At 38.8% G+C, this 72,089-nt stretch overlaps 3 protein-coding genes across 4 annotated transcripts; 2 read left to right on the plus strand and 1 right to left on the minus strand.

Annotated features, from left to right (window-relative positions):
- The first annotated feature begins 19,231 nt into the window (after window positions 1-19,231).
- LOC142174898 (uncharacterized) lies at window positions 19,232-22,086 on the plus strand. The gene is made up of 6 exons (XM_075241287.1): window positions 19,232-19,577; window positions 19,750-19,954; window positions 20,104-20,654; window positions 20,830-20,961; window positions 21,094-21,440; window positions 21,643-22,086. The coding sequence occupies exons 1-6, from the start codon at window positions 19,232-19,234 to the stop codon at window positions 22,084-22,086; spliced, it is 2,025 nt and encodes a 674-aa protein (XP_075097388.1).
- Window positions 22,087-24,733: 2,647 nt separating this feature from the next.
- On the minus strand, window positions 24,734-25,884 carry LOC107778077 (uncharacterized). The gene is made up of 7 exons (XM_075241288.1): window positions 25,858-25,884; window positions 25,537-25,668; window positions 25,351-25,456; window positions 25,182-25,262; window positions 24,985-25,050; window positions 24,810-24,929; window positions 24,734-24,765 (listed from the first exon to the last, which is right to left on the minus strand). The coding sequence occupies exons 1-7, from the start codon at window positions 25,882-25,884 to the stop codon at window positions 24,734-24,736; spliced, it is 564 nt and encodes a 187-aa protein (XP_075097389.1).
- A 7,020-nt stretch (window positions 25,885-32,904) lies between these two features.
- LOC107823831 (uncharacterized) lies at window positions 32,905-48,529 on the plus strand. Of its 2 annotated transcripts, XM_075241162.1 has the most exons (4): window positions 32,905-33,074; window positions 34,062-34,268; window positions 34,352-34,599; window positions 48,324-48,529. In XM_075241162.1, exons 2-4 carry the CDS (start codon window positions 34,217-34,219, stop codon window positions 48,411-48,413), a joined length of 390 nt encoding a protein of 129 aa, XP_075097263.1. In that variant the 5' UTR covers window positions 32,905-33,074; window positions 34,062-34,216; the 3' UTR covers window positions 48,414-48,529. The 2 variants fall into 2 exon arrangements, 1 of the variants encoding a protein (XP_075097263.1); XR_012703915.1 differs by lacking the exon at window positions 34,062-34,268 and having other exon boundaries at window positions 32,935-33,074.
- Window positions 48,530-72,089: the final 23,560 nt, after the last annotated feature.

Below are 72,089 nucleotides of genomic sequence, written 5' to 3' on the forward strand. Positions count from 1 at the left end.
AGTAAAGGAAAAGGAGAAAAGAAAAGAACGAAAAGGGAGAGAAGAAAAATGAAAATTGAAAAAATAGAGAAAAAAGGGGAAAAAAGAGAATAGAAAGAAAAGAATGAAAAGGAAAAAAGCGAAGAAAAAAACAACAAAAAAGAGAAAAGAAAGCAAAAAAGAGAAAAGAGAAAATCACAACAACAAAGTAATTCCAATGTCATGAACTACGTTCGACCTGATTCCTTTTAAGGATACGTACGCAGCCTCACGGTTCGGTCTCATCAAAATAAAAATCCAAAAGTCCCAAGCAAGGAACTGGGGCAGAAATTGTGGTTGTTGTAAGAAATCTGATTCCGAAAGTTTGTAATTTTGAACCCATATGAATTGTTTTGAGCCTTTGATATCCTTTTTTTTTAACCATATCCAAAATCCCACGTTACGGTCCAAAGAAAGACCTTCCGATCAGTCTTCGAGAGATGCCAAGTCAAGCAAGGAGAGGTAATTCATGTCAGGGGCAACGCTCTGGTCCAAGCAGAAAAAATTATACACAAGGAAAACAAAAATGAGAGAGTCTTATTGGTGAAAACCTTCACGGGCACCATAAGGCGACGGTAAGTTGAGAGAAAGAACAAAATGAGAGAGGCTTGATGGTGAAAACCCTTCGGGCACTACAAGTCGAATAAGGATTGTGAATCAGATTGGATAGTTGGAGCATTGAAGCCTAGATTCACGGTTTAGGGGTATAATAGGAGTTGAATCAGACTTGCTCAATAGAATAGGCTACGGGTGCATGTCATGGTCATTAGAGTTGGTACCCACATCTGATAGGTTTCTACTTTGTAGTTTTCTTGTTAGGAATCATCTCTTTCCTTTGTCCTTTACTTTGTTCCTTTTGTTTTGTTTACTTCCTCTTCCTGAGTCTGTTCGGTCAAAATAAGTGAGAAATGACTTCAAAATTTGCCACCAGCTTTCCAATTACACAGAACGGGATCTGGCCAGCACATCAAAGTGGCATAAGTTAGGAAAGAACAACAAGCGTACTGAGTTGGTAGCAATCAACATGTATTGGGGTCCATGAGAAATACAAAGGTTTGGTATATTTCAATTCGTGAACAGTGCAACAGATAGAGGGTGTAGGGTGAACGGGTCAAAGGTATTTTTTGTGATAAGATTGACAAAGAAAGTGGTTAACCAGTGACAAGCAAGGTCTTCCAAGCAGAAATCAAAGTTATCATGGCAAGTGAAGGAGCAATAGACCTCAAGGCCAAGGCTAGTGGTTTAAGCAATAAAGAATAACATACGTACTGAGTGGGTGGCAATTGTCGTGCTTTGAGATTCATGTGAAACACAAAGGTTTAGTACATGTCAATGAAAGAGCACACTGCAATAGATGAAGGGTATTGGGTTGGAATGGATCAGAAGTATTTTCCGTGATAAGGGTGACAAAGAAAGTGGTTAATCAATAAACAAGCAAGTTCCTCGAGTGGAAATCAATAATCAAGGGAAGTGAAGGAGCAATCGCCCTCAAAGTCAAGGCCACAAACCAACCACCACATTTTTAAACTGACAAAATTTTTCTTTGATTTGAAACAGGGGCAGGAAATTTCGGTTGTTTCGGAGAAACCCTCCGTGGAGAAAGGCAGTCACCAAACAGGTTTGATTCTTGATTTTTAGGACCCTCCTGAAAAATGGGACCTAGTTTAAAGTTCAGAAATAACATAATCTAGCATAAATGCATCCCAAAAGAATATAAGTTAGCTTAGAAGTTTGCATGTCCGAGATAGGATTCAATTAGGAGTTTTCAGGACCCTCCTGAATAATGAGACTTAGCTTTAAGATTTCTATTAGATAACAACATTTAGCGTAAACTCTGTTGTAGGGTAGTATAATTCAGACATGAAAGTTGTCACCCTTAAGATAAAATTTGACCTTTGATTTTTAGGACCCTCCTGGATAATGGGGAGTAGTTTAAAGATTCTCTTAGATAGCAAGAATTAGCAGAAGTTGCACCTGCAGAAGATATAACTTAGATTTAAAATTGTCATTTAGTTAAGAGTTGTCAGGACCCCCTGCATAATAAGACCTAGCTTTCAAATTCTTAGTAATATTTGGTAATAAGATTCAGTTTAACACTCACATATGTGCCCAGTTACCAAACTGAGGCAAAACAATATTCTTTGTTTTTGTCTATTTTGTTGAAATCAGGTACCCACTTGGAGAACAGGGAGAACACTTTCAAGCGCAACAGTCAGGAGCCCGTCTGGAGAACAAGGGAGTACAATTTAAGTTTTAGCTTTCAAACTCTTTGTTTTATCTATTATGAAGTTAGGAGCCCGCCTGGAGAGTAGGGAATACATTTCAAAGTTGAAGTCAGGAGCCCGCCTGGAGAGTAGGGAATACTTTCAAGCGCAACAGTCAGGAGCCCGCCTGGAGAACAAGGGAGTACAATTTAAGTTTTAGCTTTCAAATTCTTTGTTTTGTCTATTTGAAGTCAGGAGCCCGCCTGGAGAGCAGGGAATACATTTCAAAGTTGAAGTCAGGAGCCCACCTGGAGAGTAGGGAATACTTTCAAGCGCAGCAGTCAGGAGCCCGCCTGGAGAACAAGGGAGTACAATTTGAGTTTTAGCTTTCAAATTCTTTGTTTTATCTATTTTTGAAGACAGGAGCCCGCTTGGAGAGCAGGGAATACTTTCAGATGCAGCAGTCAGGAGCCCGCCTGGAGAACAAGGGAGTACAATTTAAATTTTAGCTTTCAAATTCTTTGTTTTGTCTATGTTAAAGTCAGGATCCCGCCCGGAGAGCAGGGAATACAGTTCAAATCAGCAGTCAGGAGCCCGCCTGGAGAGGAGGGAATACATTTCACGTCAACAGTCAGAAGCCCGCCTGAAGAGCAGGGAATACATTTCACGTCAGCAGTCAGGGAGCCCCGCCTGGAGAATAGGTTCAGTTTTTTCTTTAGTAAAGCTTAGTTTATAGTTTTTCTAGTCTATTCTTTAGTTTAATTTCATCTCTGCATCAATAGTACAAGTGGTTTACAATTTTGCTAACATCCCACAAATCTTCCTAGTGAAAACTGGGGTAGAAAATTTCTTTGCTTTGTCTATTTTGTTGTAATCAGGCGCCCACCTGGAGAACAAGGGGAAATAGCTCAAGTTTCTAGGGAAAACAGTGTCGAAGGAAGACAACTCGAGTTTCAAGGGAAAACAGTTTCGAAGGAAGACAGTTCAAGTTTCAGGGGAAAATGGTTCAAGGTGCAAAGGAAAATAGTTTCAAGTAACAAGAGAAGACGGTTCGAGTTCAACAGTTAGGCATCCACCTGAAGAAAAGGAAAAGCATCTCAGATTGTAATTCAAGTCAGCAACCAAAGAATATTGCGGCAAGAATGCGAGTCAACAGTCCGAGGTTATCAACAGAAGTTAGTCACAATAAAGAAAAAGAGGGAAAGGCAAGAAGTGAATCCAAATGCAGAAGTTGATGAAAGATGTGAACTGCTTAAGACATGGTGGAAATCACAAGCACTACATGTCCAGTCTTGGTCCGAAAATCTGAAGAAGAACAAGCTAGCACCTGCAATTGGGAAGCGCCAAGGTTCAAATCTAAAGTCTGCATGAAGAACCATTCAAGACTCAAGATCAAGCTTCAGAAGACTTATAGATAGGAATCTTGTAACTCGTAGTTGATAGGCTTAGCTAGTCTTTTTCATGTTTTGATTTTGATGTAATAGCAGGGCTGCGGACCGGAACCTCGACGGAACGGCACCTCGACCGGCTCTCCACCTCGGTATACTCCATCACCTCACTCATCTCTGAACTACACGTGACCTGATTCCTTTATAGTCAAGGATATATAGGCAGCCCAGATACCAGGGCTCGAACACATTCCCCTCTCTCTCAGTTTTAGTCTCCTCAAATAAGGGTCAGGTCAAAAACCTGTCTAGTCAGTCTTTGTCTGAAAACTCTGTATGTTTCTAGTGAAAGGGGGCAGCTGTAGACATGTGATTTTTGACCCTCCCCGAGATTTTTTATATATTAGCGTAAAATATTTAATTTAGGCATAATATAGATATTTTAAGTAATTTTGACTCTTTTACTTTATTTTATTACAAGAAAACAAAAATTACAAAAAATAGGTTCATTAATGTTTTGTAGTCATTTTTAATCTAAACAAATACACAAAAATAGAATCATATTTTTATTTTAATATGATATTTGAAAATACCAAAAATAGATTTGTTTTAATGGTTAGTTTTATTTTAATAATTATTAGAATAGTAGGAATATTTAACAAATGGGCCCGTATTTTTAATCTTGTTCGCAGCGAAAGAATAGAGCTTGGACTCAAGCAACCCATCTTTAGGCCTAATTTTGGACCTAACCCACAATTGCCAAACCCATAATTCTTAGGCCCCTACCCCTTAACCTAAAACCCTACCAAAAACCTAGACTATATAAATAAAAGAAAAGCGAAAAACGAAAAAGGGGGAATGGACAAAATAATACACAAGAAAGCTGCGCAGAAATGATCCCCCACCCCCTAGACTCCATCTTCTCCAATGACCCCCTCCTCCACAAGCCATCATCCTCTTCAGAAAAAGTAACCGGAACAAAAATCCAAACGTTGAAGCATGACAGACGCTGAAAAGAGAAGGAAAAGGGCGGACAAGGCTGGAAATGAAGAAAGCAGCAAAAGCTGCGCATGAGTAACGAAGAAGGAGGCTGGAAAAAATAAAACAAAACTCGCACCCCGCCCCCCTGTGTCGTCTTCTTCACGACCCCCCACCCCCTTCATTTTAATCTCCTTGAGCAGCCATGAACAAGGAAGCAGCCATAAACGACCCCTACTGAACCTTCTCTGAAACTCGCCGGTACGCAGCAGCAGCCATACACGACCCATGCACGCCGGACCTACCCCCCCAGCTTCATCTTCTTCACGATTTAGACACGAGAAAATCCCAGAAACCCAACGAATGAAACATTGCTGAAGTCAAAATACTTCTTCACTCGCTGGATCTGGTTGCCGGCGGTGGCTTAGCAACGACGATCTCCGAGAGGCCATGAAAACTGGTCAAAAGCTTCAATAAGAGCTCAAAAATCCAGCTCTTTTGCCCAACTCCTCACCTTCAAACATCATCTGAAATAGCTAAAGTGTCTTAATCGAGTCGAGTTTCTCGTTGGTTCAAAGTCGAGTTGAAACTGTTACGGTCGTCGTGTCCGATCCGTCGAGTTGTTCGTTGATATGCTGTCCGAGCTTCCATCTGTTTGAGTTCCTATCGAGGCCGAAGAGTCGAGTTTATTTCGTTGAGGTTCCCGGCCAGGTCTGTCCGTGTTTAGCTTCATAGGCCTGAGTTTCTTTGTAAACGGGCAACATGTTCTTACAAATTCGAAGGTAATTCACGCCCTTGTGCATGGATATTCTGGTTTGTTTTAAGCGTGTATGTGTTCTCTATTTCGGTTGATTTGCGTGCCAAGTCACATTGTTTACCTAGAGCCGCCGTGTTGTTCGATGAAATTCCTGTAAAGAACACTGCTGTGAATTGTTTGACAATGCAAAACCATTTGTAAAGCTTGTTAAAGAGTGTGCCAGCAGTGAGCGAGGGAAAGAGATAGTGCTAAAATTGGATTCGAGCTCGACTGGGGTGAGATTTATTGAGGCGTTCGAGCCCGAGTTTCTGGTGCTAATTTGAGTCCCGTCCACGGCTCGTCACATTTATGAGTTCGAAATAATGAACCGGCTATATTGAGGTTCACCTCTTTCACCCTCTATTCGTTTTATGAAAGTTTGGTATTAATTATTTGTTTAATGACATGATCCCGTTGATTTTGTAATTGATCTCCGTGGTTTTGAATTTGCTCGCTCGGTTATCTGCTCGTGTTTACTTGAATTGGTTATAGCTGAACATGATTTTGTCACAGTATAGAAACTGGATTGCTGAACTATGTCAATTAGATTAAATGGGCTCGGGTGTTCATTTCATATGGCCCTGCCATAATTTTGGATAATAATAATGGAATAAGCATGTTAAAATTTGGGGGTGCATTTCATGTGACCCGGTTCTAATTTCCAATAAGGTTAAATAGAGCGTGTCGTGAACCACGGGTGCATTTCATGTGGTGTGGCTTGCGATATGTTTTAAATGACCTTGAATTAATTCTTTAAATAAATAAAGGCGGTTTTAAGGTTAAAATTTGCACATAGGTTCATAATTGTTTAAAATCAGATAATTTAGCTAAATATAACAGTTGAGCGACCGTGCTAGAACCAATGAACTTGGGAATGCCTAACACCTTCTCCTAGGTTAACATAATTCGTTACTTGGATTTCTGGTTTGCAGACTGTTAAATAGAGTCAAAATTTTCCTCGATTCGGGATTCAACCGGTGACTTGGGACATCATAAATCTCCCAAGTGGCGACTCTGAATCTTTTAACAATAAATCTCATTTCGATTGTCCTTTAATTGGAAAAACTCCCTTTTATTTATACTCTCCCGAGGGTGTAGGTAAAAAAGGAGGTATGATAGCTCTGGCGACTCTGCTGGGGACAGAACCCAGAATCTCTAGTTCAGGGTTCAAGAATTCGAGCTTAGAATAATTGTTATAGTTGGCTTTATTCATTATCTGATTTTGTCACATGATTTGGGCCTAATGTGCTAATTAATTGTTTTTACCGCTTTGATATTCCGTGAACTGTATATAAATTATTGTGAAATCCCTCTTCTCTCTGAGTCTTCTAAATAATGAAGAAGTGTGCACTTCATGTGACTTCTTTTCTGTTAGAGTCATTTCCCAAATTTAGAACGAGGTTCGGACAAGTTGCAAAGCCGGTAAAGCTTCTGTATTCCCGGTACGCTGCCCCCCCCTCGGCTCGAGCTGCCCGCTCGTAAGCCAAGTCTAGAACAAATAAACCCAGGTTTTTAAACCTAGAAAAATACAGCCTCATGCCAGATCCCTAGTAGGAACGTTTGTTTGCATCATGTGCATTTGACTTTGGGGACTCAACACAGGGGTTGGGTCCGTCTAGGGCAGGTATACCCCAAAAAATAAAAGACCATCCTGATGCATCTTATGGGCTACATGTTGCATTTATTCAAGGGTAAAAGGGTCATTTGGCAGACCAATGATACCTGAGGGTAAATGAAGAAATGAAAAAAAAAACAAAAACAATGAAAAATAGAAAGAAGAAAAAAAGACAAAGAGAGAGGTTGAAGTGTGAGGATGAAACGAGTAGGGCCCAATTATATTTTTGTTCCATTTTATTAAGAAAAAGAGCATGGAAACTTCAAAAAGATTTTGCACTCTTTATCATTTTTCAAAAATCGAAAGAAAAAAGAAAATCCAAAAAGATTTTGCATGTTTCGCCATTTTTCAAGAAAAAGCAAGAAAAAATGTGATTTCTATAAAATAATGGTTTTTTAATTATTCTCGCCCGTATCCAATCTGCCCGAACTACGCATACCTGATTCTCGTCTTTCGGGACGTGATATGGAGGCGACCCACATAGGGTCCGGTCTTCCTAGTAAATCTTAGGTTCTTGGCTTTGCGGGGTCATAGCCAAATTTTGCACTTCTAGCTACCTTTTGGCCAAATAAGTGATTTTGCAAAAATAGCCTCAATCATGTCTTGCATGCGTCTAGTAGGGAATGTTATTGTCTCACATAGTGTTGGTTTAAGTTTTCTCATACAGGCGTGGATCCATTTACCGGAGTTTGTGCATGACAGATGCCCCAGGACCACCGCATTCAGGAGTTGCTTAAGGAGATTTGTTTTATTTTTATGTTTTGAGTCTGTTCCTCATATTATGTCGTCTTTTACTTTCTACTCTTTTACAGTAATGTCAAGTCTTTTTGTTATTGTTATTTTCTGTTTTATATTTGAAAAAATGTGTTGTAACTGAAAAATCCAGAAAAGGAGATGTTGCATTTTTATATTTCCGTTATAAGTTTTCTTTTGAATACTAATTCTAGAAATGAAAAATCTGAGGTTGTTTCTCCTTTAGGCAATTAATATCTAGGACTTAAAATGAATTATTTTTATGTTTCCTTTAGTATATTAGGACCAAAATTCAAAACAAAAAAAGAGAGAATTTTATTTTAGTACTTCTTTAAAAACTTTCTTTAAGGTGTTAATTCCAAAATCCAAAAAGATTTTCTTTTGAGGTGTTTCTTTGGGAAATTAATGAAAGATGAAGAAAAAATTATTTTTACCTTCATTAGAACTTTAGGATATTGTACATAGAAAAAAAAACATACTTTATCTTTTGTTTATCATTAGAATTTTTCCTTTAGGCAATCAAAATTGAAATCTAAAAACATTCTGTTTTATCTTTTTTCATTGCTTGCTTCGAAATCTTGCGTTAGGATATCAAATGAAAATTTAAAATATTTTTCCGTGGTTTATTCTTTTGATCTTTTTCCTAAAAAAAAGGAATCAAAAATATTTTTGTTTTCTCTTCTAGGGTTTTTCTTAATTTCCCATGGAGTGTTTGTTTCAAAGAAAAGAAAAAAAAAGCAAAATATATGCTCGTTAAGCTTGGGTTTGCAATAGGTTATAGAACATTATGTCTAGAAAATTTAAAATCAAAAAAAGAGATTTGTTTCTTTTATTTCTCTTTTCTCGTCACAGTCATTAAGGTAGAAACAAAGAACGTCAGTTTGTTTCGTTTATTCCTGATCTTCCAGAACTACGCAAAGATCTGATTCATGCGGCGTCATGATACGTAGGCAACCTAAATAAGGTTCGATCGAATCATTTTTTTTACTGTTAAAAGAAAAGAAAAGGAAAAAGGAAAAAAAGAAGGAAACAAAAAAAAGAGGTGAAATTGTGGGATGTGAGATATGAGAGAAAGAAAAGAGTGGTGATAAAAAAAAAAGAGAAATGAAAGAAAATGAGTGAGCTAAGAAGTGCGAGGAAAGAAAAGAAAAGAGAAGACTCAAATGGACATATTGGGATGATGCCAAGTGAACTTATGACCCTCGAAGTCATTCTAGAACCACTAATTATTGCTAGGTGCATTGCACGCAATGTGATATTTCTGGTGTTAAATGCCCTAACGCTAACGGGATGACCCCATTTTGGTTCTTTTGATATCTTCATAAAAAAAGGTGGTTGGTTTGTGGTTCTCGAAGTGGTAACTCTTCTCTGCAATATAAAGTCAAAAGGCAATGGTAAAAAATAACGGAACTGAGTCGGTTGATACTGGCGCCCGAAAGTAGTTGGTTGAACAGGACAATGGGTTGTTTGAAGAGGTGAGGATGTTAAGACAACATATGGCAGACATATATCAGGCTTGGATGACTGGGAAGACACCACCCCCGCCACCACCTAGCTTCTTAAATACTACTCTTACCCAAATATCGGTCACAGTGCCAGATGATCCCCCATACTCTCCATATCCACCTGCTTATCATGGCTTTCCCAACCACCCTAGTAGCTCAATCACTCATCTTCCAATTACCTTTCCCAAAAATTGCCCTCCTGTCTTATCCACCATCCCCAACAATGAACACCTACTCAAAGCTCACGATACCCAATATTACCCCTCAGAGGTTGCCCACAAGGTTTCCAACTCATACAAGCCGGGTCCGCGGAATGGGCCTCATGTTGAAAATGAAAAGTTCACAGGAAGAAAAGGGCGAGATGGGATACCTAGGAGGCCTAAAGGCACAGAACAGTCCTTAAAAAATAAGCAAGGAATGGGAGACCAGGATAGCATGGCTTACAAAGAACTATCTGTGTCCCCTGACGTTCGTCTATCCGCGGGATTCAAAGTGCCAAGATTTAACTTGTATGATGGGTGTAGAGATCTGGTAGCCCATTTGAGGCATTATTGCAGTGAAATGAGAAGTGTTGGTGAGAAAGATGATTTGTTGATGGCATACTTCAGTGAAAGCCTGACAGGGGCAGCTTTGGAATGGCATAATCGTCAAGATGTTGGTAAGTGGCCTACATTGGGTGACATGGCTCAAGATTTTGTTCGATACTTTCAATACAGATCAGGTGTTGTCCCAGACCGCTCCTCCCTATCTCAAATGGAAAAGAAACCCAAGAAAAGTTTTAGGGATTTTTGGCTCAGATGGAACGAACAAATTGCTCGGGATAGTCCTCCCATTGATAGAAATGATATTGGTGAGCCCTGCCGACGACAGTGTCCAGCGGTCGTTCTTGCTAAACACTTTCAGCCTCAATGTCGACCTCCTAGATATACTTGTAATCCTCCCCAATGCTACTTCTCCCTACAGAACTCCCAAAGTCGTACATCACTTTCCCAGTACCTTGTCCACAATGCACCACCATATGATCCACACTCACAAGGCTCGCGATGGCCCACACCACTTCCCCAAATGTCTTACCCGCCCCCACGAGCCTGCTAAAAACCCCCTGGATCAGGTTTTCGGCCCAATCAAGCATTTAAGAATGAGAGGTTGCTGAAAAAAGAAAAGGCTTTCACCACTATTGGAGAATCATATCCCAGTTTGTTCCAAAAGTTGAAGAAATTGGACATGTTGAAGCCGATTCATATAAAAATGTCAAACCCTCTGTCAAAGAAGTTTGATTTTTCTCAAAGGTGCGCATATTGCTCAAATGCCCTGGGGCATGACATAGAGAAGTGTTGGAATCTGAAGAAAGCAATTTAGAAGCTTATTGATGTAGGCGACATTGTCGTACAAAATCCAGATGCAGCAAACACTAGCCAAAGTCCATCGCTTATGCATAATGAGACGCATATGGTGGGTATTGTTTATTCTGAAAAGGAATGTGATAATTCTTCTGGGACCCTTGGAGGTCCACTTGCTACTAAGCTTTCAGCTCTATCAGGGGTTGATCTTAAGAACGAACCGGTAAAAGGAACCCAAAAATAATTTGTTAAGAATAATGTGATGAAAACTTGTGGAGGTCCTAGTATTGCTGATGCAAAATTCAGTGGCTAAGATATCATTCTTGGTAATTGGAAAGACGCTCCAGTTCTTGGTCAGTCGGAGAGGAGCTTTTGGTGGTTTAGTTTGTTGTCATTTCTGTTGTCCGGGTTATTGTAGGGTTGTAATCCGGACATCGTCTTGTGACTCAAATCCTTCTATCTTTTATTTTGCCTAGTTACTTTAGTCGTATTATCTCACTTAGTGTTTTCTAGGTTTGTAACCCCAGCTTAGTTTGTCTGTTTTGTTGTCCAAACCCTTTCACCATATGTCTAATGCAATTTTCTGTTTTCTGTAGTTTCTAGTCATCTTCATTTAGTTCTCTTTTATTTTCATAGTTCTTTTCCTGTTAACTCTAGTGACATGACACGCACGCGTAATTCTCAGTCTGGTTTTAAAAGTTTGTTTAGTCACGAAGCAACGAAACAATGTTGAAAATGTAGGGACATTTGAGGGAAATAAGTGAAGGCATTTTGAGATCACGTCAAGCCCTAATTGCGTGAAACTGGCGCAGATAGAACATAAAAATACATTATTGAAATGCATCATGTTGCATCGGTGAAGATAACGGCAAGTTTTCCCTAAATTTGTAGGGGGCCGTTCGTGGTAGTGAGAGTGAGAGTAAGGTCCAATTGCCCTTTGTATGTAACAGATGTAGAAGGCGAATGTGTGGATATGGTCATCAAGTCTGGCACAATCAAAAGGTGTTACGAATGTTTTTCTTGGTTTGTTTTATTGTGTTATTTGTACTTGGAATGTTTTGAAGATTGGAATGACGAAGGCATTTTGTTCTCATATCTAAACACCTTATCCTTTGTTACCCCTTTGAGCCTTGTTTATTTTCTTTCATACTCCTCTTTCGGAATCAGTAACAAAGATTAGAAACACAAGCGTGAAAGATAAGTAAAGGAAAAGGAGAAAAGAAAAGAACGAAAAGGGAGAGAAGAAAAAGAGAAGAGAAAGAAAAGAATGAAAAGGAAAAAAGCGAAGAAAAAAAAACAACAAAAATGAGAAAAGAAAGCAAAAAAGAGAAAGAAAAGAAAGAGAAAAGAGAAAATCACAACAACAAAGTAATTTCTATGTCATGAACTACGTTCGACCTGATTCCTTTTAAGGATACGTAGGCAGCCTCACGATTCAGTCTCATCAAAATAAAAATCCAAAAGTCCCAAGCAAGAAACTGGGGCAGAAGTTGTGGTTGTTGTAAGAAATCTGATTCCGAAAGTTTGTAATTTTGAACCCATGTGAATTGTTTTGAGCCTTTGATATCCTTTCTTTTTAACCATATCTAAAATCCCACGTTACGGTTCAAAAAAAGACCTTCTGATCAGTCTTCGAGAGATGCCAAGTCAAGCAAGGAGAGGTAATTCATGTCAGGGGCAACGCTCTGGTCCAAGTAGAAAAAATAATGAAAATGAGAGAAATCCAAAAATGAGAGAGTTTTATTGGTGAAAACCCTCGCGGGCACCGTAAGGCGACGGTAAATTGAGAGAAAGAACAAAATGAGAGAGGCTTGATGGTGAAAACCCTTCGGGCACTACAAGTCGAATAAGGATTGTAAATCAGATAGGATGATTGGAGCATTGAAGCCCAGTTTCACGGTTTAGAGGTATAACATGAGTTGAATCAGACTTGCTCAACAGAATAGGCTACGGGTGCATGTCATGGTCATTAGAGTTGGTACCCACATCTGATAGGTTTCTACTTTGTAGTTTTCTTGTTAGGAATCATCTCTTTCCTTTGTCCTTTACTCTGTTCCTTTTGTTTTGTTTACTTCCTCTTCCTGAGTCTGTTCGGTCAAAATAAGTGAGAAATGACTTCAAAATTTGCCACCAGCTTTCCAATTGCACAAAACGGGATCTGGCTAGCACATCAAAGTGGAATAAGTTAGGAAAGAGCAACAAGCGCACTGAGTTGGTAGAAATCAACATGCTTTGGGGTCCATGAGAAAACAATGATTTAGTATATTTCAATTCGTGAATAGTGCAACAGATGGAGGGTGTAGGGTGAACGGGTCAAAGGTATTTTCTGTGATAAGATTGACAAAGAAAGTGGTTAACCAGTGACAAGCAAGGTCTTCCAAGCAGAAATCAAAGTTATCATGGCAAGTGAAGGAGCAATAGACCTTAAGGCCAAGGCTAGTGGTTTAAGCAAGAAAGAACAATATATGTACTGAGTGGGTGACAATTGTCGTGCTTTGAGATTCATGAGAAACACAAAGGTTTAGTACATGTCAATGCAAGAGCACAATGCAATAGATGAAGGGTATTGGGTTGGAATGGATCAGAAGTATTTTCCGTGATAAGGGTGATAGAGAAAGTGGTTAATCAATAAACAAGCAAGGTCCTCGAGTGGAAATCAGTTATCAAGGGAAGTGAAGGAGCAATCGCCCTCAAAGTCAAGGCCACAAACCAACCACCACATTTTTAAACTGACAAGATTTTTCTTTGATTTCAAACAGGGGCAGAAAATTTCGGTTGTTTCGGAGAAACCCTCCGTGGAGAAAGGCAGTCACCAAACAGGTTTGATTCTTGATTTTCAGGACCCTCCTGAAAAATGGGACCTAGTTTAAAGTTCAAAAATAGCATAATCTAGCATAAATGCATCCCAAAAGAATATAAGTTAGCTTAGAAGTTTGCATGTCCGAGATAGGATTCAATTAGGAGTTTCCAGGACCCTCCTGAATAATGGGACTTAGCTTTAAGATTTCGATTAGATAACAACATTTAGCGTAAACTCTGCTGTAGGGTAGTATAATTCAGACATGAAAGTTGTCACCCTTAAGATAAAATTTGACCTTTGATTTTTAGGACCCTCCTGGATAATGGGGAGTAGTTTAAAGATTCTCTTAGATAGCAAAATTTTGCAGAAGTCACACCTGTAGAAGATATAACTTAGATTTAAAATTGTCGTTTAGTTAAGAGTTGTCAGGACCCCCTGCATAATAAGACCTAGCTTTCAAATTCTTAGTAATATTTGGTAATAAGATTCAGTTTAACACTCACATATGTGCCCAGTTACCAAACTGGGGCAGAAAAATTTTCTTTATTATTGTCTATTTTGTTGAAATCAGGTACCCGCTTGGAGAACAAGGAGAACACTTTCAAGCGCAGTAGTCAGGAGCCCATCTAGAGAACAAGGGAGTACAATTTAAGTTTTAGCTTTCAAACTCTTTGTTTTATCTATTATGAAGTCAGGAGCCCGCCTGGAGAGCAGGGAATACATTTCAAAGTTGAAGTCAGGAGCCCGCCTGGAGAGCAGGGAATACTTTCAAGCGCAGCAGTCAGGAGCCCGCCTGGAGAACAAGGGAGTACAATTTAAGTTTTAGCTTTCAAATTCTTTGTTTTGTCTATTTGAAGTCAGGAGCCCGCCTGGAGAGCAGGGAATACTTTCAAGCGCAGCAGTCAGGAGCCCGCCTGGAGAACAAGGGAGTACAATTTAAGTTTTAGCTTTCAAATTCTTTGTTTTATCTATTTTTGAAGTCAGGAGCCCGCCTGGAGAGCAGGGAATACATTTCAAGTCAGAAGTCAGGAGCCCGCCTAGAGAGCAGGGAATACTTTCAAATGCAGCAGTCAGGAGCCCGCTTGAAGAGCAGGGAATACATTTCACGTCAGCAGTCAGGGATCCCCGCCTGGAGAATAGGGTCAGTTTTTACTTTAGTCAAGCTTAGTTTATAGTTTTTCTGGTCTATTCTTTAGTTTAATTTCATCACTGCATCAATAGTACAAGTGGTTTACAATTTTGCTAACAACCCACAAATCTTCCTAATGCAAACTGGGGCAGAAAATTTCTTTGTTTTGTCTATTTTGTTGTAATCAAGCGCCCACCTGGAGAACAAGGGGAAACAACTCAAGTTTCTAAGGAAAGCAGTGTCGAAGGAAGACAACTCGAGTTTTAAGGGAAAGCAGTTTCGAAGGAAGACAGTTCAAGTTTCAGGGGAAAATGGTTCAAGGTGCAAGGGAAAATAGTGTCAAGTAACAAGAGAAGACGGTTCGAGTTCAACAGTCAGGCGTCCACCTGAAGAAAAGGAAAAGCATCTCAGATTGCAATTCAAGTCAACAACCAAAGAATATCGCGGCAAGAATGCGAGTCAACAGTCCGAAGTTATCAACAGAAGTTAGTCGCAATAAAGAAAAAGAGGTAAAGGCAAGAAGTGAATCCAAATGCAGAAGTTGATGAAAGATGTGAACTGCTTAAGACATGGTGCAAATCACAAGCACTACATGTCCGGTCTTGGTCCGAAAATCTGAAGAAGAACGAGCTAGTTCCTGCAACTGGCAAGCGCCAAGGTTCAAATCTAAAGTCTGCATGAAGAACCATTCAAGACTCAAGATCAAGCTTCAGAAGACTTATATATAGGAATCTTGTAACTCGTAGTTGATAGGCTTAGCTAGTCTTTTTCATGTTTTGATTTTGATGTAATAGCAGGACTGCGGACCGGAACCTCGACGGAACGACACCTCGACCGGCTCTCCACCTCGGCATACTCCATCATTTCACTCACCTCTGAACTACACGTGGCCTGATTCCTTTATAGCCAAGGATATGTAGGCAACTCAGACATCCGGGCTCGGTCAAATTCCCCTCTCTCTCAGTTTTAGTCTCCTCAAATAAGGGTCAGGTCAAAAACCTGTCTAGTCAGTCTTTGTCTGAAAACTCTGCACGTTTCCAGTCAAAGAGGGGCAGCTGTAGTCATGTGATTTTTGACCCTCCCCGAGATTTTTTATATATTAGCGTAAAATATTTAATTTAGGCATAATAAAGATATTTTAAGTAATTTTGACTCTTTTACTTTATTTTAGTACAAGAAAACAAAAATTACAAAAAATAGGTTCATTAATGTTTTGTAGTCATTTTTAATCTAAACAAATACACAAAAATAGTATCGTATTTTTATTTTAATATGATATTTGAAAATACCAAAAATAGATTTATTTTAATGGTTAGTTTTATTTTAATAATTATTTGAATAATAGGAATAATTAACAAATGGGCCCGTATTTTTAATCTCGTTCGCAACGGAAGAATAGAGCTTGGGCTCGAGCAACCCATCTTTAGGCCTAATTTTGGACTTAGCCCACAATTGCCAAGCCCATAATTCTTAGGCCCCTACCCCTTAACCTAAAACCTACCAAAAACCTAGACTATATAAATAAAAGAAAAGCAAAAAATGAAAAAGGGGGAACGGACAAAACAATACATAAGAAAGCTGCGCAGAAATGACCCCCCACCCCATAGACTCCATCTTCTCCAACGACCCCTCCTCCACAAGCCATCATCCTCTTCAGAAAAAGCAACCGGAACAAAAATCCAAACACTGAAGCATGACGGACGCTGAAAAGAGAAGGAAAAGGGTGGACAAGGCTGGAAACGAAGAAAGCAGCAAAAGCTGCGCATGAGTAACGAAGAAGGAGGCTGGAAAAAATAAAACAAAACTCGCACCCCCCCTTGTGTCGTCTTCTTCACGACCCCCCACCCCCCTCCGTTTTAATCTCCTTGAGCAGCCATGAACAAGGAGGCAGCCATAAGCGACCCTTACTAATCCTTCTCTGAAACTCGCCGGTACGCAGCAGCAGCCATACACGACCCATGCACGCCGGACCAACCCCCCAGCTTCATCTTCATCACGATTTAGACACGAGAAAACCCTAGAAACCCAATGAATGAATCATTGCTGATGTCAAAACACTTCTTCGCTCGTTGGATCTGGTTGTCGGCGGTGGCTTAGCAACGACGATCTCTGAGAGGCCATGAAAACTGGTCAAAAGCTTCGATAAGAGCTCAAAAATCCAGCTCTTTTGCTCAACTTCTCACCTCCAAACATCATCTGAAATAGCTAAAGTGTATTAATCGAGTCGAGTTTCTCGTTAGTTCAAAGTCGAGTTGAATCTGTTCAGGTCGCCGTGTCCGATCCGTCGAGTTGTTCGTTGATATGCTGTCCGAGCTTCCATCTGTTTGAGTTCCTATCGAGGCCGAAGAGTCGAGTTTATTTCGTTGAGGTTCCTGGCCAGGTCTGTCCGTGTTTAGCTTTATAGGCCTGAGTTTCTTTGTAAACGGGCAACATGTTCTTACAAATTCGAAGGTAATTCACGCCCTTGTGCATGGATATTCTGGTTTGTTTTAAGCGTGTATGTGTTCTCTATTTCGGTTGATTTGCGTGCCAAGTCACATTGTTTACCTAGAGCCGTCGTGTTGTTCGATGAAATTCCTGTAAAGAACACTGCTGTAAATTGCTTGACAATGCAAAACCATTTGTAAAGCTTGTTAAAGAGTGTGCCAGCAGTGAGCGAGGGAAAGAGATAGGTGCTAGAATTGGATTTGAGCTTGACTGGGGTGAGATTTATTGAGGCGTTCGAGCCCGAGTTTCTGGTGCTAATTTGAGTCCCATCTACAGCTCGTCTCATTTTTGAGTTCGAAATAATGAACCGGCTATATTGAGGTTCACCTCTTTCACCCTCTATTCGTTTTATGCAAGTTTGGTATTAATATTTGTTTAATGACATGATCCCGTTGATTCTGTAATTGATCTCTATGGTTTTGAATTTGCTCGCTCGGTTATCTGCTCGTGTTTACTTGAATTGGTTATAGCTGAACATGATTTTGTCACAGTATAGAAACTGGATTGTTGAACTATGTCAATTAGATTAAATGGGCTCGGGTGTGCATTTCATGTGGCCCTGCCATAATTTTGGATAATAATAATGGAATAAGCATGTTAAAATCCGGGGGTGCATTTCATGTGACCCGGTTCTAATTTTCAATAAGGTTAAATAGAGCGTGTCGTGAACCACGGGTGCATTTCAGGTGGTGTGGCTTGCGATATGTTTTAAATGACCTTGAATTAATTCTTTAAATAAATAAAGGCGGTTTTAAGGTTAAAATTTGCACATAGGTTCATAATTGTTTAAAATTAGATAATTTAGCTAAATATAACAGTTGAGCGACCGTGCTAGAACCACGGAACTCAGGAATGCCTAACACCTTCTCCCGGGTTAACAGAATTCCTTACTCTAATTTCTGTTTCGCAGACTGTTAAACAGAGTCAAGCTTTTCCTCGATTCGTGATTTAACTGGTGACTTGAGACACCATAAATCTCCCAAGTGGCGACTCTGAATCTTTTAACAATAAATTCCGTTTCGATTGTCCTTTAATTGAAAAAACTTCCTTTTATTTATACTCTCCCGAGGGTGTAGGAAAAAAAGGAGGTGTGACAGGGTCTTCTAATCTTTATGAGTCAATATTTTAACATTTAATTAACAAAACATTTTTATCATTTGACGATTCGGTTGGGCCATACACCTCTTTCATTTACAATCCTCTAAGATGCATTAGAAATTGTATCCAAGAAATAAGGCAATTCTTTTAATAATTGAAATATTCTCTAGCTGGTATGGCAAAATGTATTCTTGTTTTAGCTTCTTCTTATTTTTCTCTTGTCTTCTTTCTTGGCGTTTTGGCTTTGTGTTTAGTACTCAGGGAAATTCAAGGAGAAACTAGTGAAACCTTGTCTCAAGGCCTCCAAAATTTTGAGGTCCGATGATTTTCAAAATTAAAATTTTTGATTAGTTTTTGCTTAAATAATGTTGAAGTTTGTAGAAAAAAATATTAAACTTTTAGAAGAAAAAAAAGGATTGCCTACTTTTTAATAGTAAAAATATTTTAGAACTTTGAGTTAAATTATTTAGATCTTCATATTAGTAAATAAATTATTTTACAATAAAATCCAAAGTAATTTATGACAAGCAAATGGCTAACATCTCATTAGGTTAGGTGAAGTTAAATCTTTATGTCTTGTGAGAATATATTATAAATAAAAAAGTACGAAAAATTACTTTTATTTAAAAAATATAAGGCTTCTTATTAAAATTTAACTTTAGACTACTAATTTGATTAGGGATTTTTACCTATCTATACCATATATCAAATCTTATTACCAAAAATGTTCATAATTTGTTATTTACCCATGTAGTCCACACTTTTACTACAAATTATATACCAATCCAAAAATAGGTAGATTTTGCCATTAAAAAAGCCCTAAAATGAAGGCACCAAATCTGATGTGATTCTGTCAAGGATTTTATTCGAATTTTGAAACTGAAGGAGATCTCTCTTCCTGATGAAGGCACCAGTTGCGTAATTCTCTCCTTCCTCAACATAAAGAGATCTCTGTTGATATCAGCTACAACAAAAAACGCAATCAAATTGTACAATTACTGAAGAGAGACTATATCCGTTCTTCGTCTCAAATTGTACAAAATTGCTCTTCGTCGATATCAGTACTCAAATTGTAGAAACTATATATGTTCTTCGTCTTTTTTCCTATCAACTATACGAAATCATGTCAAAAATCCCAATAATGCTGAAATCGAATGGTAATTGGGATAACTATGACAGATTTAGAGATTTTGAAGTTGATGTCATTGTGGTAGATGATAATGCAAACTATGGAATTCTCAGTTCTACAATTGCAGAACAATTATCGATTGATACATCGGATAAAATTATAGAAATCAAATACATTGTGAACGAGAATTGTCCTCCAATAGAGATTAGGAATGATATGGGGGTTCGTGCTTACATGGAAACCAAAAAGGAGAATAAAAACTTAGGTTCGTATCCTTTATGTATAAGCGTAAGAGATTTCAATATGGAATTGGCAATCAACAATGAAAGTACCAGTGCAGGTATGTTTGATTCGACATTGCAGAGAGTTATGGTGTTACTATGTTATCTACAATATTACTACAATTACCTACAATTAAACTACAAAGCTCACATAGTACTGAAAAGGATAAAGCAATGTTGCTTTCAAAATTATCTACATAGAAACTACATTTATGAATTTATTGTTTGCAGGTTCGTCTGGATCCCTAAACTTACTTGAATTTCCATCCTCACCAGCTATAGAGGAATATCAAAGTGAAATAATAACTGAATCTACGCAAACATATATTGAAGAAGGACAAGTTTATCAGGACAAGCAAACAGTAGCTGCTGCAATGAAGAATTATTCAGTGATGCACAAGTTCCAGTTCAGAGTAAAAAGATCTAGTCATAGAAGGTATGTAGTTATTTGTGGATAATATATCAGCAAAATCAGTGTATGATTGAAGATAGGTGGGTTTTATAAATTGTAGTTAAATTGTAGTCAGTTTGTAGTTAATTGTAGTTTTTTCATAAATTTGTGTAAATATTGTATTTCTTTTGTAGCTACTGGCTTATATGTGTTGCTGAAAGCTGTAAATGGCATTTCAAGGCAACGTCAATTAATGATTCGGCAATGTTCAAGATAAGAAGTTTCAGCCGTCAACACACATGCTGCCTAATGGACGAAACATTCATACAGCGCAAACGTACTGCAGCAGTACTTGGTAGCATGGTCGTTCCAAAGTATTGTGATCCTAAGACTGTTTACACACCAAAGGACATACAAACTGACATGTTATCCGAACATGGACTGAACCTAAGCTACATGCAAGCATGGAGAGCAAAGGAAAAAGCTTTACAGTTTTTGAGAGGGAATCCGTGTGACTCCTACAACAAATTACCCAAATATTTTTATATTCTTGAGAAGAATTATCCTTGTTTTGTTGTTAAATTGAAGAAGGCAGCAGATGATTGCTTCTTATACGCATTTGTTGCTCTTTGTACATCAATAAATGGTTGGCAACATTGTAGGCCGGTAGTAGTGGTTGATGGGACATTCTTAAAGTCAGCCTACAGGGGGATTATGCTGACAGCAAGCACCATGGATGCAACAGGTAAATAATGGAATAATTTTGTACTTATTTTGTAGACAGTCTTTAAAATGCAGTTAAATTGTAGTTATGTTGTAGTTATTTTGTAGTTATATAAAAGAATGTAGTTAACATGTCTATATTTCTCAATATATATTGTAGTTGTTATTTAATCATATTTTATGTCTTAAAAATGTAGGTACTATTTTTCCCTTGGCATATGCTGTGGTTGATTCTGAAAACGATGCGTCTTGGAAGTGGTTCTTTGAGCAATTCAAGGAGGCATATGGTGAAAGACCTTCAATGTGTGTTGTTTCAGATAGGCATGAGAGTATACTGAAGGCAACATCAGTTGTCTATCCGGGATTGGCACACTACCCTTGCATGTGGCATATATGGACAAATATAAGGTCAAAATTCAAGAAGTGACATCTACAATTACATGAATTGTACTTTGCTACAGCACGGTCATACACTATGGATGAATTTAATGAAAGGATGTTGAAGATTGAAGAGGTAGACCTGCGTGTAAAGTCTTACCTATATGATATTGGCTATCATAGATGGTCAAGAGTACATGCAACGGTGAATAGAACTTTTACTATGACGTCAAACATTGCCGAGTCGTTGAATGCTGTAACAAAAGATGCAAGAGAGTTTCCAATATTTGATCTATTTGAGTATATGAGGACTCTTCTTGAACGTTGGACAAAAGAAAAGTTATCGAAGGCAAAGGGTACTTTCACATACCTTGGTCACAAATACAACAAAGAATTGGAAGACAACAGTACATTATCTCAGAAACTAAGGGTAAGATATTTTTTTTGGTGCAGTAGAATCAAAAAGTACTAGATGCAGTTTTTCCAGATTGTAGTTAAACTGTAGTCAAATTGTCGGTAATAATAGTTTGTAGATGAGCTGTAATATATTTGTTGCTGATTTGTAGGTAAATTGTTGATACTCCATTTTAATGATTGATGTATTATTATTTCTGTTTGGTCTTCAATTGTAGGTGAGGGCTTCAACAGATCATATACATACTGTGTTAGATGGTGTGAAGCGGTACATTGTGTGTCTAGAAAACAAGAAATGTAGCTGTGGACAATTCCAACTTGATGAACTTCCATGTGCGCATGCTTTGGCAGCATTAAGGCATAGGAATGAAACATACGAAAACTATTGCTCTCCGTATTACACAAGGAAGAGCCTTCTGCTTACCTATGAAATGCCAGTAAATCCTCTTCCTGATGAAGGCAAATGGGATGTGCCACAACATATTTTGGATGAGGTAGTAAAGCCACCGGCGGGAGATAAAAGGCAGCTAGGGAGTCCTCACAAGGAAAGATATAAAACATTTGATGAAATAAAGTCAAAGAAATACAAGGTGTCATGTGGCAATTGTGGAGGTGAAGGGCATAACAAAAGAACTTGCAAGAATGCGCCGAAAAAGAAATGAATATCATGTAGATAGAATAGTTATTCAAAATAAATGTTAGTAAGCTCAAATTATCGGATTTTCTTGTGTAATTGTTTAAGTTTTTGAAGATGAATAAGAAGTATAAACATCAATTTGTGTATCTGCACTATTTATGTTTTTATGTATTCTGTCAAGCATCTAAAGTTGTCTTTTTTTTATAAAATAGTTAAACTTTAATATTTACTGTATACAAAAAAACGGATATTAATAAAGAATGCATTCAACGTAAATTGTATCCAGATTGTAGTGAATATGTAGTTTAACTGTGTTAGGACTGTAGTCCTGTTATTCATATGTAGAGGAGTTGTAGTTAAAATGTAGTTTGACGTAGTTTAAATGTAGATAAATTGAATTTTTTTGATAAACCTTGTTGATAAAAGATGGCTAAATTATTTATATGATTCCTGTATTTATTTTATTTTTCTGTTGTGTAACAAATGACAGTTATATACAGATATTACTTGGCACTTGAAGGTATTTATAAAAATAACTTGAAGATTAAAGTCAAATTGTAAGACAAAGCTGTTGCTGTAAAAATGTAATCAGAGTACTCGAGTATAATGTAATCAACAAAAAGTATTGTAGAAAACCAAAACGACATATTTCCTACATTGTTTTTCAATTCAACTACCAAATTTCACAGACCAAACTAGGAACACAATAGTCTATTTCTTCTTTCGTTGCACTCTAGTCCTCTCGTTTTTTGCCGGAGCACCCTTCCTCCTTGCTAGCCTGCCAGTAACCTCAGTCTCACTGATTGACCCATCTTCTTGCTTCTTTGTTGCATAGTCCCACAGTAGAGCTCCATAGCGTCTACGGTGTTGGTCAATATCAGAAAGATCTTCCTTTGGGATTGCCAAATCTCCAAGGCTAACATACTCCGCAAATGCAGCCACAAATACACCACAATCGCTGCATAAGATGAGAATTTTTCATTATATAACAAATGATTAAAATAAAAAAATTAAACATATAGAAAGGGAGATTATTTTTTTACACTGAGCCTTCTTTTTGTTGTGGAATCTCAGCAACCATCCATTGTATGTCGAGAGGGTCCGTAACTGGTTTTTCGATGTATGCCTTTGTGCTCTTGAAGTTAATGTCTTTACGTTTACCATAGAAACCAGTGCATGACAAATACAGAGGGATAATGATTGAAAACTTGTCAACCAATGTCTCAACTGTTTTATGACGGTTTGCTCTCACCATGGAATCATAAACATAAAGTTGTCTGTCCTTTATGTCAAAAACTAGCAACAACCAATGGAAGTTCTCTACAAGGTTCACAGGTATGAGCACATAGTCAACAAGATCCCAGGCAACATTAGCAAGAATTCTGTACCCAAGAATATATTCTCTAACATCATCCTCGGGTTTAACAACCGAATACCTTTGTTCCGGTGGAGAACTTATGAACTTGTCATAGATTCTTTCAATCTTTGTCTTGAACAAGCAATCCGTGGTTGTGAACCTAGTATTATTGTTGGGGCCATATTTGCCTCTTTTTCGCAGATAATACATAATAATATCAATGTGCTGCCAAAATAGAATAAACATATACAATAAGGTACGGTGTAACTATACTTGTCTACAAGACAGCTACAGATTAACTACAATTTGAATTTATTAAAAACTCTAACAGATTGCTGCAAATTAGCTACACTATAACTAAAGAAATATAACAGTTAGTCCAAGTACCTCACAAAATGTAATTTAATTGTAGTTTGTATGAACCATAGTGAACAAGTACTATATGTACAATTGACCCATCAGACTACAAAACAACTACACATTAACTATATTTATGCACTGTCTACATTTATTCACTATACAGAGGAACAAATGAAACATACCACCTAACTTAAGGTCCCAATAATCAGCAAGTTCAACCTACAGTTAATATTAATAGGCACAATCACAAACTCTACAATATTACTACAAGGTAACTACAGTTGTGGTACACGGAGATTGCAAGTCAGTCAAAAGTACCAAAATTCCAGTTTGTACATACAATCATCATCACATATGATACATAAGGTCCATAATATAGTAACATATATATGTTGTCTACAATATTACTACAATTACACATCATAGCTGAAAAATAAACTACAATTACATTACACAGCTGAAGACAAAACAGATATTGTGAATGATTATGTTCTTTATACTTACTGTGTTATTGATGACTTGTCCGGGGTGAGCAAGGTCATAAAACCAGTCCTTCTTATCAATCTTTTCACAACCAAAATCCAACCAAGGCTTGATTTGGTTATCCTTCTTGGAAAAGTAATATTTCCTCCTGTAATAACAAAAAAAGATGATCAAATACAAAAAATTGACAAAATGAATTACAATTTTAAAGTATAAAAATGGTGAACAGACAGTGTAAATGAAGCATTCATACCTCCTAGATACTTTATCACTACGAATGTATAACCAGTTGGTGAACCTTTCTGTCAATTCAGGATCTACATTTTCACCTATGACACTTGTGAAGGGGTGCTTGAGGTAAAAAAATTTAGGTCCAACAGATGTGCTGCCTCCAGAACTATACAAAGATGTGAAAGGTGATCGTGCATATTTTCCCGGTTGCCTGGTTCTACCGGGATGAACAGGGGTTGATTCATCTCGTATGGGCTCGCCATACATGACCAACTGTGATAAGTTTTCTGGCAGCTCAAAGTCATCCAATGTCAAACCTTTGTTTTCAATGCCTTCAGGAACAACTTTTTTATCAATGCCTTCAGGAACAACTCCAGTCACAGTCACACTGTGAATTGGCGACTGTGGAACTTCACCTTCTGTAGATAAGTGTAGATCTATGTAGATATGAACAATATTATGGAGTTATAGAGAATATAGAGAATATATTACCTGCTTGTTGTGCCTCAGCCACTTCATCAATTACTGGTTCTTCCTCAATATTTCCTTGTAGATGTTCTGCTGAAACATCAGCTTGAATGAATAATTGGGAATGAGAATTGTAGATATATGTAGGAATATGTAGTTAAGGTGTAAATTATTAAAATTTTGCATAAAAACCTTATTGTAATGAAGGAATGGTTCTGTACCTGCTTTATATGCCTCAGCTGCTTCTTGGAAGTCAGGATATAAGTCAACATGTGGTTGAAAATGTTCTGGAGAAATTGTAGCTGCAACACATAGTAAAAAAATGATTAGTATAATTAAATAATGCTGTCTTGAAATTTGTAGATATGTATGTAGGAATTTTGTAGATACCTGTATTGCTTGTGCTTCCATGCAGTTGATCACCAGCATTGAACTGGAATTGCTGGTTGTTCTCTCCTTGATGTTGGTAATTATTTTTTGTTGAACTACCAGCAAACTACAATTTTGGGGAATATTTGAGACTACTTTATTCATATGTCTTAAAGTCTTAGTACAAAATTATATGTAAATTCTTACCTTTGACTCGTCCAAATCAAACCTCTTGTTTATCACATTCATAACACCCTTCAAAGATTGATCTATGAACTCTCGAAGGCTTGAGAGTTCCTCATAAACATCCTTCCTATAGGCATCTAACTTTCCATCAACCTAAAAATTAAATATATAATTAGTTGGTAATCTTATTCTAACTGCTACAGTTACACTACAAATCAACAAACTATAATTGTTATAGATTTATACCACAAATTAACTACAATGTATAACATACTATAATTGTTATGTAATGAAGTCAAAATGTAGCAAATTATGTCAATATATTGTAGTTATTCATAATACCTGCACAATCCTCTTTTCCAACTTCATGAGCTTGCTACTGACAGATTCAATGTCCTCTTGACAATCTGTATATTTGGGTTCAAATGATGGAGAAGCAGCAGTTGGAACATGTGATGGTTGAGCACCATGTTCATCTTCATATTGAATCTTGTATGGCAGATTAAGCACTCCAAGCTCTTCTCCAGATTCAATCATGTTTGTGAACTGAATGATGAAAATAACAGTTAATTCAAGTGACAAAAAAAATGTAGATTCAATGTAGTTATTATGAATGTAATTGTAGCATCATACAAAAGTGGAAAAAAATACCTTGATCCACTCAGGCTTGATCATCTTCTCTTCAATTGCAGTTAACCAAATCTGCCCCTTTGTAGCTGACCATCTTAAAATGCGAGGTATAGATTCAGAACATCTCGTAGCAAGCTCGGTGCTGACGGACGAGCAACACTCATATAGCCACACTTGCAAGGCTAATGAGCATCCCCGTATCAGATAAGAATGTACATGGGGATTAAGACGATGTCAGACAGATTCAATAACCTGCTTGAAGGATTTGATACCCCATGGGTATGACTCAAAATTACCAGACTCTATTAGAAAGAACATAAACTTGTCTATGAAAGTCACATGGTCTTTATCAGAAGGACAAACAAAAAATTCCAACATATAAAGAATGCACAACTTCACCGCATCCACATCGTTTGCCCATGCTTTATTAGTCACTACATTTTTCAAATGCCATTTCTCAACCCTTTCTTTGTTCGGAAAGTATGTATTCATTAAAGGGCTAACATAGGTGAAAGTGTAACCATAGTCTGAAAACTTATTCACACAATTAAGACCAGTTATCAACCCAAATTCTCTCAAGGAAAAATTCAATTTTTCACCCTTAAATAGTACTGAAAAATATGAGTCAGTAGACTTTGTCAATTCATACTTCATCAGAAGATGAAGTGATTGGTTTTGCATACAGATTGTGGGGAGACCTAATAAGTAACCAAAACAAGTTTTTCTGAAAACCCTTAAAGCATTCGGAGAGAGTAAAGCTTGTATCTGGCTAGGTATGTTAGGATCACACAAACTGTGGAATCTAAGCACACCATAATCAACATTTTGTTGTGCAAAGTAAGGTCCATTCTGTAGAAAATATAAAATTAATGAACATTAGTAGTTTGCATAAAAAGGAAGCAGTAATCTACATATAACTACATGACAAATACAAAATATAACTAGAAGAAGAATAGCCTACCCACACCTATAACTACAAAACAATAACAGAAGAACAATGCACGTGTAAACATTATCTACAGGATGTAACAGTTACTTCAAGTATCTCACATAAATGTAGATTAACTGTAGTTAGAATGAAGTTAAATATATGAGCTATACAGGCTACAATAAAAAATAACATATCTACAATTTAACCATCAGACTACACATCAACTACAAACTAACTACATTTATACACTGTCTAAGAGTCACAGTTCCAATTAAACTACAAAATTGAGACAAAGAATCTACAAAACAGTTACTTCAAGTATCTCACATAAATGTAGATTAACTGTAGTTAGAATGAAGTTAAATATATGAGCTATACAGGCTACAATAAAAAATATCATATCTATAATTTAACCATCAGACTACACATCAACTACAAACTAACTACATTTATACACTGTCTAAGAGTCACAGTTCCAATTAAACTACAAAATTGAGACAAAGAATCTACAAAATTAGGACAACACCACATTTTACCAAAATACACTTGAACAATCAAAGAAGAACAATGCACGTGTAAACATTATCTACAGAATGTAACAGTTACTTCAAGTAACTCACAAAATGTAGATTAATTGTATTTAGAATGAAGTTAAATGTAGCAGCAATACAGGTTGCAATGAAAAATACCATCTCTACAATTTAACGATCAGACTACAAATCAACTACAAACTAACTACAGTTATACACTGTCTAATAATCACAGTTCCATTAAACCTACAAAATTGCGAAAAATAATCTACAAAATTAGGACAATGCCACATTTGGCCAAAACACACTTGAACACTAAATTAACACTTGAACAACAGATTTTTACAACCAAAATCTAACTACAAAACAGTGAGGAAACATAAATAGTGTTTACCTTTATTGAAATTTTTTCCTTAACCAATTTTGGTACTTTTTTTTAGGGTTTCTTCTTCTTTGGTTTTGATGAAGAAGGAGAGACCTTGTGTTTTTTTGCAGATTGAACTATGAGAGAATCATCTACAAAATCGTCATCTACACTCAACTCTTTCCCCTTGTGTTTCAGTTGATTCTCGACTAGTTTATCAACTCCACCAACATCAACATCGTGCAAATGCTTGCTTCTCATTTCCGCACGAATTTGTCTAGGAGATGAAATACCAGTAGTTTGTTCACTTGCATGCGTCGATTGTGGGTTTTTTGGTGGTGATTTTGGAGTTAAAACACCCAAATCAAAGGTTGGAATATCAGCTAATATAGCTTTTGATGATTTTTTTGGGGGAGTGTTGGTTTTTTTCATGATTTAGGAGTTGAAGACAAAGATGGAAGTGAATTCAAATCGTGGGGGATACTATCAACTGAAGGTAATTAAGTGGAGAAGAAAGTGATGGTAATTGTGGGTGAGAAGAGATTGTACGAGAATGGAGGAAAAGCTGAAGGTAAATCGTGGGGGTGGGGGGGAATTAACTGAAGGTAAATCGTAGGGGGTGTGGGGGGTGGGAGGAGAGAGAAGCGGGTAAACCAAATAACGTGAAAATACAGTCCTAAAATCACGCCTAAAATAAATGAAGGAATAATTATACCCTTAATTTGAATTATGGTATAGAAATGGTAATTTGGTATGCTTAAATGTAATAAATACAAACCTTAAACATTGAGGGTAATAAGGTTTGATATATGGTATAGATAGGTAAAAATCCCATTTGATTAAGCTTCCTTAATAGTAACCTAAAGTTACCAAATACACAAAAGTATTAAGCTATCATGCACTTTCATTTTTAGTTTATGCAATTCGTAATGTCAGGTAGAATGACATGGTCTTGAAAACTGAGTTTTGAAATATGAGTTTTAAAAACTAAGTTGTGATAATTTGCGTCGTCCAATTTGTCTCACGTTCGAACTTATCCCGTTCACTATAAATATAACACGAAATTTTAAATTGTTTCTTTCAGATTCAAATATTCTCATCTCCTTCGAATTGGCGCGTACAAAGCATGGTAGGTTGTACTTTTTGCTCCACTTTTACACGAAATGTACTGGCATCCATTTCCTATTCAACTGGACTTCTCTTGCTGGGGAAACTAATTGACCCGACTACCCTAGTGAAATTCATCCAACTTTTGCGTAGCAGCTACTACAACAACATTGACCATCTTCAATTTGTTCTCCTTTCTATTCCCGAAGCTGACCACGAAAGGTGGATGGAGAACCGTTTAGTGGAGGCACCAATAGTGTATGTGAATCCAATAGGTGGCTGTGGAGAATTTATACCAATCTCTTGAGGCATTAGACTTTAGCAACTTTTTATAGTGTTTTACGATTTTGTTTCACCTTAATTAACAAAATACTTGTGTTAATTGACGCATAAAAATAAAAATTTAGCGGGGTAGAAACATCGTAGTTCAAAATTCGCAATATACTTTGGCAACTTTTTATCGTGTTTTCCGATGTTGTTTCACCTTATATTAACAATATACTTGTGCTAATTGAAGTCTAAAAATAAAAATTCAGAAATCGGAGTAGAAACATTTAATAAGAGTTGCTAAATCTGAGTTCAAATTTGAAAATAATTGACTATGCATATTTGAGTTTTACGTTTTTTTCATTTTTAGGGAGAAAGAAGCATTGTTTTAGGAGAATCAATCGCTTAGACAATCTCTGTAAAGTTTGCAGCAACAGCCTACTAATGATGAGGGTACTACTTTAGCGGAAGTCGTGGATGGCTTATCCGGTGTTATCGACAAAGCTGTTGAATTCATTGGCAAGATAAGACCCATTTTTTATAATTGCAAATGTTGATCCCAAATCCCAACTTGATGTTGCTTTTGGTTGGTCTTATTGGGTCAATAAACTTAACATCTTGTTTGGAGCAATGAGATTACTGCCTTCTCTTTTCAGTGACACCCAAGAATAGTTGGGTAAGTTCACACTTTGGTGGGCTGGCTTTCGAGGTGCAGGCACCATAGTTGGTGCAGAGGTTGGAGGTGCATCAGAGGTTGGAGATGCAGAGGTTGAAGGTGAAGCAGAGGTTGGAGATGCAGATGTTGGTCATGTAGATGCTAATTATTCAGAAGTTGGTGATGCCTTGGCATTAGTTTAAATTGCTTGAATGAGTGCACAATCAATTTAGAATAAATTAAAATGTAATCTAATATGCCAATATAATGTTAAGTTGTTATAAAATAAAAATTGTAAAGTAAAGACAAGTTTAGAGAGAAACTAATATATTATTCAATTTCAAACTGATGTTTATCATGAATTGAAATCTGCTCTATTTATAGAAGAAAGGAAGCAACTGCGAGGCTTTTCTTGAGCTGCTTGTAAGATGTCTGCATGAGCTGCTCGCAACCTGTCTGTTTAATAAGAAGTAGTTGCAAGTCATTTCATTGAGTTGCTTGCAACCTACCTGCATCAGCTGCTTGGAGATAAATTTCAATGGAGTATTAAATGGATGATCTTCTTTAGGAAGATTATCTACATCGGAGTAATAAATGAACATCCATAATAATATTTTCATAACACTCCCCCTTGGATGTTCATTATTAAGTGCATCATTAAAACTTTACTAGGAAAAATTCCGTGGAAAAAAATCCTAGTCAAGGAAAAAGAGTTCACTAATAACATACATTGCAAGCTGCCTCATTCAAAAACTTACCAGGAAAACCTAGTGAAAAAAATTGAGCAAGGGTAAAAGGATACAATGCATACTTTACTCCCCCCGATAAAGACGTTATTTCAAATACCTAAGTTTCTGCATTCCAATCTTGTATATCATCTTCTCGAAGGTTGCAGTTGGCAAAGACTTGCTGAACAATCTGCCTGATTTTTACTTGAACGGACTTGTTGCACATCAATGTCACCATTTTTCTGAAGATCCTGTATGAAGAATAAACTTTGGTGAAATATGTTTCGTTCTATCTCCTTTTATGATCCTCGCTTAAAATATCGCAATATATGTTTAATCTCGGTCCAATGTCTCCGTGTAGGAGGAAGAGCTTTATTTTGCCAGTAAATTAAGAGAAAATGTTATATCAGGTCATGTAGCATTAGTGTCACGAACCAAAATTCCCACCTTCGGGACCGTGATGGCGCCTAACATTTCATTTGCTAGGCAAGCCAATGTTAGAATAATATTAGCCATTTTTAACAATTTTAATTTAATTAATAACTTGGAAACAAATGCGGAAGTAAATTATGAAATAAAGCAATTAATCCTTAATAATAGTGATGTCTAAATACCATCCCAGAACTGGTGTCACAAGTGCACGAACTACTAGAATAATACAAATAAAGGTCTGAATAAAAATAAAGCTGGCTGAAAGAAATACACAACTATGATAAAATGGAAGGGAACTTTAGAACTGCGAATGTCATGCAGCTAAACCTCAAGTCTCCTCTGAATAGCTGAATCCGAGCAAGTCTATTATGCATCTCTAGGATCAACTTCGGTATCTGCACAATAAAGTGCAGTGTGTAGTATCATTACAATCGACCCCATGTATTGGTAAGTATCGAGCCTAACCTCGATAAGTAGTAACGAGGCTAAGGCGGGTCACTTACATTAATAATAATAATAATAATAGAAAGACAGGAATAGAAATAAAATAGTTAACTCATATCAACAATCGAAGCCAACTCGGCAGTCATAAGCAATTATTACTTCGAAAAATTTCCGTTGCGGCATGCAACCCGCTCCCCAAACAATATGTTCATATTCAATTCCATTGCGGCGTGCAACCCGATCCTCCAATATATCCATTTTCATTTGATTCCGTTGTGGCGTCCAACCCGATCCTCCGGCATAATCTTTTCAATCAATTCTGTTGCGGCGTACAATCCGCTTCTCCAATATTTTCATTTCAATCAATTCTACTGCAGCGTGCAATTCGCTCCTCCAATATACTCATTTTCAATTCTATTGTGGCGTGCAAACCGTTCCCCAAACAATATAATTTAACAATTTTTCCAAATGAAATTACTCCAATAAATGCAACAATTAATATGGAATTATATGAAAAATAAGCATACAATAATTATAATTTATTTAGAAAACAAGTAATGACAAGTAGCAATTAATTATAAATTTAGGAAGAAAATATGTAATTTAATATTTGATATGCTAAATGTCAAATAACAATTAAGTCACATAAATCAATTAAGCATGTAGCAATCAAGCATGGATTCAAGGCATAATATTGAGCAAGGAATATGAAAGAGATATTTAATATAAAAATTAATTCATGATTTAAACCAATTTATGATTTTTAGAAAAATTATACAAACAATTAATTTGATGACGTATAGGCACTCGTCACCTTGCCGATATGTTATACACATTGAATTCACATAACAAATAATTCAAGGATTCTATTCCCTCAAGTCAAAGTTAAACACGACACTTACCTTGTTTCACAATTTCAAGTGATTACTCGATCACAGCTTTTCCTTTTGAATTTGTCTCCAAACCAATCAAATTATTGACCAACAATTTACACTACAAGAAAAAGGCTTATCTGCGACCAACAATTAGGGACGAGTTAATAATCCCGTCTCTAAAAGTATATGTATTGGGACGAAATTATATTGTGGTCCTTAATTCTGTATTTTATTGCGAAGCTACTAAATCCGGTCTCTAAAAAAATTAGTAACTGATCCCAAATTCTAATTGAGGGCCATGAGCGGGAGAGAATGGCGCCAAATATAATATTGAAATGTTAAAAAAATTTATTTTCTAAAAAATAGATACCAAAACTAATATACTAAAATTAAAAAATTAAAAAACTAAAGAGACTCTGTTTTTCCAAAACACAACTCATCGATTTGCCCTAGTCTCCACAATAACGCACGCCTCTCTACCTCCCTCTATCCATCTCTCAAAATTTGTATTTTCTCAAAGCAAAGGTTACAAATTTGTTGATTTGCGAATCGCAGGTCTACCCTAGTTTTCAACCTCGCTCGTTTGCGAATCTCAGGTATACCTCTTTTCTGAGTTGCTCTTTTTCATAATTTCATTCTGAGTTTTTCTTCTCCTTGATAAATAACAAAATACTGAAACTATCAGGTTTATTCACCCCCATCAGCTGTTGGGACAAACTTAGACATGATCACAAATAAGAATCTTGCCGTGTAGGAAACTTTTGAATTTGACTTAGCTTCACCTATATGCGAATTATAGCATGGATTACATTAGCACCTACAGAGAATTAAATCGAACAAAAAATTGGCATTGTCAAACAAGAATACCGTTTTAGCAACTGGGCCTAAGAAAGCTTCCGTGGAAATATTGATAATATGACATTGAATATCCTCTCGAATTCCACCTACTCGATATCCTAATCGCCGAAGAAGCTAGGTAGATGACAAAAGATGCAATATACATGTGTAGGTCAATTAATCAATGGAAAAATTATTAGGTTGGGATTCCTTATTTGATAATTTTATTTCTCTAAAGTTTATTCATGTATGTCGTGTATTGTGTCTCTTAAGAATTATGTGTCTGGTGAATTAGTTAATTCATATTTGTAGCGTATTTTTTGAAAAAGCTAATTATTTCTTGAATGGCTAAAAGTTCACCAGCTGCTTGTAAATTTTACTTCCTCATCTTAGTTAGCTAAAAGTTTAACGTTAAGTTCTGTTTGGAAGCTGATATGTTCAATGATGTTATTTGTATTTGTGGATAGTTCTCAAAAAAGGGAACAACTGTATATCAATAATTGTCTATCTTTGCTGCATATGTTGAAGTATTCAAGAATGAGATTCATAAATTTGCAAACTTTTGAGCAAATATATTTACTGAGTAATGGTGTGTATTCCATGGTAGTGGAAGAGCGATGCTGAAATATATATGAGTGCCTAATTATTAGCTCTCCACTGTCGTAGTTCCAATTCTTACCTTCTAGCTTTTGCTTGATATGTGTTTGTGATAATGAAATTTGTTGAATCCATTGCAATCAAATCAGCTGTGAATTGGCAAGAGAAGTGGTATTTTGGATCGAGTTCCTTCAATTTGATGTCAGAGTCTTCATATTTTGTCTTTTCCGAAGCATGAGCAATAGTTCAGAGAAAGGGACAAGAACGTAGACAAGGACTTAGATCTTTGGTTGAAAAAGAGAATATGCCAATTAAAAGTTTATTTCCTATGCAACACTTCCAAACAGTTGAAACAAGTATGGAATTTTGTATCCATGTGTTATTAATTTGTTGAACTAAATTTTGTTGCTATACTTTTTACCAAATTATACAATTATAGGTTCATCTAATCCTGCAAAGGTAAAAGGAGTTCGACGTAGGAACAAGTGCAAAGAAGTTGCATCACTTGAAGTCGGACAAAAGCTGAAAGTAACCTTTTACAACAATCGAATGGTTGGAATAAAGAGCAAATTGTTTTCGAGACACTTGGGCAGAATAGTTCATGACTGCAATATGTGTCCTTTGGGAGTATCATCGTGGAATGATATTAAGCAAGAAAAGTTGAATCATATGCGGGCAGCTATTGAGGTAACAAATGTAGTTAAGAATACACCTGTGCATTTTGAGTCACACATATAATGGTGTTATATGCATTGTTGCGAGGAAGAATATAGGTGTAGTTAGGTGTTATTGCAAACTTTTTATTCATAGAGTGTATTTTTCTTATTAGAACATGTTCAATATTTTTGCATTCTGTGTCTGATTCTTAATATAGTGGTTCTTTTGGGTTTCTAATAGTTTTCTATTTGTGTAATTGCGTGAGTGTGATGATAATGGAAAGTATATTATAGTGAAATGTGGCTATGTTGTCATAGATGTCAAATTGCTAATTTAGCTGATTAGTTATATTTGTTACAGGTATTTAGTTATATCAGTAAATTATATGTGTGAGTCTAACTGTTCTTTCACACATGAAACTGCTACTGCATATTTGCCATTCTGTCCTCTTTAAAATGTTCTTTGTCAGTACTGCTTTTCTTTAACCTAGGCAGCTGAAGCATGCAACTTTATATGTATCACAAGTTTTTGAGATTCTTTCCATGGCCGAGGCCAGAGAGGTTTCCAAATTTTTGTGCTGATACAAGTGAGTTGTAAGCTGATCTTAGCTAAAATTGTTCAATATTCTCCCGTGACCAAATAATTTTATCTACACCTGGATCCTAGAAAATAAACAGTGATGGGTTTCCTGTCTCCTACATTTTGTGTGGAAAGGTTCTCTGATTGTATTCTTGCCTTTTTACTGATACCGTTAAATAAGAAGAACTCTCACTCTTTAACTGTTTAACATGTGAGAGGTCAAGTTCCATATCTTGCTATCCTGGACTCAACAAAATAAGGACTTTGATGAACAAAAGATGTTCAATAGTGTCTATTGATGTATTAAATACCTTTTATTCTTTTACTACTTCCTGTTACATTTGATTTAACCTTTCTAAGTACTTGAAAATTTCTTCTTCTCCTTTTTGGAGTGTATTTTGGAGTTTAGCTATTATCGGTGCTTCTTCTTAGATAATCAAAAGGTTTGCTCATTTTCGAATTTTGAAAAGGCTCAAAGGCCTTGGTTAGGTAAAGAATTTTATCTCATCCTTTACTTACTACATGTCATGACCCGGATTTCCCACCATCGGGTGTCGTGATGGCGCCTACTATCGGAGCTAGGCAAGCCAAATATTTAAAACACCTTTCCTGCTTTCTTTCAACCAATATGATAAACGAGACAAAAATTTAAGCGGAAGACTTTAAATCTAAAGCAACTGAAAACCAAAAGTGCGGGAGTTAATACACATCACTACCCAATGTCCGGTGTCACTAGCTCACGGACTACTACAGAATACTACAAACAATGTCTGAAAGGAAATACATCTTTGCCTGATACAAGATGAACAAATGAAAAATATGGAAAGGGACTTCGACCTGCGAATGCCAGCTAGGCTACCTCGAGAGTCCCTGGACTGAAGATAGCTCCTTGAAGTCCTACTGTTGTGGCCCGTAAGCTGCTCCCTGATCTGTGCACAAAAATGCACAGAGTGTAGCATCAACACAACCGACCCCATGTGCTGGTAAGTGCCTGGCCTAACCCCGGCGAAGTAGTGACGAGGCTAGACAGGACCTACCACAATTAACCTGTACAGATATATATACAAGTGCAAGAAAACAATAACAAGATAATACAAAGTAAAGCTAGGAGGGGACATGCTATCGGGGAGTAACAGATAAAAATGAAATATCGGAAATAAACAGAAGAAACTCCGGTTCCCATGATATATATGTATATATATATAAGTGGACGGCGTGCCACACGATCCCATAATATCATATATAAGTGGACGGCGTGCCACACGATCCCATAATATCATATATAAGTGGACGGCGTACCACACGATCCCATAATATCATATATAAGTGGACGGCGTGCCACACGATCCCATAATATCATATATAAGTGGACGGCGTGCCACACGATCCCATAATATCATATGTAAGTGGACGGCGTGCCACACGATCCCATAATATCATATATAAGTGGACGGCGTGCCACACGATCCCATAATATCATATATAAGTGGACGGCGTGCCACACGATCCCATAATATCATATATAAGTGGACAGCGTGCCACACGATCCCATAATATCATATATAAGTGGACGGCGTGCCACACGATCCCATAATATCATATAAAAGTGGACGGCGTGCCACACGATCCCATAATATCATATATAAGTGGACGGTGTGCCACACGATCCCATAATATCATATATAGGTGGACGGTGTGCCACACGATCCCATAATATCATTCGAAACATCTGATTTTGTAAGGAGAGTCCCATTAGGGGAAATCAACAACATGTCACTCTAACCCGGCAAGGGTACAACTAACAGTCCAAAATATCCCGACAAGGGAGAGTATACATATCGGTCTACACATCCCGGCAAGGGAGTAATCTCAACACATTCTCTTTTTTTTAAATCCCTTCTTCCTCAACTAACACATTCATGTTCGAGCTAACGCTCCAAAAGTACACCAATCACAATTTTACCTCAACCGTTCACATTATATGAAACTCATCAAATAACCAAGGAGATTGTGTCACGTTATTCAAATTAAAAGCAATTATGACTCACGGTCATGCTAGACTCCGGTGCATAGATAACCGTCACCATGCCTATACACCGTACTCCACATTAGCAAGTAGCAAATAACATCCTAATCCTATTCCCTCAAGCCAAAGTTAGAACAAACACTTACCTCGAATGCTCCAAACTCAAATCACGCTTCTAGTATAGCTTTACCTCTTGATTCCACCACCAATCCGCTCGAATCTAGTCATAAGGTACTTAATCACATTAATAGTTACTAAATGAATCACTCCCCATGCATGAAAATAAATTTTACAAGGTTTTTCCCAAAATGGTCAAAAACACCCCTAGACCCACGTGGTCGAATCTCGAGGTTTGGACCAAAACCCGGTTACCCATTCTCCCACGAATCCAAATATATGATTTGTTTTGAAATCGGACCTCAAATTGAGGTCCAACTTCTCAATTTGTAGAAAACCTAGGTTCTACCCAAAACACCCAATTTCCCCCATGAAAATCTTTGATTTGAATTTGAAATCATGTTAAAAGATGTCAAGAAATAAAGAAATAAAGTTAGAAATCACTTACCAATCGTTTTGGAGAAGAAAAATTATTTGGAAAATCGCTTCTTAGGTTTTGGGTTTTTGAAAAGTGGAAAAATGACTGAAAATCCTGAATATATATATTTTTGCTGGGGGCTGGCGCGGACCGCATAGAAATGCACCGCGGCCGCGTGACTGCCAGCGCGAACTGCGCGGAAATGTACCGCGGCCACGCCGAGGGAGGGAAGAAGTGGGCTCTCTGAACCCACCCAGTGCGGACTGCACTGATTTGGTGTGCGTCCGCGCTGGTCGACCTGGCTACCGACCCTCTGAACCCCCACCACGCGGATCGCACAGAAAAGCACCGCGACCACGTGGCTGCCAGCGCAGACCGCGCGAAAACGGTCGCGGCCGCGCTGGGCCTGCAACACCTTAACCTGCATTTTTTTAAGTCTAAGACCTCCCGGGCCCCACTCAAAACTCACCTGAGCCCTCGGGGCTCCAAACCAAACATACATATGATCTTAAAAACATCTTACGATCTCATTTGTACGATCAAATCGCCAAAATAACATCATATACATAGAATCAAACCTCAACACACATGATTTTCTTTCAACTTTCATAAAACTCAAATTCCCCATTTTAAATCCGAAACACGTCATATGACGTCCATTTTTAGCCAAACTTTACAGATAGTGCTTAAAACATATTTAAGACTCGTACCGGGCGTCGGAACCAAAATACGAGCCAGATACCATAGTTTTTCTGATCAATTTTCTTCTTCATTTTCCTTAATTAATTTCAGAAAACAATTTCACACAAAAATTCATTTCTCGGGCTTGGGACCTCGGAATTTACTTCCGGGCACACGCCCAAGTCCCATATTTTTCTACGGACCCTCCGGGACCGTCGAATCACAGGTCTGGTCCGTTTACCCAAAATGTTGACCGAAGTCAATTTTATGCATATTAATATCAAAATTCATCAAATTTTTCACAAAATTCACATTTTCTAACATAAAAACTTTTCGGCTACGCGCCCGAACTGCGCATGCAAATCGAGGCAACTAAAAGCGAGGTTTTCAAGGCCTCGGAAGCGCGGAACAAGGAAGAACTACGGTGATGACCCCTTTGGGTCGTCACATTCTCCACCTCTAAAACAACCGTTCATCCTCGAACGGACAAAAGAAAGAAGTACCTATGTCGGGAAATAAATGAGGATAACGGCCCCGCATATCGGACTCGGACTCCCAGGTCGATGCCTCAGGAGGCTGACCTCTCCACTGAACACGCACCGAAGAAAAACTCTTCGACCTCAACTGTCGAACCTACCAGTCTAGAATAGCCACCGGCTCCTCCTCATATGACAGATCATTGTCCAATTGGACAGTGCTGAAATCTAACACGTGCGGTGGATCTCCGCGATACTTCTGGAGCATAGATACATGAAACACGGGATGCACAGCTGACAAGCTAGGTGGCAAGGCAAGTCTATAAGCCACCTCTCCCACATGATCAAGAATCTCAAATGGACCGATGAACCTAGGGCTGAGCTTGCCCTTCTTCCTAAATCTCATCACGCCCTTCATAGGCGATACACAGAGCAATACCCGCTCCCCAACCATGAAAGCAACATCTCTGACCTTTCGGTCTGCATAACTCTTTTGTCTGGACTGAGTTGTACGAAGTCTATCCTGAATAATCCTGACCTTGTCCAAGGCCTCCTGAACCAAATCAGTACCCAATAATCGAGCCTCTCCCTGCTCAAACCATCCAACTGGAGACTGACATCGCCTACCAGACAACGCCTCATACGGAGCCATCTAGATGCTGGACTGGTAGCTGTTGTTGTAGGCGAACTCTGCTAAAGGCAAAAACTGGTCCCACGAGCCTCCAAAATCAATAACACAGGCTCAGAGCATATCTTCAAGAATCTGAATAGTCCTCTCGGACTGACCGTCCGTCTGGGGATAAAATGTTGTACTTAACTCAACTTGGGTGCCCAACTCTCGCTGAACCGCTCTCCAGAAATGTGAGGTGAACTACATACCCCGATCCGAGATGATAGATAGCGGCACCCCATGAAGGCGAACAATCTTCCTGATATAAATCTCGGCTAACCTTTCGGACGAATAGGTGGCTGCAACAGGAACAAAATGCGCTGACTTGGTCAGTCTATCAATAATGACCTAAACTACATCAAACTTCTTTCGAGTCATCGGAAGTCCAGTAACGAAATCCATTGTAATCCTCTCCCACTTCCACTCGGAAAGTGCAATCCTCTGAAATAGACCACCAGGTCTTTGATGCTCGTACTTAACCTGCTGACAATTCAAACACCGAGTCACATGCGCAACAATGTCTTTCTTCATCTTACGCCACCAATAGTGATGCCTCAGATCCTGATACATCTTTGCGGCACCTGGGTGAATAGAATACCGAGAACTGTAGGCCTCCGCTAAGATCAACTCTCGAATCCCATCAACATTGTGCACACAAACTCGCCCCTGTAATCTCAATACGCCGTCATCATCTAAGGTTACTTTCTTGGCACCTCCACGCTGCACCGTGTCTCTCAAGACACACAAATGGGGATTATCGAATTGCCGATCACGGATACGCTCCAATAACGAAGAACGAGCGACCGTGCAAGCTAATACTCGACTAGGCTCAGAAATATCCAACCACAAACTGATTGGCCAAAGCCTGAACGTCCAAAGCAAGCGGTCTCTCACCAACCGGAATATAAGCCAGACAGCCCATATTGGCTGACTTCCTACTCAAGGCATCGGCCACCACATTAGTTTTTCCTAGGTGATATAAGATAGTGATGTCATAATCTTTCAACAATTCCAACCACCTCCTCTGCCTCAAATTCAACTCCTTTTGCTTGAACAAATACTGAAAACTCTTATGATCCGTGAACACCTCATATGCCACACCATACAGATAGTGCCTCCAAATATTCAATGCGTGAACAATGGCTGCCAACTCCAAATCATGCACTGGATAGTTCTTCTCATGAACCTTCAACTGCCTCGAGGCATAGGCAATTACCTTGCCATCCTGCATCAACACTGCACCATGTCTAATACGAGATGCATCACAATAGACTGTATAGGGCCCTGAACCTGTGGGCAAAACCAACACCGGTGCCGTGGTCAGAGCTGCCTTGAGCCTCTGAAAGCTTGCCTCACACTCGTCTGACCATCTGAACTGGGCACCTTTCTGGGTCAATATGGTCATAGGGGCTGCAATGGATGAAAACCCCTCCACGAACCGACAGTAGTAACCTGCTAACCCCAGGAAACTCCGAATCTCTGTAGCTGAAGCTGGTCGAGGCCAGTTCTTGACTGCCTCTATCTTCTTCGGGTATACCTGAATACCTGCTACTGATACGACATGACCCAGGAATGCGACCGAACTCAACCAAAACTCGCACTTCGAGAACTTAGCATACAACTGACTATCCTTCAGGGTCTGAAGAACCGCTCTAAGGTGCTGCTCATGCTCCTCCTAACTGCGGGAGTATATAAGAATATCGTCAATGAAGACTATCACGAACAAGTCCAAATAAGGTCTGAACACTCAGTTCATCAACTCCATGAATTCTACTGGGGCATTAGTCAATCCAAATGACATGACCAAAAACTCATAGTGCCCATATCGAGTGCGAAATGCTGTCTTAGGGACATTAGATGCCCTAATCCTCAGCTGGTGGTAGCCAGACCTCAAATCTATCTTTGAAAACACCCTCGCACCCTGAAGCTGGTCAAATAAATCGTCGATCCTCGGCAGTGGGTACTTGTTCTTAATCGTCACCTTGTTCAATTGCCGGTAATCAATGCACATCCTCATCGAACCATCCTTTTTCTTCACAAATAGCACTGGTGCGCCCCAAGGAGAAACACTGGGTCTAATGAAACCCTTCTCAAGCAAATCCTGAAGCTGACCCTTTAACTCTTTCAATTCTGGTGGCGCCATACGATACGGCAGAATGGAAATGGGCTGAGTTCCCGGTGCCAGATCAATACAAAAATCAATATCCCTGTCGGGCGGCATGCCCGGCAGGTCTGAAGGGAAGACCTCGGGAAACTCCCGAACAATAGGAACAGAATCAATATACGGGACCTCAGCACTGGAGTCGCGAACATAAGCCAGATAAGCTAGACACCCCTTCTCGACCATGCGTCGAGCCTTCACATAAGAAATAACGCTGCGAGAATAATGACCATGAGTCCCTCTCCATTCTAAACGGGGAAAATCCGGTAAGGCTAAGGTCAAGGTCTTGGTATGACAATCCAAGATCGCATGATACGGGGACAACCAATCCATCCTTAATATGACGTCGAAATCCACCATATCCAAGAGCAACAAGTCAACACGGGTCTCAAGACCCCTGAATACCACAACACATGAACGATGAACCCGGTCTACCACTATAGAATCCCCCACTAGCGTAGACACATATACAGGAATACTTAAGGCCTCACTAAGCATAACCAAATAGGGTGCAAAATAGGATGACACATATGAATACGTAGATCCGGGATCAAATAGCACAGAAGCATCCCTATCACAGACCAGAATAGTACCTTTAATCACAACATCTGATGACTCGGCCTCTGGCCTAGCTAGCAAGGCATAACATCGGGGCTGGTCCCCACCTTTCTGAATCATATCCCTGGGACGATCTGTTGCTGGCTGACCCCTGCCTCTAGCGGTCTGAGCTCCACCTCTAAGACCTCTACCTCCACCTCTATGTCCTCTATCCCCGCCTCTAGCTGGCTGGGCAGGCTGTGGGGCAACTGGTGCCTGGATTATCGGGCGAGGACCCTGCTGCTGCGAGCTGCTGGAAGCTCGAGGGCAATATCTGGCAATGTGACTCACATCCCGCAAGTATAACAAGCCCTCGGCTGCTGAGAATAACGAAGTGGTGGTGCACTGATAGGTGCTGATGGTGAACTGAAGAGATGCTGGTTAGAATACTGCGGCTGAGAACCACGACCACCTGGTGTACCCTGAGAAGCCTGGAGAGAGCTGACTGAAAGGGCCTCGAAGGATGGCCTCTACCATAAGAATCCCTACCTCCAGACGAGGTACCACTGAATCTACCAGAATGACGGGGCCTCTTATCAGACCCATGAACACCTCCCTGAGCAAGTGCCATCTCTATCCGGCGGGTACCATCTGCCGCCTCTTGAAATGAAATCTCACTACCAGCACTCATTGCCATCTGAACACGGATCGGCTGGGCCAACCCATCAATAAACCTCCACACCCTCTCTCTCTATCGGTGGGGAGTATCACAATGGCATGACGAGCAAGATCAATAAATCGGGTCTCATACTGGATGACCGTCATAGGACCCTGCTGGAGATGCTCAAACTGCCTGCGAAGAGCATCTCGCTGAGTAACTGGAAGAAACTTCCCTAGAAATAACTCTAAAAACTGATCCCAGGTCAATGATGGCGACCCTGCTGGCCTGGCTAAGCAGAAATCCCTCCACCAAGTCTTGGCGGATCCTGCCAGGCGAAAAGTGGCAAAGTCGACCCCATTGGTCTCTACAATGCCCATAGTCCGTAGAACCTCATGACAGCTGAATATGAAATCTTGAGCATCCTCTTAGGGGGTGCCATTATATGTGGTTGTGAAGAGCTTGGTGAAACGATCAAGCCTCCACAAAGCATCCGCGGACATAGCCGCACCATCGCTGGACTGAGCCGCAATACCTGGCTGGGCTGCCACAGCTGGCTGAATTGCCACGGCTGGATGAACTGCTGGAACCTGAGCCTGAGGAGCTACCGGCTCTGGAGTACGAGTATCGGGAGTCTGAACTCATCCCCCCAGCCTGAGATGTGGCTGGAGCTACAGGAAGCAAACCCGCTCTAGAAATGCCCTCCATAAAGCCTACCAGTCGGACCAAAGCGTCCTGAAGCACTGGAGTGGCTATGAAACCCTCTGGGACCTAAGTTGGGCCCACAGGAGCTGCTGGAGCTAGAACCCCTTCGTTGTAGTCAACATGAGGTTCCACCTCTGGGACTGCCGCTCGGGGCTGAGCTTTGCCACGGCCTCGGCCTCTAGCACGGCCTCGGCCTCGCCCCCTACCCCTGATAGGAGCTGCTGTTAGGGGCTCGGGCTGCTGCACGGTAGAAGAGGAAGCACGTGACCTCGCCATCTGTGAAAGAACAGAGTGAAAAGACAATCAGTACTTGAGAAACATAATCGCACGACAAGAATGAACAAGGTGAAGTTTTCCTAACTCAGTAGCCTCTGCAGGATAAATATAGACGTCTCTGTACCGATCCCTCAGACTCTACCGAGATGTCCGTGGGTTGTGAGACCTAAGTAACCTAGTGCTCTGATACCAACTTGTCACGACCCGGATTTCCCACCATCGGGTGTCGTGATGGCGCCTACTATCGGAGCTAGGCAAGCCAAATATTTAAAACACCTTTCCTGCTTTCTTTCAACCAATATAATAAACGAGACAAAAATTTAAGTGGAAGACTTTAAATCTAAAGCAACTGAAAACCAAAAGTGCGGGAGTTAATACACATCACTACCCAAGGTCTGGTGTCACTAGCTCACGGACTACTACAGAATACTACAAACAATGTCTAAAAGGAAATACATCATGTTTGCCTGATACAAGATGAACAAACGAAAAACATGGAAAGGGACTTCGACCTGCGAACGACAGCTAGGCTACCTCGAGAGTCCCTAGACTGAAGATAGCTCATAGAAGTCCTATTGTTGTGGCCCGTAAGCTGCTCCTTAATCTGTGCACAAAAATGCACAGAGTGTAGCATCAACACAACCGACCCCATGTGCTGGTAAGTGCCTGGCCTAACCCCGGCAAAGTAGTGACGAGGCTAGACAGGACCTACCACAATTAACCTGTACAGATATATATACAAGTGCAAGAAAACAATAACAAGATAATACAAAGTAAAGCTAGGAGGGGACATGCTATCGGGGAGTAACAGATAAAAATGAAATATCGGAAATAAACAGAAGACGGCATGCCACACGATCCCATAATATCATATATAAGTGGACGGCGTGCCACACGATCCCAATTTTCTTTTACCACGTGGTAGGCGTACCACTCATTCCCATTTCGTAAAATCATACGTGGGCGGCGTGCCACACGATCCCATAATATCATATAAAAGTGGACGGCGTGCCACACGATCCCATAATATCATATATAAGTGGACGGCGTACCACACGATCCCATAATATCATATATAAGTGGACGGCGTGCCACACGATCCCATAATATCATATATAAGTGGACGGCGTGCCACACGATCCCATAATATCATATATAAGTGGACGGCGTGCCACACGATCCCATAATATCATATATAAGTGGACGGCGTGCCACACGATCCCATAATATCATATATAAGTGGACGGCGTGCCACACGATCCCATAATATCATATATAAGTGGACGGCGTGCCACACGATCCCATAATATCATATATAAGTGGACGGCGTGCCACACGATCCCATAATGGGAAATCAACAACATGTCACTCTAACCCGACAAGGGTACAACTAACAGCCCAAAATATCCCGACAAGGGAGAGTATACATATCGGTCTACACATCCCGGCAAGGGAGTAATCACAACACATTCTCTTTTTTTTAAATCCCTTCTTCCTCAACTAACACATTCATGTTCGAGCTAATGCTCCAAAAGTACACCAATCACAATTTTACCTCAACCGTTCACATTATATGAAATTCATCAAATAACCAAGGAGATTGTGTCACGTTATTCAAATTAAAAGCAATTAAGACTCACGGTCATGCTAGACTCCGGTGCATAGATAACTGTCACCATGCCTATACACCGTACTCCACATTAGCAAGTAGCAAATAACATCCTAATCCTATTCCCTCAAGCCAAAGTTAAAACAAACACTTACCTCGAATGCTCCAAACTCAACTCACGCTTCTAGTATAGCTTTACCTCTTGATTCCACCACCAATCCGCTCGAATCTAGTCATAAGTTACTTAATCACATTAATAATTACTAAATGAATCACTCCCCATGCATGAAAATAAATTTTACAAGGTTTTTCCCTAAATGGTCAAAAACACCCCCGGACCCACGTGGTCGAAACTCGAGGTTCGGACCAAAATCCGGTTACCCATTCTCCCACGAATCCAAATATATGATTTGTTTTGAAATCGGACCTCAAATTGAGGTCCAACTTCTCAATTTGTAGAAAACCTAGGTTCTACCCAAAACACCCAATTTCCCCCATAAAAATCTTTGATTTGAATTTGAAATCATGTTAAAAGATGTCAAGGAATAAAGAAATTAAGTTAGAAATCACTTACCAATCGTTTTGGAGAAGAAAAATTGTTTGAAAAATCGCCTCTTAGGTTTTGGCTTTTTGAAAAGAGGAAAAATGACTGAAAATCCTGAATATATATATTTTTGCTGGGAGCTGGCGCGGACCGCGCAGAAATGCACCGCGGCCGCGTGACTGCTAGCGCGGACCGCGTGACTGCCAGCGCGGACCGCGCGAAAATGTACCTCGGTCGCGCCGAGGGAGGGAAGAAGTGGGCTCTCTGAACCTACCCAGCGCGAACCGCACTGATTTGGTGCGCGGCCGCGCTGGTCGGCCTGGTTACCGACCCTATGAACCCCCACTACGCGGATCGCACAGAAAAGCACCGCGGACGCGTGGCTGCCAGCGCGGACCGCGCGAAAACGGCCGCGGCCGCACTGGGCCTGTAACACCTGAACCTGCATTTTTTTAAGTCTAAGACCTCCCGGGCCCACTTAAAACTCACCCGAGCCATCGGGGCTCCAAACTAAACATACATATGATCTTAAAAACATCTTACGGTCTCATTTGTGCGATCAAATCGCCAAAATAACATCATATACATAGAATCAAACCTCAACACACATGATTTTCTTTCAACTTTCATAAAACTCAAATTCCCCATTTTAAGTCTGAAACACGTCATATGACGTCCGTTTTTAGCCAAACTTTACAGATAGTGCTTAAAACATATTTAAGACTCGTACCGGGCATCGGAACCAAAATACGAGCCCGATACCACAGTTTTTCTGATCAATTTTCTTCTTCATTTTCCTTAATTAATTTCAGTAAATAATTTCACACAAAAATTCATTTCTTGGGCTTGGGACCTCGGAATTTACTTCTGGGCATACGCCCAAGTCCCATATTTTTATACGGACCCTCCGGGACCGTCGAATCACAGGTTTGGTCCGTTTACCCAAAATATTGACCGAAGTCAATATTATGCATATTAATATCAAAATTCATCAAATTTTTCACAAAATTCACATTTTCTAACATAAAAACTTTCCGGCTACGCGCCCGAACTGCGCGCGCAAATCGAGATAACTAAAAACGAGGTTTTCAAGGCCTCAGAAATGTGGAACAAGGAAGAACTACGGTGATGACCCCTTTGGGTCGTCACACTACATCTGCTATTGGGTTTACAAGGTTTGCTGAAGCAAGTGAATAGTCTGGCAAACACTCAGACAAAGTGGAAGTAACTATTGATGCTCCTAAAGTTCTTAAGTTTGTCATGGAAAGGCTCATGAATTCTTAAAGTATTCATATGTTATTATATCTCTTATTCATCCAATGTTACTTGTTTTTCTACATAATACTTGAAACTTCATCCAAATTTTAATTGCAGTATAAGCTGCAACACATTTCTGTTTTTCTTTAACTCTTTACATTAAGTTATTGCAGGGTCCCAACATTGTCATTTTTGTTCCTTGCATATTAGTTCTTGTGATGCATTAACTCAACCAATATTTTGATTAATGTGCCATTTGAAGTAAAGCCTAGAACTTTTTTTTCTCGAACAGTAAAAAAGCACTTTTATTGACACCAACACTAAGATGTTGTATTTTGTATATCCAAAAAGCAAAAGTATACTTTTTTTGCGGTGGAAAGAACCTCTAAAATCAATTAGTATTGTTTTAGCCTCCTACATATTCCTTTCTACACCAAAACTACAACAAGAGAATACATTTACTCTTGATCTTCAGCATGGAGTTAGTACATCTTCCAAAGAAAAGAAACTCCTGTCTTTCCATATGAACCACCAAATGCACATGGGGTTTGCATTCCATATTTTCTTCAAGCTTTACTCGAATCTTTATAGCGCCAATACAACAACAACAACAACAACCCAGTAATTTTCCACATGTGGGGTCTAGGGAGGGTGATATGTACACAACCTTACCCCAAATCTGAGCTCTTACCTTTCTATAGACTATATTTTCAAGCTATAAGCTTGTTTCTGGTGTTCAGCTAAGCATATGTTGGTATTTGTACCTTGATTCTTGTTTATTATTGTCTGTGAAATGTTCTGATCTTTATCGTTATATTCGTATTTGTTCTTAGATTTAATTGGTCAACCTGTTACCACTTGATTTATGTGAATGGAGTTCGACTCTCTTAGTTCCTAACTAGTATAAATTTACTCCCAGAGCTTGTGTTTCTAGTATACATTGTAAAATACACATATATTCTAAGATACACATATGTAAATTTATATATATTGTTTTACCAATAGTTATTTATCGTCTTTTCAAAATTTTGTACTTGCAGGTTTTGAAGATTGAAGCTACAAGTAAGATGCAAGTTTGGAAGATACACAAGCTCATTATTATTTTGCTAAGAATGTTATGTAAAATTTGATATCATAGTCTAGCTCGGAATACTAGCTAAGTTTTTTTGTTAAGGCGTTGAGCAAATATTGAAACTAACATTATGGGATGTTTAACATTGTAATTAATAACCTTATTACCTTTTTATATCTAGATTTTTCAATAGCAATTTGATATTAATTGATAAAATAACTTTTTGTGACATCGAGTTTTAGGACTACTTGTGGTTAATAATACAGAGATTAGAAATACGGTCGTTAAAGTTACTACAATTATTTTTAATAGGGACCAGTGCTGCTCGTCTCAAAAAGATGAGTTATGACCGGTTAAAGCTTGGTCGCTAAAATTGTTAACGTTCGGAAAATATATATTTTTCATAATATATTTATCGTCTAATAGGGAGGATAAAGGTGGTCGCTAAAACTGTTTTACGACGGGAAAATATATAATTTTAATAATATATTAATTGTCTATCGGGACGAGATATGTAGTCTCTAAAAGCATTTAACGACTAGATTTTTTATCCGTCTCTAAAAACAAAGATTTTCGAACCAGTCGTTATTGACCTTTAGCGGCGGAAGCTATTACGACGGGTTGCGACCAGTTTTTTCCCGTCGCAATTGGTTTATTAGGACCAGATTTGGATCTTTAGGGATCATATTTCCTTTCCTTAAAGGTCGTTTTTCTTGTAGTGTTAATTGGAGCGTTAGAAATTATTCATAATTCGAAAGACACTTAATTTAAGTCATTTTTGGAAAAGTCAACGTGGGGCCACTTTTCAGAACCCGATGAAAAATTGCGAAATCCGAACACCCGTTTCGATACGAGTTCAACCATACAAAATTATCGAATTCCGACATCGGATTGCCCTTCGAATCCTAAAATTATAGTTTATGAAGTTTTTACAATTTTCCCTAAATTCCATCTCAAAATACTAATTGAATGATGAAAACTACGATATAGTTATGTATATTAACCAAATTTGAGTTAGAATCACTTACCTCGATGAATTTCTTGAAAAACAACAAAAAATCGTCTCAAACCGAGCTCCCAAAGTCCAAAAAATAAAATAATACCCGAAATCTCGGATTTATAGTACACATTCTAACCTCTCAATGTGTGGTCCGCACAATTCCAAGTGCGGTCGCACAAAAATTGTGCGATCCGTACCTTTTGGTGACTGCACTGCTAGGATTTAGTATTTTGGACATAACTTTCTCTACAAATGTTCAAATGATTATTTCTATACTTTTCTGGAAACTAGATTCAAAGGATTACAACCTTCGTTTTTGAATCATCTCGAAATTCCTTGTATATCAAAAGATATAAGCTTCCGAAGTCGAATAATCGCATCTGCGAAATATTTTGAAGTGAGGCCGCAGACGAAATTGTGCGATCCACACTTTTCCTATGTAGTCCGCACATTTTTCGTCTGATGCAGCACTATTTCATCTTCTGCAGCACTCAAAATTCTGCCTCAACACTCGAAAATGTGCGGTCTGCACTTCTAACGTTCCAGAACAACATCAGAGTGTCGAAGCCCGAACTCGCTCAAAACTCACCCTGAAACTTACCCGAGCATAATATACCAACAAGTCCCGTAATATATTACGGACTTACTCAGGGTTTCAAATCACGTCAGATAACATCAATATTACTATCCGCGCCTCGATTCAGACTTATAAGTTTCAAACTTTTCAATTTATAAAACTCTTACCGAAACATATCAAATGAATCAGGAATGACTTCAAATTTGGCACACAAGTCATATATGACATAACGGAACTATTCCAATTTTCTGAATCTCAATTCGAGTCCGATATCAATAAAATCAAATCCATGGTCAAACTTTGGAGACCTTTAGCCTTTAGATTTCTAGTTTTCGTTAGATAGCTATAACTTGAGCTAGGGATCTCCGAATTCGATTTCGGGCTTACGCCCAAGTCCCAAATCACGATACTGACCTAATGAAACTATCAAAATACTAACAGTTTCACATAAAAACTTTTCAGAAAATTATATGGACTGCGCATGCAAGTCGAGGAATAAAAAATAGTTCTCTACAAGGTCTTAAAACATATAAATGATTATTAAATTTAAAGATAGCATTTTGGGCCATCACAATTAGTAAGATATATAAGTGCATCAATTGTACTAAGATAAGATATTTCAGGACCAAGGGGTTCCTCATCTTGTTCTGGAAGTCGGAACGGATCCTTATTCACTTCAAGTGATCGAACAACTATTGGTGTACTTAATGGGTGCGCTTTGTCCATGTAAAAGTGTTTTAAGACCCTTTCTGTATAGGCAGATGTAACGACCCAACCAGTCGTTTTGAGCTTTTGCATCTTTGCTCGCCAGTTCTCGGGCGTGACTTAGACCGTGTGATGTATTATGACTTATGTAAATCGTTGATTTTGGTTTTCAGGGTAATCAGAATGAATTTGGAAAAACAGTTCTCAGTTAAAAACTTAAAATTTGAAAGGGTTGACCAAGATTTGACTTGTTCTTATATGATCTCAGATCAAGATTTTTATGATTTAGTTAGCTCCGTTAGGTGATTTTGGACTTAGAAGCGTGATCGGAATGAATTTTGGAAGTCCGTGGAAGGTTTAGGCTTGAATTGGTGAAATTGAGATTTCGGCGTTTTCCGATGGGTAGGCGAGATTTTGATATAGAAGTAGGAATGAAATTCCGGAAGTTGCAGTAGTTCCGTTGTCTAATTTGGGATGTGTGCGCAAAATTTTGGATCATTCGGACGTGATTTGGTTGGTTTTTTTTATCAAAAGCGTAATTTGGAAGTTCTTGGAATTCTTAGGCTTGAATCCGATGCAAATTTGGTGTTCTAATGTTGTTTGAGGTGTTTTGATGATTGAAACAAGTTTGAATAAGGTATTAGGATATGGTTGTGCTTTTGGTTGAGGTCCCGAGGACCTCGGGGTGATTTCGAATAGTTAACGGAGAAGTTGGATCTTTGTTGCAGCTGTTGAATTTGCTACTTCTGGTATTTTCGCACCTGCATATTGGGGACGCAGGTGCGGCGCCGCATGTGCGGTTGATTAGTTGCAGAAGCGAAAATGAGCCTGTTGGGCAGAGATCGCAGAAGCGGTTAGAGTGGCCGCATCTGCAATGTTGCAGATTCGGGGATTTGATCGCAGATGCGATTGTTGGTCAGTTAAGTGATTTCTGCAGAAGTAGAAGAAGGGTCGCATATACGGTACCGCAGAAGCGGTAAAATGGTTGCAGATGCAAAAAGTTCTGGACAGAAAGTATAGATTGAGGCCTTCGCGAATTTTGAGCTATTTCACCATTTTTATCTCGGCTTTGGAGCTTTTGGGGGTGATTTGAGAGAGGGATTTCAAGGGAACTTCATTTAGGTAAAGAATTTGGACCTAAAACTTGTTCCTACGCTATTATTTCATGGATTAGAGCTAGAAATCATGGAAATTAAGGGTGAAAATTGAAGAACTAGGGCTTAAAAATTGGAGACCAAACATTTGGGATATGAAGGGTCAATTGTGGATGGATTTTGATGTTTTTGATACGTATGAACTCGTGGATAGATAAGGAATCTATTGATGTAAAAATTATTGAATTCCGAGACGTGGGCCCGGGGGTCGGGTTTTGATAATTTCGGGATTTATGCCCTTTATTGATTGTTTTCGCTTGGGCTTCATTCCCTTTGCATATTTTAATAATTATGAACTGATTGTGGCTAGTTTGGAGCATCCAGAGGTCGATTCATGCGGGCGAGGCATCACGGGCTAGAGTTTGGACCGGATCGAGGTGAGTAATGATTGTAAATGATGCTCTGAGGGTTTGAAACCCTGGATTGCACATCGTAGTGCTATATTGAGGTGAGACACCCGCTTGTTGATGAGCGTGGGGTCGTACACTATTGGGGATTGTGACTTGGTCTATCTCGATTGATGATTTTACCGCGTATTTGACTAAAACTTATTTGCTATCATCATGATTTGGGTTGATTGCCATATTTGGGCTTTGTGCCAAATATTTGAACCCTTCGGAGATTTTTATTACTATTTCCTTACTGTTCTGACTTTATACTTGAACTCAATCATGTTATTTTCCACTGTTTTCAAAACTCAGCCAAGTTTATTTTGCTTTAACACTTGAAATGATATTTCAAACAATATTTTGGGCTTAGCATCATATTTTACTGTTGCCCGAGTGGCTTATGTGATTTTGACTAAGTAAGGCCGAGGGCCTATATTGTAAGAATAATTTTGGATCGGGCTGTATGCCGCAGCAGTGAGATACTGATTTGATTATAAGGCCGAGGGCCTGAGATATGTACGTCACGAGGTGGCTTGTTGATTGATATGAGGCCGAGGGCCTAGATTTGATGCCACGAGATGACTTGATATTGCGGTTGGGTTGTAAGGGGCCCCTTTCGAAGTCTGTATACCCCCAGTGAGCGCGTGTACCTATTGTGATATGAGATATATCCCGAGGGGCTGATATTGTTCTATGTGATAGCCGAGGGGCTAGTATTGTTCTATGTGATTGCCCGAGGGGCTGGTACCGTTCTACGTGATTGCCCGAGGGGCTGGTACCATTCTACGTGATTGCCCGAGGGGCTGGTATTGTTCTGAGATATTGTCTGAGGGGCGGAGTTGTTGACATTGTGCCCGAGGGGCGAACTTTCATGTGTTTATCTTTCATATTTACTTGTTATTTACCTGTTAAACTATGGTATTTGTGCCCGAGGGGTGGATTTCTATGCTTATCTGCACTAACTGTTTTGCATTCATTTGCATAACTATTGAAAAAGTCATTTTCAAAGAAGTTTAAACTGAGCTAAGATATTTTAAGAGATTTGTCATCTTCACTGATTTCTCATTGGTTTTTGAACTGCTTTTATACAGCATCTTGATATGCTTTACGTGATTTCTTATCATTCAGACTTTAGTTATGATTATTATTCACTAAGTTGGAGTACTCACTTTACTCCCTGCACTTTATGTGCAGATTCAGGTATTTCTACACCCGGTAGCGGGTTTTGGCTGATCGGAGGCAGAGTCATCGGAGCTTAGCAATGTAGCCGCCGACGTTCACGTTACTGTTTTTCTCCCTTTTTACTTCATTAGTCTGTGTTTTGTACACTCCAGACCTTCAGTTGTATTTATACTTTAGTAGATGCTCGTTACTTGTGACACCCCAGTTTGGGCTGTGTCGGGTTATATTTCCACTACTTATTATCATTAAATCATGTTTATACTGCTTTTATATTGTTTAACTGTTTTAAAAAGGCGAATTGGGTTAGTTGGTTGGCCTTGTCTTCACGAGAGGCGCCATCATGACCGGGTTAGGGTTTGGGTCGTGACAAGTTGTTATCAGAGCCTAGGTTACATAGGTCTCACGAGTCATGAGTAGGTTTAGTAGAGTCTCGCGGATCGGTATAGAGACGTCTGTATTTATCCTCGAGAGGCTGCAGAACCTTTAGGAAAAGTTCACATTCTTGAATTTATCGTGCGTCCTTTATTCAGCTTGAAATGTAACTCTTTGAATTCCTTCCACGTGTTCGTATGCGTGAATGAGTGTTCAGTATCATATGTGCATTGATGGCTGGTGATTCCCTGATCGAGGGACGATATGTGATCTCTGTGAGTTGATGTTGGGCCAGTTTGGAGGACTTGAGGCCGGATTTTTGCCTATAGTTTGAGCATTGAGGTGCTGATTGTGTGGGCACATGTTTTTGAACTTATATATTCGATAGTGCCCCTATTAGTAGAAGTGATGGTTGGATCGCTCCGTGATAAGTATGTTATGACTGCGAGATGTAACCGTACGAATTGGAAGTGACGAGAAGGGTCTGCTGGAGGATACAAGAACTATTAGGTGATTGGATTCCATCTTGATTCGAGGTATAGCCCCGAGTTATGGGCATGTGAATTATGGGCATGTGAAGAATCTTTTCATGTTTCCCAGTTGTGAGTGAACTAAATTTCATGTTGTGGTATGAGTTCAAACTTAGGAAGACTAAGTGACTGCGTAATGTCTGTAACGGTGGAAGGTATACAGAAATGTTAATTGAAGGCAAAGCAGGTGGGCTGAGGTTGTGTGATCCTTATGTGTCTGTTAGAAGATCTTATGTACAAGTGAAATATAAGTGTGGAAAATTGAATTTTGGGTCGCTTAAAAGAGTGGGCTTAGCTGTCGCGAGAGTGAATGCAAGATTTGCAGAAGATTTAAAGTACTAGATGATTTGTGTTTTCACAAGCTTACAAAGGATTTGAGCTTAATCTCACTATGTATTATGGCATCAATAGAGTATATGCGTTATGAGTTATTGAGTGTGTGTTGATCTATGGCTTCGAGCCAAGTGAGGGAGTTTGCTATTGATTAGTTGACTGCACGGTTATGTGCTATGTCGGTTCCATTTTGAGGCATTCAGGTGAATCAGTTATGGCCTATGGAGATTGAGATCGAGGATGGCTTAGTAAAGGAAATTTTTTAACAAAGGTTATAGTATACTTCATAGTTGTGTGAGAATCTCGGCATGTCTTGAGTCGTTGTTGGTAAAGGATGCCCGGTGCACAGAGAAGGAAGTTGCTTGGTTGTAATGGAATGATGTCACATTCTGTAGTGTCAAAGTGCCAACAAGGCACGGGTTATTCGGTTCGTTTGATCAGGCTAATTGCAGTTTGAGTAGAGTGAATAACTCGTGGGAATAGTTCTAATGTGTTCAGGAATTTACATGTAACAATGGGGTATTTTAAGGTTGTATATGTGGTTAGAGATTGAGTTTTCATTGGAAGATGTCAAGACTTGTGGTGTTTTCTATATTAATTATGGGATTCTAAGTATCAGTATCATGAAGGTAAAGGTAACAGATTTAGATTCGCAGGAAGTTCTTCAGAGTAAAGTATTTTGAATGTGGTGCTTTTGGAAATATTTAAGAGAGTATTCAGCGGCTTATGAGCCTTAGACAGTGTGATTTTATGCTTGGGTCTCACGTGGTAAGTCTGGGTTGAGGAGTTGTGGTGCTATAGCAAGAGGGAATACTAAGTTGAAGATAAATCAGTAGGACTCAGATAGATGGGATAGCTTGGTAGTAGGTCGGATCGGTATGGTAAGGATATGATTAGTTCCTTCGGTGTGTTCTAGGTAATGATTTTTCTACAGGTATTTTGTGGCAATGCTCTTAGGTATTGATGGTTTGCATAGCTTGGTCGAGTTAGAAGGATTCTATCCTGGCAGGTTTGATTTGTGCAAGGGGAACTCGGAGAGTTCTTGATGGTTTCTACCTCTGTTAGAGATGTATATTTTCTGTGGGCATGAGGAGCATGGGATGTATAATGATTTTCTTCTGGATGGGACTTATGGAAAGTTCTTAACTAGTTGAGTACGTAGATGTTTATGGCTCAGAAAGAAGATGAAGTTCTCATGTTATCCTCGGGTGGTATGGTATATGCGGTATGTTGTGGACGATTGATATTTGCGTGTGGAAGGTTACGGTTCAGTTCTGAACGGAAAGTCATAAAATTCTTAGGCAGCACGGGCAGTTTCAGATGATTAGAGGAATGAGCTTCAGATGATTAGGGGGATGATCTTCAGATGATTAAGGAAATGGTATTGCTAATTGGAGTGATTTGACGAGGGTATATATTTCAGAAAAGGCAATGTGATGAAGTTGATGGTACTTCGGTAATATTGCGGCGCTTTCTTGTTAAACCGACTGCTGATATTCGAGTTTGCTTGGTGGTACAGAAGAATTTTAGAGTATCTCTCGTGGAATGATTGGGATCAGGTGTGGTGATTCATGTGCTATGTGGAGTTGAAGACTGGGAGTTCTCGTGTTCAGGCTATGTTGTGGTTGTGGGTCGCATGTATTGGCACTGTTTAGTGACTATCGGGGTTTGGATACCCGAGAAGATCTTTTGTTGCTTGGTATGTTAGATTTTGGATGTGATATTAGGTTCAGACTGGTTGTCTCCATGTTGTGTTATTCTGGACTATTGCGCTAAGGCGGCGCTGTTGGCTATGCCGGAAATGCCACGGGTTGAGTGGCGATGTTCGACGGATTATGTCCTATTGGAGTGGTTTTATATTTCGAAGACCCAACAGATGGCTGGGAAGGATTGTCTTTCTTATTTGGGCTCTCGTGATGGATGTCAGTGCAGAGGCTCCTCATATTGATTCGATTCCGGTGATGAAGGACTTTTCAGTTGTGTTTCTTGTGGCCGGCATGTCGCCAGGCAAGGTTGTCGATTTCGGTATTGATTTGATGTCGGGCACCATATCGTATGGCACCGACAGAGTTAAGAAGTTGAAGGAGCAGCTTCAGGTTTCCTTGATAAGGAGTTCGTTGGCAGGCAAATGGGGATGTGTGTTCTAACTGGAGTCGGCTTGGTTGGCTCCGAGTTGTATTGTTGAGGGATGTGTTGATTCGATTGTTATTGAGCTTATTGGTAAGCTGGGGAGATCTATGAGCTGCATTTCTTTGTTGCGAGGTGTTATGATCTGTTGGTTATAGGCATCTATGGTGCGGTTCTATCGGAGTTTCATAGCGGAAGTCGAGCAGGGAGAGTAATTGGGTGTAGCTCGATGAATGGCGTATCGGTTATGTCCTTTCGGCTGTGTGATGTATGTTATTGGCTTCACCGTAGGTATGATGATTTGTTTTGGTTCCAGACATCAAATTGCGCGTGGTTGTCGATTTTGAGCATAGTGACCTTGCTGGTTAGATTTGTGTGTTCTGTTCCTATGATGTGAGACGGGTTCTCAGCCTTGTATTGTGGTGGTACTGGCGAGCTTGAGGTATAGCTCTTTCATTTGAGTCATTTTCATGTTTTGAGTATGTTCGGACTGTTGCTTATTGGTGCGCGTATTGTGCAAGTTGTGGCTTAGGCCTGTATTGATGTGTCATGTCACCAGAGTATTATGTTGGATTAGATGAGATCGTTAGGATCATTAATGAATAAGACGGATTCGATTTCAGCATGTTGGGAGGATAATATCGAGCTCGACTCAAAAAAATTGCTATGGTCTTTTCCAAAGGAGAAGTGGCTTCATGAATGATTGATCTGTGTGGTTTATTTATCATTGGCAGTATATGAAAGTGTGGGGATGAGACTTTAGTTGATAAGAGGTTTTCTACCGGTATTCGATTGTTGTGTGCAACTATTGTAATTAGAAGTTATCGCCACAAGTGTCTGAGGTATGTGGTATATCATGTAATTGCCCCTGAGGTTGTAGGTATAGGTTACTATAGCTAGTTCGGGCTTGTTCAAAGTGTTGATGTGAGATTTTGATCTTGTGGATGATTGTAGAAGTGAAAATGTGGTTCCAAGGTTAATGGGCTAGGATGAATTGTGAAATTTCAGTTAAGTTGTATTATTGGATCTATATGAGATAGGGTAACGTATGATCACCCCCGGGTATATGCATGGTAAGGTCATTCGGTGATAGGTTGGCTTCTCGAACAACTCTGGGCACGTTTGAGGACGAACATATGTTTAAGTGGGGGGAGGATGTAACGTCCTGACCGGTCGTTTTGAGCTTTTGCATCTATGCTCGCCAGTTCTCGGGCGTGACTTAGACCGTGTGATGTATTATGACTTATGTAAATCGTTGGTTTTGGTTTTCAGGGTAATCAGAATGAATTTGAAAGAACAGTTCTCAGTTAAAAACTTAAAATTTGAAAGGGTTGACCAAGATTTCACTTGTTCATATATGATCTCGGATCAGGATTTTTATTACTTGGTTAGCTCCGTTAGGTGATTTGGGACTTAAGAGCGTGATCAGAATGCATTTTGAAAGTCCGTGGAGGTTTAGGCTTGAATTGGCGAAATTGAGATTTCGGCGTTTTTCGGTGGGTAGGCGAGATTTTGATATAGAGGTCGGAATGAAATTCCGGAAGTTGCAGTAGTTCTGTTGTGTCATTTGGGATGTGTGTGAAAAATTTCAGGTCATTCAGACGTGGTTTGGTTGGGTTTTTTTATCAAAAGCGTCATTTGGAAGTTCTTGGAATTCTTAGGCTTAAATCCGATGCAAATTAGGTGTTCTAATGTTGTTTGAGGTGTTTTGATGATTGGAACAAGTTTGAATAAGGTATTAGGATATGGTTGTGCTTCTGGTATTTTCGCACCTGTAGATTGGGGATCGCAGGTGCGGCGCCGCATGTGTGGTTGATTAGTCACAGAAGTGAAAATGAGCCTGTTGGGCAGAGACCGCAGAAGCGGTTAGAGTGGCCGCCATCTGCGATGTCGCAGATGCAGGGATTTGATCGCAGATGCGATTGTTGGTCAGTTAAGTGATTTCCGCAGAAGTGGAAGAAGGGGCGCATATGCGGTACCGCAGAAGCGGTAAAATGGCTGCAGATGCGAAAAGTTCTGGGCAGAAAGTATAAATTGAGGCCTTCGCTAATTTTGAGCTATTTAACTATTTTTATCTCAGCTTTGGAGCTTTTGGGGGCGATTTGAGAGAGGGATTTCAAGAGAACTTCATTGAGGTAAGGAATTTGGACCTAAAACTTGTTTCTATGCTATTATTTCATGGATTAGAGCTAGAAATCATAGAAATTAAGGGTGAAAATTGAAGAACTAGGGCTTAAAAATTGGAGACCAAACATTTGGGATTTGAAGGGTCAATTGTGGATGGATTTTGATGTTTTTGATATGTATGAATTCTTGGGGTTATAAGGAATCTATTGATGTAAAAATTATCGAATTCTGAGACGTGGGCCCGGGGGTCGGGTTTTGGTAATTTCGGGATTTGTGCCCTTTATTGATTGTTTTCGCTTGGGCTTCGTTCTCTTAGCATATTTTAATGATTATAAACTGATTGTGGCTAGATTTGGAGCATCCGAAGGTCGATTCATGTGGGCGAGGCATCGCGGGCTAGAGTTTGGACCGGATCGAGGTGAGTAATTATTGTAAATGATGCTTCGAGGATTGAAACCCCGGATTGCACATCGTAGTGCTATATTGAGGTGAGACACACGCTTGATGACGAGCGTGGGGTCGTGCACTATTGGGGATTGTGACTTGGTCCATCCCGATTGATGATTTTACCGCGTATTTGATTGAAACTTATTTGCTATCATCATGATTTGGGCTGATTGCTATATTTGGGCTTCGTGCCAACTATTTGAACCCTTTGGGGATTTTTATTACTATTTCCTCACTGTTTTGACTTTATACTTGAACTCAGTCATGTTATTTTTCACTGTTTTCAAAACTCAGCCAAGTTTATTTTGCTTTAAAACTTGAAATGATATTTCAAATAATATTTTGGGCTGAGCATCATGTTTTACTGTTGCCCGAGTGGCTTATGTGATTTTGACTGAGTAAGGCCGAGGGACTATATTGTGAGAATACTTTTGGATCGGGCTGCACGCCGCAGCAGTGAGATACTGATTTGATTATAAGGCCGAAGACCTGAGATATGTACGCCACGAGGTGGCTTGTTGATTGATATGAGGTCGAGGGCCTAGATTTGATGCCACGAGATGGCTTGATATTGCGCTTGTGCCGTAAGGGGCCCCTCCCGGAGTCTATACACCCCTAGTGAGCGCGGGTACCTATTGTGATGTGAGATATAACCCGAGGGGCTGATATTGTTCTATGTGATAGCCCGGGGGGCTGATATTGTTCTATGTGATTGCCCGAGGGGCTGGTATTGTTCTAAGATATTGCCCGAGCGGCGGAGTTGTTGACATTGTGCCCGAGGGGCGAACCTTTATGTGTTTATCTTTCATATTTACTTGTCATTTACCTGTTAAACTATGGTATTTTTGCCCGAAGGGCGGATTTCTGTGCTTATCTGCACTAACTATTTTGCATTCATTTGCGTAACTGTTGAAAAAGTCATTTTCAAAGAAATTTAAACTGAGCTAAGATATTTTAAGAGATTTGTACATTTTCACTGCTTTCTCATTGATTTTTGAACTGCTTCTATACAGCATCTTGATATACTTTACGTGATTTCTTATCATTCAGACTTTAGTTATGATTATTACTCACTGAGTTGGAGTACTCACTTTACTCCCTGCACCTTGTGTGCAGATTCAGGTATTTCTACACCTAGTAGCGGGTTTTGGCTGATCGGAGGCAGAGTCATTGGAGCTTAGCAATGTAGCCGCCGGCATTTACGGCACTGCTTTTCTCCCTTTTTACTTCATTAGTATGTCTTTTGTAAACTCCATACCTTCAGTTGTATTTAGACCTTAGTAGATGCTCGTGACTTGTGACACCCCGGTTTGGGCTGTGTCGGGTTGTATTTCCGCTACTTATTATCATTAAATCATGTTTAGACTGCTTTTATATTGTTTAACTATTTTAAAAAGGTGAATTGGGTTAGTTGGTTGGCCTTGTCTTCACGAGAGGCGCCATTACGACTGGGTCGGGGTTTGGGTCGTGATAGCAGATTAATAAATAAAGACCCGCTTGCTTAATATTTAATTTGCAGACCAAGGCAAAGTTTTATTTTTCCAAGATCTTTTATCTCAAATTCTTTCTTAAGATATTCAATTACTTTTTGGATCTCTTCTAGAGTTCCAACAAGATTTATGTCATCAACATAAATACCAAGTATAACAAATTCTTATGATATTTTCATTATAAAAATACATGGACAAATAACATCACTTATGTAACCTTTTTTCAGCAAATATTCACTAAGGCGATTATACCACATGCGCTCAGATTGCTTTAAATTGTTCAAAGAATTTTGTAATTTAATCGAGTACATTTCTCGATACTTTGCATTATATGCTTCAACCATTTTAAATCCTTCAGGGATATTCATATAAATTTGATCAAATGAGTCATATAAGTTATGTCATGCATTTAAATTGCATAACATCTTCAAATAAGTCATATATTGTCGATAATTATTTTATATCGATTTCTAAGCGACATATCTTGTTGAGATCTCATCACTTTTTATTTTCAGGTACCTGAACTTCTTTTGGAGTTTTATGAAATGTTATATCGTGGGCTCTTCTAGAGCTCATTTCCTCCTCATTATGGTCATTTTGATCATTTGCTCCTATCATTTTTTAAGGATTGTTACCTTTGGAACTGATCGGTTTATTACGCTTCATGCGTGCAAAACTTTATCTTTCACGGACTTTAATTTTAATAGGAGCATTTGCAGGTGAAACATGATATTTAATTTTGGATCAACAAATGCTTCTGGCATTTAACTTCAATTATCTTCTAAGTGAGAATCATACTAATGATAATTCGATTCATGTAGTATATTTTTCAGTTGTTTATTCCATCCTCAAATGTTAGAAAAACTAACATATATCCCTAATCTTCTTTGGGAAATATATCTTTCTGCATTGTGGTAGAGAAATTAATCATAAACCGCACATTAAAAGTTATTAGATAGTAAAAATATTTAATTTCTGATCGTAAACTAATTGTGAGAAGAGGACTTATCATATATTGTTGGTCAATTCATACAAGTGTTGATGCATGCAATTTAGAAAATATTAAATCAATACATGAAACTTTATTCTCATAAGCAATAGTTTAGCCATTAATAGGAGGTATTCAATGCTAAACTAGGTTGGATATAAACCAACATCATCAAGATGAACTATCTTGATTTCATAATATGAAAATTATGCTCTTAATAGAGAAACGCAATTTCAATTGCCAAACAGCAGATTGACAATAAACACACATGTAACCATCTCATATATGCATCTATAAGTGGTTCACATGATAGGTGAATGAGCCCATATTCATGTTTTGTATATTCCAGAATTCAAGGATTTTAGCCCCAACTTTAGCTGGTATAATCAATTTATGAGAACAAGCAACACAAGAGAATTCTTGAAGAATCTTCTAGTTCTTCAGTATATGCTTATCTGAATTCTCAAATAGCTCATTTAAAAATGAAAAATGAAAACTTCAAATTTATCATGGCAGGTGCTATCTCTTAGTAAACTTCTGGTTTACTATGACATAAACTTTTGCATTAGTGAACTTCTGATTTACCGTGGCTACTTTTGTATTAACGAATTTCTGATTTACTGTAGCTACTTTTGCCACAGTAAAACTTTTGATTTATTGTGACTGCTTTTGCATTAGTAAACTTCTAGTTTACTGTGATACATGATGTAGTACAAACTGAAGAATAAGGTGGGTAACTTCTCGCATACATATTATTATACCCTCTATGATTGTGGAAACGTGAAAATTTTCAATCTTTATTATCCATAATCTAATATTTATCCACAATCTAATATTTATCGGATACTACAGGTGTCATGTGTCTTCTAGATAAACAACTAGCTCTTCAGGAGTTGTTGATACATTTTGTACTATCAAATATTGTTTAGACACTTCTGGTATCATGAGAGAAAATTATAATCAAATAAACAATATAAAACAATTGTTTAAGCACAAGAAGACACCTCTTCATAATATTTTCCTACTTCAGGAGGAAATTTCAATTGTGTTACTTCTTCAAGAGCAAATTTAAAATACGAAATATTGAGTATATATTCTCTCAATCATATTAACTTTTTTGGAGGTGAATTGTAACATATTTACATCAAGAGCGCGTTCATATTTACGACTTTATTAATATTATCACATTCACTTCAGGGAATGAATTAATATTTATCAAAAAATGTCATCCTTATGGAAATTGAACATAGTTATCTAAACGCACATTAATCACATCAAATTGTGATGCTTCAATCTCTTCTAAAATATTTACTAATTCAAGAGCAAATCGAGGCGTGCATGTAATATAGAGAATATTTCTCTAGCTTATCTTTAATTGTAACCATAGAAAACCTAAATTATCATTTATGTTGGTCATAGGCATATACTACTTCTGGTGGTTAACAAAATTTAGTTACAATGAGATATACAAAACATAACCACTTCTGGTGGTTGTATATTTCTTACAAACTCTACTGGAGTTTAAGTAGATCTAATAATGTTATCCACTTTGTAATCCTTTAGTAACATAATTAGGATGAAAACAAATACCAAAATAGGTATTGTACACTTAGAACATAACCAAGCAAGTGATGATAAAGATATTAAACCAACAACTACGACCTAATGAAATCTCACTAGTGGGGTTTGGGAGGGTAGTGTGTATGCAGACTTTACCCCCACCCTGAAGGGGTAGAGAGGCTGTTTCCGAAAGACCCTCGACTCAAGAGGACAAAAAGACAAAAAGGTGACAATATCAGTATCACTAGAGAAATTATTAGGAAAAATAGGAATATCATGAAATCTAGAAGAAAGATGCAAAGGAAAAGGAATTACTTTACACAAATTTGGCCATTCCATACGTAAGTGATATCCACATCACTACTGACAAGAAGAAAAACTCACCACCTCAAGGATATAATCTGCCTTATGATGCTCGGCATGAACAATATCTAATCACGGACGTAAGAGCGCCACCTTACATCAGAGATGAACACTGTGATACTTTCATAATATTTGCTCGAGATGGCAGAGTCTCGTGCTGATAACATGTTATAAAATAAAGACCGTAAAGTAAAGACAAATTTAGTGAGAAACTGATATATTATTCAATTTCAAAGTGATGTATATTATGAACTGAAATCTCCTCTATTTATAGAAGAAAGGAAGTAGCTGCGAGACTTTTCAGGAAGCAGCTGCGAGGCTTTTCAGAAAGCAGCTGCAAGACTTTTCAGGAAGCAGCTGCGAGACTTTTTAAAAAATTATCTACATCGGAATAATAAATGAACATGCACAATAATATTATCATAATATAAGTCAAGTTATAGATTTCCAATGCAACGCAGGCTCGTGATTTGTGTCAATTTGTTGGAATTTGCACATAGTCAATAAAATAAAAGCAAAGTACAATTATTCTTTCCCTTCCCTAGAAGTATAATTTTGATCTGGTACCACCTTTTTACTACTCATTAATCTATTATACTCTTTCAAAACAAATATGTGCATGGCTGGTTCACGACTTTAATAATATAATATGTATCAAAAGAATAAATACCCCTTCCGTTTAATTTTAGTTGTTCACTTTTAATTTTACACTCATTTTAAGAAATAATAAATAAAATATATATTTTATACTTTTTACCTATAATAATGATAGCATTTCCACCATAAAATATTATTTGAGGAACGGAAAAAGTTCAAAAATATCCCTAAACTATGGTATATAGCTCACTTTTGTCCTCCGTTAGTAAACTGGGCCAAAAATATCCTTCTCGTTAGCACAATAGGCCACTATTGTCCTTCAACCTAACATCCCTCCACACAAGCCATTTTAATCCTACATGGCATCCACATAGTTGTGACATGACAGTCACATAAGCGGGCAGCCTTCTAAATCTTCTCCGAAACTCATTTCCAAACAAAGATCTGGCAGTAACCCCACATCCAAACCCCATTTCATAACAAAAATCCAATTTCTTCCTAGCCCCAATTTCCCTTGAAATTTTTGGCTCCAATTCCCTTTATAACAATGAAGTCCTTCCTTTTGCTGCACTATATTATTCCTGATTTCCACTTATGTGAACATTAGTGTAGTGCTCGATCCGTGTCCATCTATTGATTTTGCACATGAAGAATTTTTATGTGTCTCATGCTACAACCCTCTTCTTGGAGCTGCCAATATAACGCGACCAACAAATTATGAATCTTATGACATCACATTAAGAGAATACAGAAGTATGCTTGAATCAATTTCAGTCTTTTATTTTTTCAATTGTACATTTTTCAACTAGCTTTAATATATGGATGACTTACTAATTCATTGTAACTAAGTAATGCTGCTGAAGTTGGAGAAGAAATTTTGAAGGGAAATTAGGTTGAAGGACATTAGTGGCCCATTATGCTAACGGAGAGGATATTTTTGGCCCACTTTACTAACGGAGGACAAAAGTGAGCTATTGTGACAACCCGACCCGTCGTCTCAAGAGTTATCGATCCATTTTTTCCCATTTCTGCTTCTTTATGCTTTGTTTATCCGTGTTATATGGTATCGGGTTGGTCGAATCGAATCCGGAATGGTTTTGGTAAGGTTTGAGACACTTAGTCTCTAAAAGTAGCTTTAGAGTTAGAAAAGTCAACCGAGGATTGACTTATTGGTAAACGACCTCGGAATACGGATTTTATGTCTTGGATAGCTTCGTTAGGTGATTTGGGACTTAGGAGTGTGTCTGAAATATTTTTGTGATGTCTGGTGTAGAATTAAGCTTGAATTGGCGAAAGTTAGTTTTTGGCGATTTCCGATCGACAGTAGAAAATAGGCTATCGGGGTTGGAATGGAATTCCGAAAGTTGGAACAGGTTTGTAATGTCATTTTGGATATGTCCGCAAAATTTCAGGTCAAACGGAGTTGTTTTGGATAGTTTCGACGTTGTTGGTGGAATTTAGGAATTTCAAAGTTTATAGGCTTGAATTTGATGTGATTTTGGTGTTTTAATATTGTTTATGGTGTTTCGAAGGCTCCACTAAGTTCGAATGATGTTATGGGACGTGTTAGTATATTTGTCGAGATTTTCGAGGGCCTCGGGTGGATCTTGAAAGGTTAACAAATCAATTTAGACTAGAAGAAAAGCTGCTGCAATTTTTTACAGCAACATGAACAATAACTCGGGTGAATAGTAAACCGCGTGAGCAGTATTTAAATAAACCCTCTGTGATCATTAAACCTTTTTACACCATTTTTGAACGGGAAAAGAGCTTTGAGGCGATTTTGAAGAGAGGAAATCATTGTTCTTCATTGAGGTAAGGATTTTGGACCCTAAAACTTGATTATTTGTGATTAAGGAACAAAATATCAGTGTTTAATTCATGAAAATCAGTAGAAAAAGGTGGAGTTAGGGCTTGAGATTATGAGACCTTTTAGAGATAATTTGAGGGGACAAACGAACTCCGATTTTTGAGTTCTTTATATGTACGGACTCGTGAGACGATGAAGAATATTTTGGTATAAAATTTGTCCAGTTCCAGGATGCGGGACCGAGGGTCGGGTTTTGACTGATTTCGCGTTTTGTGCCTAAAAATTGATATTTTCAATTGGAATTCATTCGTTTAGCATAATTTGATGATAAAAATCTGAACTTGGTAGATTTAGAGCAATCGGAAGTTGGTTCGAGAGGAAAGCGTGTTGCAGAGTAGCTTTTCGGGCTAGTCGAGGTGAGTAATGATTGTAAATATTGTTCTGAGGGTATGAAACCCCGTATTATACAATGTTCGCTGTGTTGAGGTGACGCACACGCTAGATGACGAGCGTGTGGTCGTGCACCGTTGGGGATTATGACTTAGTCCATCCCGAATGACTATTTTTCTATATTTTTGGTAGCTAATTGTTTGATATTATTATACTTTGGGACAAATGCCATATTTGGGTTCGTGCCAACTATTTGAACCCTTAGGGGATCGTTAATAATATTTTCCTCACTGTTTGATTTCATACTTGTGCTCAGTCATGCCAGATCTTTCAATGTTTTCAAAACGCAACTATGTTAATCTGTTTTAGAAACTTTAAATGATGTTTTAAAGATATTTTGAACTGAGCTGCATATTTTTACTATTGCCCAAAGGGCTTATGAGATTCTGACTGAATAAGGCTGAGGGCCTGTATTGTGAGGATACTTTTGGGTTGGGCTGCACGCAGTAGAAGTGATACACTAATTATGATAATGAGGCCGAGGCCTAAGATTGTATGCCACGAGGTGGCTTGATATTGATATGAGGCCGAGAGCCTGTTTATGATGCCACGAGATGGCTTGATATTACGCTTGGGTCGTAAGGGGCCCCTCTAGGAGTCTGCACACCCCCAGTGAGTGCGGGTACCCATTATAACATGAGATATAGCTCGAGGGGCTGGTATTGTTCTGTGATATTGCCCGAGGGGATGATTTGATGTTATTGTGCCGGAGGGGCAATTCTTATGTGTTTACCATTTCTAGTTGTTTTTCCTATCTATTGTTGACTGCTTAAAAATGTGTTTTATGAGATTTCATTGTTAAATTGTGTTACTGATTTTGTTATGCCTCCGATAGCTAAATGTTGTGTTTAACATGATTTTATATCGTTCAATCTTCATTTATTCTTATTACTCACTGAGTTGGAAGTACTCACTTTACTCCTTGCACCATTGTGTGCAGATTCGGGCGCTACAGGTCCTGCTACTGAGGGTTGACAGTTCCAGCAGATCTTCAGAGGTTTACTAGGTAGCTATTTGGCGATTCGCAGCCTAGAGCAACCTCCCTCTATCTTATTTCTTTTCTGATTCAGTTATTTAGTAGTGGAATAGACTTTCAGACTGGTAGTATTGTTTTAGATTCTCATGACTGGTGACACCCCGATGTCGGGCTGTGTTGGCCTTTATTTTCGCAAATTATACTATTAAATGCTTATTTTGGGATTTTATTTCTGATTAAAGACTTAGTAGTTATTATTTTAATTGCTTAAAGTGAATTGAAAGTGAGTCGGATGGCCTTGTCTTCACGAGAGGCGCCATCACGGTCGGGTTGGGTTTAGGGTCATGACAGCTATATACCATAGTTTAAGGATATTTTTGGACCTTTTCCGTTTGAGGAATGAGTAGTTAATGATAAGGTTAAAACAAGAAGAAGAAGAAGAAGAAGAAAAAAATTTCTTTCATTTGATCTATGTGTAACAACCTGATCGGTTGTTTTGAGCTCTAGCGCGTCGTTCGGCGGTTTGAGGCGATGAGCGGCTTCATTTCAGGTATTATGACTTGTACGCGTGGTCAGGATTGAATTTCGGGAAGTGCGGAGTTGAATTGGAAAGAAAATTCTCATTTCGAAAGCTTTAAGTTGGAAGAATTGTCTAAGATAGGATTTTGGAGTAAATGACCTCGGAATCGGGATTTGAAGGTTCTAGGAGGTTCATATGATAATTTCGGACTTGGACGTGTGTTCGGATTGGTGCCTATTGTGGAAGTTAGCATTTTAGAAGAATTTCATAAATTTAATTTGGGTTGAAATGGATTTCAATGCTATCGATGTCTGTTTGGAATTCTGAGTCTGAAAATAGCTCTGTCTAGTGATTCCGGTATTGGGAGTGCGTCCAAAAGTGGATTTGGAGGTACGTAAGTCATTTTGGAGTCATTTGGCGAAAGGTAGAAATTTGAAGGGTTTTGAGAGATTTGACCGGAGGTGGACTTTTTGATATCAGGGGTCAGATCCTGATTTCGGAAGTTAGAGTAGGTCCGTAATGTCAAACATACTTGTGTGCAAAATTTGAGGTCAATCGGACGTGATTTGATAGGTTTCGACATCGAATATAGAATTTTGAAGTTCTAAAGTTCATAAAGCTTGAATTGGAGTGCGATTCATGGTTTTAGCATTGTTTGATATGATTTGAGGCCTCGAGAAGGTCTGCATTATGTTTTGGAACTGGTTGGTGTGATTGGACGGGGTCCCGGGGGCCTCAGCTGGATTCCGGGTGGTTAACGGATCGAAAATGAAATTTGAGGAAGGGTTGATGCAGCTGGGCATCTGGTGTAATCACATCTGCATGAAGGGGGCCACAGATGCGAGCCTGTAGGCACGGGAAAGAACTCGTAGAAGCAGATTTTGCTACGGGAGGCATGGACCGCAGATGCGGTTGAGTTCCGCAGAAGCGGACCGCACCTGCGCACGTAGAGTCGCAGATGCGAAGTTGAGGGGTCTGGTGGAAGACCGCAGAAATGGTGGTTGGGCCACACCTGCTGAATCGCAGAAGTGATCAAGTGACCGCAGGTGCGAAAATCGGGGTTGAGCAGTGTCTTCTTTAAAATGATGGTTTGGCTATCTCATTTCATTTTGCCAATGAGAGCCGATTTTGGAGCACATTGGAGTGCCATCTTCATCAAGCATAGCGGGGTAAGTGCTTTCTTCACAATTTTAAGTTAAATACATGAGTTTATATGAATTTGAACATAGAAATTAGTAGAAATTGGGGCTTTGGTGGAAAACCCTAGAATCTTGTATATTTGCATTTTGACCACGAATTTTGGACATGGAATTGAGAATAAATTATATATTTGGGTCTGTGATGTCATGGGCAAAGTTTATCTTCCAAATTTTCGGAATCCGGACATGTAGTCCTGATGGTGATTTTATCAATGTTTCAAGCGAAGTTGGAAATTGTTGTAAATAGTATTATAATGAGTATTTGAGTACATATTAATGGGTTTGCATAATTATTGACTAGTTTTGGAGCGTTGGACATCGGTTTGAGTCGTCGGAAGGGCTTGGGAGCCGGTTATAGAACTTCGGAGCAAGGTAAGTCTCCTTTCAAACCTTGTAAGTGGGGATTAACCCCATAGGTGAACTAAATTATTGTGTGCTTCTATTTGTGGGGGATACGTATGCATGAGGTGACGAGAGTCCATACGTAGCTACTAGCTATGCCTATGTCCGGGTAGTTTTAGGCCCAAATCATGCCTTGTTAATATTGTTATTGATATATGTTTATTGTTTGCGTTGAGAGGGAGCTAGATTGCGTTTGTCTATTAAATGTTTGAAAGGAGTTGAAATTGAAGAACTTAAGATTTAGAAGCTTTCATTTGAACTTCGTAATTTCAAAAAGAATTGAGAAATACTATAATAGCTTAAGAAATCTATGTGTAACCGTGCCGCATGTATGTTTCGCGAGCGTGATAATTTTCTTTTAAAAAAGCTACAAGCTGAATTTCCCTTATTTTGAAAAGAATCAAGAAAGTGATATGATTTTAATGTTAAATTAACATTTGACTGCATCGCAAGTTTGATCCGCGAACGGGGTGATCCCTTAAATTTATATTTGACCGCGTCGCAAGTATGATTCACAAGCGGGATATTTTCTTCTATTACTCTTATGGGATCGGCACGTTCGCCTCGGCAGGATTTATGTACCACACTCTCATGGGAGCGGGTCATTCGCCTCGGAAGGTTAATAGATGCATCTATAGTTTGCGTTGTTCGACTCTCGGCAGTGTACAGTTTACTTTTATGTTGGATTGAGCTGTATGCCTCGGCATTTCCTATATATGATATCCTCATGGAATTGTGCGTAATATTTGGCAAGAAGCCGGTATTTCCTATATATATTATCCTCATGGAATCGTGCGTAATATTTGGCAAGAGGCCAGTGTATCTGAGGTTTTTCCATGATTTGAATTATGACAACCTCTTTGACGAGATCCACTATCTCTATATATATGCTCCGGTTACGGAGGGATCCTGCTAGATGAGAGCTTGAGTAAAATTGTAAAGAGGGGAATTATACTATGCATTTTATACATGTTTATTTCATACATTTACTCGGTTTCATATTTATTCACTTCTTTACTGTACCTAATATTATAGCCCATAGTAAGTGTCCGAGTCGACCCTTTGTCACTACTTCTTCGAGGTTATACGAGATACTTACTGGGTACGTGTTGATTTACGTACTCATGCTACACTTGCTGCACATTTTTGTGCAGGTACACTTATATATATATATATATATATACATTTCATGGTCTTGTCAACGCAGCGGCATGGTTGATACGGGGACTTGAGCGAGCTGCATATTATGTGCGATCCGAAGCCAGCAGAGTCTCCTTCAGAGTATTGGTATTTTCCTTTCTGTCCAAATTTGTATTCCGGACAGTTATTGTATTTTATTTTATTCCTTAGTAAACGCTCATGCACTTGTGACACCGGATTTTGAAATGATTATGGATTATTCAGTGTTGATATTGTTAAAAATATTATTATTTATTCTGTAATGTCCATCTTTTACTATTAAACTGAAGAAAAATCATAATTTCAAAAATACTAAAATGAAAACTGAATTGATTATTTAGTGTTGGCTTGCCTAACAGTGGTGTCCGGCGCCATCACGACCTTTAATGTAATTTCGGTCGTGACAACATGGTATCAGAGCACTATGTTCACTTAGGTCTCGCTAGTCATGAGCTAGTCTAGTAGAGTCTTGCGGATCGGTACGGAGACGTATGTACTTATCTTCGAGAGGCTATATGGTTGTTAGGATCACTTCCCCTCTTGATTCTTCATCATGCGCGATTTGATTCCTTTGAGGCTTATGCCTTCATTTCCTTCTCATTCAATCTTATGCGACGTGAAGGCTGGTTATAAATCGGGAATTGAGGAATTATCATGGTGCTATAGATGTGGCACAGGATGTTTCTCCCTGCGTAGTTGATTGGGCTATTGTCGTCTCCTTGCGAAAGGATATTCTATCATTTCAGCTCAGTAGATGTGCTTCTGAGAGCTTTGAGGCTACGCACAGGTTGCTATGGTGCTGATGAGTTGTTATCGCACAGTATTGATGTGATGGTAGGATGCTTGCCTGTGAGTTGGGGCAGTGAATGACTTGAAAGGAGGTTTACTCAGTGCATCATTCAGAGATTCGATATTTATTTTCAATGGAGGAAAGGCAATCAGATTATAAATGTTTAGGATTGGGTTGATGGAGTAAAGAGACTTGGTATTTTCGAGCGTGGTAGAATTTTCATCTACGATGTGGTGTCGTCGTCCGTGATTGAATGAGTTAAGTTCGCCGGTGTTATGGTCTTCTTCAATTAGCCTTTGGGGCAGTGTATCGTGAAATAGAGTCGGGGAAGCGACTGTCAGATATTGCGGTGTGCAGTGATCCAGGATTGAATCAATGTTTCTAGTGTCGATGTCTTGAGAAAGATGATCTTCGGAGAGGTTTAAAGTTAGTAGCGATCTGTGGGTTCAAGTGCTACAGAGATGGAT

This window comes from Nicotiana tabacum, chromosome 20, assembly GCF_000715075.1.
Source record: "Nicotiana tabacum cultivar K326 chromosome 20, ASM71507v2, whole genome shotgun sequence".
NCBI lineage: Eukaryota > Viridiplantae > Streptophyta > Magnoliopsida > Solanales > Solanaceae > Nicotiana > Nicotiana tabacum.

Bases quoted from the DNA above. Each gene is read 5' to 3' on its own strand.
- LOC142174898 (XM_075241287.1), top strand. From the start codon at position 19,232: ATGTCAAAAATCCCAATAATGCTGAAATCGAATGGTAATTGGGATAAC. The intron at 20,962-21,093 runs GTATACTGAAGG...ACTTTGCTACAG, and splicing joins TGTTTCAGATAGGCATGAGA to CACGGTCATACACTATGGAT. The intron at 21,441-21,642 runs GTAAGATATTTT...CTTCAATTGTAG, and splicing joins CATTATCTCAGAAACTAAGG to GTGAGGGCTTCAACAGATCA.
- LOC107778077 (XM_075241288.1), bottom strand. From the start codon at position 25,884: ATGAAGTTGGAAAAGAGGATTGTGCAG. The intron at 25,051-25,181 runs GTACAGAACCAT...ATGTTTCAGCAG, and splicing joins AGCTGAGGCATATAAAGCAG to AACATCTACAAGGAAATATT. The intron at 24,930-24,984 runs GTAATATATTCT...ATATCTACATAG, and splicing joins GGCTGAGGCACAACAAGCAG to ATCTACACTTATCTACAGAA.
- LOC107823831 (XM_075241162.1), top strand. From the start codon at position 34,217: ATGCCAATTAAAAGTTTATTTCCTATGCAACACTTCCAAACAGTTGAA. The intron at 34,269-34,351 runs GTATGGAATTTT...ATACAATTATAG, and splicing joins CTTCCAAACAGTTGAAACAA to GTTCATCTAATCCTGCAAAG. The intron at 34,600-48,323 runs GTAACAAATGTA...TTGTACTTGCAG, and splicing joins ATATGCGGGCAGCTATTGAG to GTTTTGAAGATTGAAGCTAC.